The sequence below is a fragment of the Notothenia rossii genome, assembly GCF_949606895.1.
Source record: "Notothenia rossii genome assembly, chromosome: 2".
NCBI classification, from domain to species: domain Eukaryota; kingdom Metazoa; phylum Chordata; class Actinopteri; order Perciformes; family Nototheniidae; genus Notothenia; species Notothenia rossii.
In genome coordinates this window covers 62079230-62151318 of record NC_136904.1, presented here as the reverse complement: position 1 = coordinate 62151318, position 72089 = coordinate 62079230, and the positions used below count along the sequence as shown (strand labels likewise).

The 72089-nt window shown below is 40.9% G+C and overlaps 2 protein-coding genes and 1 long non-coding RNA gene across 4 annotated transcripts; 2 read left to right on the top strand and 1 right to left on the bottom strand.

Annotated features, from left to right (window-relative positions):
* The first annotated feature begins 30430 nt into the window (after window positions 1–30430).
* LOC307030513 lies at window positions 30431–31485 on the top strand. Its single transcript, XR_013805678.1, has 3 exons — window positions 30431–30636; window positions 30912–30959; window positions 31194–31485. It is a non-coding gene; the product is annotated as an uncharacterized lncRNA (long non-coding RNA).
* Window positions 31486–34404: 2919 nt separating this feature from the next.
* Window positions 34405–49461, top strand: LOC307028497 (zinc finger BED domain-containing protein 5-like). 2 transcript variants are annotated; one of them, XM_079663568.1, is made up of 5 exons: window positions 34405–34482; window positions 34863–34904; window positions 36278–36316; window positions 47810–48359; window positions 48598–49461. In XM_079663568.1, exons 4-5 carry the CDS (start codon window positions 48186–48188, stop codon window positions 49072–49074), a joined length of 651 nt encoding a protein of 216 aa, XP_079519694.1. In that variant the 5' UTR covers window positions 34405–34482; window positions 34863–34904; window positions 36278–36316; window positions 47810–48185; the 3' UTR covers window positions 49075–49461. The 2 variants fall into 2 exon arrangements, 1 of the variants encoding a protein (XP_079519694.1); XR_013804996.1 differs by lacking the exons at window positions 34863–34904; window positions 47810–48359; window positions 48598–49461 and having other exon boundaries at window positions 34433–34482; window positions 36278–37470.
* Window positions 49462–68668: 19207 nt separating this feature from the next.
* Window positions 68669–71242, bottom strand: LOC307030538 (general transcription factor II-I repeat domain-containing protein 2A-like). The gene is made up of 2 exons (XM_079667031.1): window positions 69141–71242; window positions 68669–68961 (listed from the first exon to the last, which is right to left on the bottom strand). Exons 1-2 carry the CDS (start codon window positions 70973–70975, stop codon window positions 68937–68939), a joined length of 1860 nt encoding a protein of 619 aa, XP_079523157.1. The 5' UTR covers window positions 70976–71242; the 3' UTR covers window positions 68669–68936.
* Between the last annotated feature and the right edge of the window lie 847 nt (window positions 71243–72089).

The window sequence follows — 72089 nt, the reverse complement described above, 5'->3', positions numbered from 1 at the left end:
TGCTACAACCCGCTGCTGCAGATACACTCTTTACAATATCAGGAGGATACGTCCCCAGCTGACCAAGAAAGCGACGCAGGTTCTGGTCCAGGCTTGCGTCATCTCATGCCGAGACTACTGCAACTCCCTCCTGGCTGGTCTACCTGCATGTGCCATCCGACCTCTGCAGCTAATCCAGAATGCAGCTGCTCGTTTGGTCTTCAACCTTCCTAAATTCTCCCACACCACGCCGCTCCTCCGCTCGCTTCACTGGCTTCCGGTAACTGCTAGAATCCACTTCAAGACAATGGTACTTGCGTACCATGCTGCGAATGGATCTGGTCCTTCCTACATCCAGGACATGGTTAAACCGTACACCCCAGCACGTGCACTCCGCTCTGCATCAGCCAAACAGCTTGCTGCACCCGCACTGCGAGGGGGACCCAAGTTCCCATCAGCAAAAACTTGTGGGTTTGCTATCCTGGCTCCAAAATGGTGGAATGTGCTCCCCATTGACATCAGGACAGCAGAAAGCTTACACATCTTCCGGCGCAGACTGAAAACTCATCTCTTTCGACTCCACTTTGAGCGATAGAATTACTAACAAAGCACTTATATACTAATAAAGGACTGGCTTATCTAAAGCCAGTTGAGTAGCACTTGAAATGTTTTAGCTCTATGAAACCTGATGTACTCATATGATTCTGTTTTCTTCAAGTTTGTACTTTGTTGGTCGAATGCACTTATTGTAAGTCGCTTTGGATAAAATCGTCAGCAAAATGCAATGTAATGTAATGTAATCTATGGAATCACAATTTCAATAGCTACCATTAAATCACGGATACCTTTCAGTCTGTGATGTTTTACAAATCAGATATTAATGTGTAGAACTACGATATGTGAAATATTATAGCAATATCCTGTACAATTATGTGAAAACATGAATAAAACTACACGATGTTATACATACATAGGTTTCCTACACTAATAAAACAAATGTATTATGGCATTGTATGCTGTGTGTTATTTGTAACATCTTCAGAAACTACCTTTCCAACTCCTCACGCAGTTGACTGTTACAGGTGTATACAGGTTCATGGTACAATGCATAAGCTTCAAATCGAGAGACTGAAACTGTATTTTTCTTTACCGTTCTGTTTTAATTTCACAATAAATGTAATAGTAATATTATGTTTGATATTATTATGTTTTATTAACTAGACCACTGGGTCATGTTTGGTGTTACAAATATCAAAACAATATGTGTGGATAACAAAATAAATCTGTCATAAACTAAACTGGAAATTATACTGGAAAGTATAATTTATTGTGTTAACACTGGGTAAACTTGACCCGCACCGCCTAGTGGTTAAAGCACGTTATTTCATTGTTTTGTTGAATATGTTATATTTGATGATAACATTTAAATATTAAGAGTAGCCTATATACAAAATAAGGGGAAATTAGAAGGTCAATGATAGAAATATAGAATAGAAAATATCAAGAAGATACTGTAAGTGATCTCTACAATAAAACAGCTAGTGGAGGACATCCAAAGATATTAACAGGAGCATGTGCAAAACAGACAAACTAATAAGGCTTTATTTAAACATTAAAGAATACTTTAAGGTTAAGGTCTTCTTTTGAACAAGAAAAAAACTTTGGGGGTATCAACAGCAGGGGTGAAAGTGGTTTGAATTTCTTGCAGGTACTATAATGCTACCCCGACCTTCATTGGTTCATATTGTTCTCCTCCCGCCCCCAGCTTCATGCATCCCTGAACACAAACTTCACATTTTTAATGCCTTTATGGGGTAGAAATTAGAAACACTTGACAATATGTATAGTCAATTATTTATTTTCGAATTGTGCATACAACTTGTGTCAAAACTTAACAGACCATTAGCAAGGCATGTTGAGGGAGGTAAACTACACACTTTTCCACATTTTCCACAGAGGGCTGAAGTAGCTCTCCTCTTCTGTGTACCGGCGAGCCATGCAGCTTGTTGAGTGGGCTGCTCTTCTTCCTTTGCCCAGCCAGGTCTTCACATAAGGCAGTGGATCCCACTGTCTGCATGGTGGTCCCACAGAATGATGAAGAGGAGATTTGCTGCATTTATTGTTGTAAGTTTGCGCTTATGATGTTATTCATTGTGCTGAACCCCCGTTCACAGTCAGCATTTCTTGGAGACAGTGCCACTGCCATGAGCAACTTCTTCATTTTGTTGGGAATGTTTCTTCCTCCACTGGCCTTGTATTCTGTGAATCCAAGATGGGCCTATTGTTGGTTCACATGTAGGACATCACACAAAGCCCTCACCTCATTATCTCCAAATCGAGGATTGTCATGGTCCCAGTTGTCAGGGTTGAGGACTGCCATTTGATTGATAAGGCTGTTATAAGCCTCTTTTCGGTTGGCTGCAACACTGGCCTGTGCTCTGTTTGCTGTGGTTGTGAAGAGTCTTTCTTTCATATTGTCTGCCACTGCTCGGATGAACTGAGCAGAGTCAATGATGGGAGACCTGCCAACTCTTAAATCCTCTCCCTTGAATTCCATTTATCGTCGTCAGAGAGCGATTCCGGTTGATACATGGCAAAGGCTTTCACAAAGTTAGAGCCGTTATCAGTAACCGTGGAGGTAACTTTTGTTGACACTCCATACAAAGAGTGAATGTGGTCAATCTCACTAGCAATAAGATCGTACGTGTGCCTACCCTTTATCCTTTTACAGGCCAACGCAGCTTTCTGGCGTTGTAAAGTATTTGGGTTTATCCAGTGAGATGTTATCCCGAGGAAGCTTCTGTTGTGGACAGACCAAATGTCTGCGGTGGTCGAGATGTATTCCAGCCCCTCAAATGTTTTCTTTAGCTCGCTATCCATTTTGGTACATTCTTTCTCCAGGTAGTTGGAAAACGTTTTGCGTCCCATATGCCGTGTGCCGCCCGGACATGGTATCATGCTTACTAGCTCCCTGAAAGCGGGTGACTCCACTGTAGAAATAGCCTGCACGTGTTCAACAACATACCATGCAATGGCTTTATCCACTTTCACCTGACTAGCAGTCCCTCGGTTGAAATCCAGCCGCTGTTGCTTGGGTGGAGGTGGAGGTGGGGTGGCGTCGGATGGCTCTGGGTCTTTGGTCTTAACTAATAGCTTCGTCCCAGCATGTTGTTTTTGCAGATGTTTTAACAGATTGGAATTGCTGTTTTGAGCAGTAGATAGGATCTTTGACCCGCCAAGACACAACTTACACTTAACTAACACATTCTTTTCTTTATGCTCGAGAAAAGTAAAATAGTGAGCATATCTCCATGCGGAGAAACTCGACTTGTGCTCCGCCGTCGCCATGATAGTATTGTTAGTAGGCTAACTAAACACAAACACGCCCTGACACAAGAAGTATCTAAGTACATTTACTCAAGTACTGTACTTAAGTACAGTTCTCATCTCTGTTCATGGGCGCGGGAAGGGGGGTGCTGAGGGCGCTGCAGCACCCCCTAGCGGCAGGCAGGGGGTGCGGAGCTCCCCTGTCTGAATTATTATTTGACGGTTATTGCTGCTCCCGTTGTGCATAATCTGTGTAATATGTAGCCAATAAATTCCACATTGTTGGTAAAATAATATTTTGGCCTGCCCCGAATGTTTTTTCTGTAGCCCCGGACAATTCTACCTCAATAATATAATACATTAACCGTGCTTTACGAGAACCTCATCAAGACACTAGAAAGGACGGCAGGAATGTAATTTCCCGTGTTCAGTGAATGCAACAGAGGCAAGACACCAGACCAATCAGAGAGTTGGATGGAAATAAAACTGTGCTTGTGTCATTCAAGCTCGCGGCTCTGTGTGTGTGCGGAAATAGCGCATTTAGTGTGTGTGAGAGAGGGGGAGAGAGAGAGGGACCGGTGCCACCAGCAGTCACCGTGTTGTTAGCATCTGGTTAGCTAGCTGCACCAACGGACATACGGAGCTGTTTGTTACACAACAAGCTGGAGGAGAGCTCTCCTCTCAGACTGAGAGGCTCAGGTGAGCTAAGGACTCTCTGACTGTTTAGATAGTTAACTTTAGTCTAAGTTATCTCAGTGGGTCTCAAACGGTTTGGTCAAAAATTATTCAAAAGATTATTTCCGCGGCACACCTTCATATGATCATTATAGTTATAAAAAAAATTAGAGAATAAAGGAAAAACAGTTATGAAATTCTATATGGCAGTAAAACAAGAATACAGTTTGAAAGGGGAGTGATTTGTAAAATATCCATAAAGAAAAAGAACATCTGCTTACAGTTGTGTTTCATCTGGGTGTTGAGAGATGTATTCATATATCTCTTAATGTTGCTCTCAAAGTGCACCAGATTGATGCTTTTAACTTCAATATTTAAAAAAAATCTTCCCGGGGGACCATCCCCCCGGACCCCCTTAGAGGAGGTGAGGTCCGCTCCCCACTCGTAAAAAATAGCACTTTACCCCTGCCTATATGCCGTGAGCTGATTATCGAGCCTTCATTGTAACAGTCGCGGGTTTACTGTGTGTTTGCGTGTGGGGAGTTTTTTTGTGCGTGCTCTATAGTGCCCGTAATACTGTTCACTGGAGTCCAGCACCTCAGCACCCCCACTCAAAATACCTTCCCGCGCCTCTGTCTCTGTTCGCCTCGCTGTTGGCGCCGCTCACCAACGTCTGGGAGCCGAGACTATATACAAAAAATAACGGAGTAACGCACCATGTAGTAACGGTAACTGAGTTACTGAATTTAAAAAATAACGCGTTAGAGTACTAGTTACTGCCAAAAATAACGGTGTTACAGTAACGCGTTACTTTGTGACGCGTTAGTCCCAACACTGGTGATGACACATGCTCAATTATGTCAACACAGACAGTTTTGCTATGCAAAACACGCCCCAAATCAGCAGAATTTGCATGCTGCAGGTCAATCAGAATCTCAAAGTCTGTGAAAGGCTTGTTGTTCTTGGCCACATAATAGGCTGTCATGAATACCTTGGCAGTAGACTCAAACACAGACTCCTGACTACTCGCATTCATGTTCAGAAGAATATCTTTATTTGCTGTCTGAATAATCTTGACTGCTTCATTATGTGCTGCAGAGTTCTTGTGTTCACGGATTTTCATTTCATTTTTCTGTTTGAACTGTTCATATTGTTCTTCTTTCCATATAGAAGGGTATGCAGTAAGGCTAGCATCACCTGTGGTGGCTTCTGAGGGACCTGCTGCCACTTCTTCTGGCTGAGTCTCCTCTTCCTCCCTCTGGGCCTCAACTGTTATAAATTAGAATAAAAATGTATAACTAAATTCAGCAGACAGTCAAAATGTACAAGTCTCTGTCTTTCTTTGAATTTTCAGAATATTGGTTACATAAATTAAAATACTAATAAAATAAAATGTATGCCACAATGTGCAGATTAAAATAGAAGATATCAAAGCAAAAATATTTAATGTTAAAATAGTATGCTGTGTAGTGTGTACATGTTGTGTCCTGAGTAAGATAGCCATTGACTATATAGAGCAGGGGTGCCCAACCTTTTTTGAACCAAGACGGAGGCGATCGTTGACGGGGGGGGGTTATTAACTATGGTTATTTGACCACAATATTTGAACACAATTACAGTTTATTTTATTTTCAACTCTATTCTTCTTCTTCTTCATATTACTACTACTATTATTATTATTATTATTATTATTATTATTATTGTTATTGTATATGTAATATTTTTCACTCCCTTCTCTTTTTCAAGTGAGGGTGCATAACATTCAACTGGGACCCTTATGCACCCCCGTAGAACCGGGCCTGGAGGTGGCCAAACTACGGCCCGCGGGCCACATGCGGCCCGTTGATGTGTTTAATGCGGCCAGTCCAATATTGGTATAAATGAGCCAGGGTTCCCGCGCTGATCTTAAAAAGCCTTAAAGTCTAAAATACAACGATCCAATTTTTATTTATGTTATCCCCCACTGTCCACACGCCGCGCGCGCCGCGAAAAGTCCCTTCTTCCCTGGTCATCGCAGCTGCGCGTGGACGTCGCCCCGCGTGCGGGAGAATGAGATTAAAACAACCCTCAGCCCGACATGAATCAAGACGGAACCAAACAATGCCCCCCGGCCCGGCTGTCACATTGATACATCATTGTGGCCCCTGAGCCAAAAAGTTTGGCCACCCCTGTTGTCAATCAATCAATCAATGTTTATTTATATAGCCCAATATCACAAATGTTACATTTGTCTCAGTGGACTTCACAGTTTGTACAGAATATCAGTATGACAATACGACACCCTCTGTCCTTAGACCCTCACATCGTACAAGGAAAAACTTCCAGAGAAAACCCCACAGTTTAAAGGGAAAAATGGGAGAAACCTCAGGGAGAGCAACAGAGGAGGGATCCCTCTCCCAGGACGGACAGACGTGCAATAGATGCCGTGTATAAATTGAAAAGATAATACATTTGCAACATAGGTAGTCCAAATGTTTGGAAATGCATGTGTGTATAATAGGAAGATGAATCCACGAGGATATCCATCCAGGACTTATGATCCAGGACCACAGCCACGACTCAAGATCCAGGACTCGCAATCCATGACACAGGACCGCAGGATCATCCATGACTCCGGATCCCGGCGTATATAGACACCAAAAAGAAAGAAATTTGGGGAAGCTGGGTTTATCGGAACATGAGAGTACACAGGTATAGACAGAGAGAAGGAAGAAATAAGATGTCCCCCGACAAACTAAGCCTATATCAGCAAAACTAGGGGCTGAATCTAATCAGCCCTAACTATAAGCTTTATCAAAAAGGAAGGTCTTAAGCGCACTCTTAAAAACGGATAGGGTGTCTGCCGTCCGAACACAAACTGGAAGCTGATTCCAAAAAAGTGGAGCTTGATAAGAAAAGGCTCTGGCTCCCATTGTACTTTTAGAGACTCTAGGAACAACCAACAACCCTGCATTCTTGGAACGCAATGCCCTAGTAGGACAATAGGGTATAATGAGTTCTTTAAGGTAAGATGGCGCCTGCCCATTAAGGGCTTTGTAGGCGAGAAGAAGAATTTTAAATTCTATCCTGTGTTCTATAGGGAGCCAGTGTAAGGCAGCCAGAACAGGAGTAATGTGGTCCCTTTTCCTAACTCTGGTTAGTACACGAGCTGCAGCATTTTGAATCAGCTGAAGCGACTTGACTGACTTCTTGGTACACCCTGATAATAAGGAGTTACAATAATCCAGCCTTGAAGTAACAAATGCATGGACTAGTTTCTCTGCATCGTTTTGAGGCAAGATATGCCTGATTTTTGCAATGTTACGTAGATGGAAGTAGGCGGTCCTTGAAATTGATTTTATGTGGGTGTTAAAGGATAAATCCTGATCAAATATAACACCAAGATTCCTTACAGTCTCACTGGAGGCCAAATTAATGCCATCCATAGTTAATATATCTTTAGATAATTTGTTTCGTAGATTCTTCGGGCCAAGTACAATAACTTCAGTTTTGGTCGTGTTTAACATCAAAAAATGTAAGGTCATCCACGTTTTTAAGTCCTTGAGGCAGTCTTGAATTTTATTTAGATGATTAATTTCATCAGGCTTGATTGATAAATATAGTTGAGTATCATCCGCATAACAATGAAAGTTTACAGAATGATTCCTTATAATATTGCCTAACGGAAGCATATATAGGGTGAACAAAATAGGTCCAAGCACTGAGCCCTGTGGCACTCCATGGCTAACTTTGGTTTGCATGGAAGATTCATCGTTGACACGTACAAACTGAGAGCGTTCAGATAGATAGGACCTAAACCAGCCTAAAGCAGTTCCCTGTATGCCAACTAAGTGCTCTAGTCTTTGCAATAGGATATCATGGTCGATAGTATCAAATGCAGCACTAAGATCGAGCAAAACAAGAATAGAGACAAGTCCCTTGTCAGAGGCTATTAGAATGTCATTTGTGACTTTAACCAGAGCTGTCTCTGTGCTATGATGTGTTCTAAAGCCAGACTAAAAATCTTCAAATAAATCATAGTTTTTTAAGTAATCACACAGCTGTTTTGCGACTGCTTTCTCAAGAATTTTTGAGAGGAACGGAAGATTAGAAATAGGTCTATAGTTGGCTAGAACCTCTGGATCGAGGTTGTGCTTTTTAAGAAGCGCTTTTATCACTGCTACTTTGAATGATTGTGGAACATAGCCTGATAATAAAGACATATTCATAATATTTAATAAAGAAGTGCTAATTAATGGAAAAACTTCTTTTAACAGCTTAGTTGGAATCGGGTGTAAGATACACGTTGATGGTTTAGAAGAGAGAATCATTGAATTTAATTGTTCAAGGTTTATGGCTGAAAAGCATTCTAGTTTACTATCTAGTGTAATATTAGAACTTACGTTTCCGGGAGCTGTTGATAACACTATACTGGTCAAAGGCAAGAGGTCATTGATTTTGTTTCTAAGAGTAACAATTTTATCGTTAAAAAAGCACATCAAATCATTACTACTGAGTGCTATGGGAATAGAAGGCTCAGTCGAGCTGTGGCTCTCTGTCAGCCTGGCTACAGTGCTGAAAAGAAATCTTGCATTATTCTTAGTCTCATCTATTAATGAAGAGTAGTATGCTGCTCTCGCTTTACGCAGTGCTTTCTTATATTCATTGAGAGTAATATGCCAAATTAAACGAGATTCTTCAAGTTTAGTGGAATGCCATATCCTTTCAAGTTGTCTCGACTTTTGCTTTATTTTGCGGGTTTCGGCATTATGCAATGGAGCTAATCTATGTTGTTTTATTTTCTTCTTTTTCAAAGGAGCAACAGAGTCTAATTTTATTCGCAGCGCATCTGTAGCACCATCAACAACATGATCAATTTGGGGTGGTGTACATTTTGTATAAGTTTCCTCCCCTACATGCAGACATGCTAGTTAAGTATTGGTGGAATCTCTTCCTTAAATTTGGCTATAGCACTAACAGATAGGTTTCTGCTGCCGGAGCTTTTGGCTAATGCTTTGTAGTCTAGTAACAGTACTTCAAAAGTTACTAAGAAATGGTCGGATAAAGCAGGATTATGCGGTTCGACTAATAGTTGCTCAATTTCAATACCATAAGTCAGAACAAGGTCAAGAGTGTGATTATAGCAGTGGGTTGGTTTATTTACACTCTGACAGAAACCAACAGAATCTAATATAGAGTTAAATGCAACAGTAAGGCTATTTTTATCATCGTCAACATGAATATTAAAGTCACCTACGATAATTACTTTATCTGTTTTAAGTACCAAAGCTGATAAAAACTCAGAGAATTCTGATAAGAATTCTGAATAAGGACCTGGTGCACGGTACACTGTAACAAATAAGATTGGCTGCAAAGTTTTCCAGGTCGGATGCGTAAGACTGAAAATGAGGCTTTCAAAGGAGGTATAATTTAATTTTAGTTTAGTATTGATAAGTAAACTTGAGTCAAAGATTGCTGCAACTCCACCTCCTCGGCCCGTGCCTCGGGCAATATGAGTATTGATATGGCTGGGTGGAGTGGCCTCATTTATGCTGACACATTCTTCATGTCTCAACCAAGTTTCAGTGAGACAGCATATATATGTTGTAGGACATTAACGATAAAACAGAATATTGTTGTTCTACTTTTAGACATCTCGAGATCGACTGGGGATCGACTGGTTGGGCACCCCATATAGAGATATACAGTTTGCTAGTTAGCTAACTTATTATATTCATCATGGCCATGTTCATGTCCATTCTCTTGGCTAAATAAGCATCATCACCTGTGTCATCTGTGGGCGTTGTGTTTCAAATTTTAAGCACATTCTGAGTTTCTTCATCTCTCTCCTTTCTCTTAAACATCTGAAGAATCGTCGTTTGCATTTTTGCTTTAATTACCACGTAGCCTAATTGTCTAGCTATCATTCAGTCACTCCATTCTTTTCTCCTCCCGCTGTTCTGATCAAGTGGGAAAAAGCTAATATGTGACCCGCTCTATCGAAATAAGTCGGAAGTCGCAACGGCTCATTTCAAAATAAACGTGGATTTGCGTAAAAAAATAGTTTTTCGGGGTTCGGGTGTTTTGTTTGATTTTAAATAAACAAAGTCTTGGCTTTCAGAATATGAAACTTGTTTCGGCAAATTCAGATGATAAATACAACTTAGAAGCTTGTAACGGCATAATTACAAGCGGAGAACGGAGTAACTTGAGGTCACAGCAGGCATAACAGCAGCCGGTGTTTCTCGTTAGTGTTTTCCCCGGGAAACAAACACAATACGCACAAACGCAAAAATACACAAACACACACACGTATACACACACACACACACACACACACACACACACACACACACACACACTCGCGAGCTTCCCCCAGACCAGTAATCCAAACCAAAATATCTGCCCTTCGTAGTATAAACTCCACGGGTGGAGCTGTCAATTCTTCCTGGTCCTCCGGACCGCCTGGAAATCTCTTACCGGTACTAAGGACCGGGTAGGACCGGCACACTTTCAACACTGATCAACAGATAAATATTAAGTCTGACAAAGTACTTAAGGTCCAATATATTGCATAATTTGTTTTGGGACTTGACAATCACCTTCCCTGAATTTGACTCAGGTTTAACTAAAGTCTGATTTAAGGGTTGTTTATATTTCACATCATTAATCAGAACAAAAATAAATGTAGTGGAGTAAAAATACCAGGTTAACCTCTGAATTGTAGTGGAGTAGAACAAAGTAGTATGCTGCTCTAACAAAAACATTTCCCAACTTGGGATCAATAAAGTATATCTTATCTTATCTTGTCTTAAGATGATCGATGGCTACTGCCATATTTGCCAAATTTGCCTCTGAACCAGAGTCCTGCACAGGTCTGATTTCCAAGACCCGCTCCCGCAATACCGAACCCGCCCCGCTTCCCGCACATATTGATAATTAGTTCCGCAAACCGACCCGACCCGTCGACACAAGATCCGCAAACCGACCCGAACCCGCATATCCTATGAGCAGTGAAAACGTGCAATTATTAACACACGCAGCTGTGTATTTGGCTCAAAAAGCGTGGGATGTTAGTTATTTTGTTGTCACCAAAAGCCTCCCAGACGTTGGATTTCGCTCTTGAGGAAGAGTTATTGACAATGCTTTATTGTCCGCTAGAGAGCTTCACCTCAGCCATTTTTAATGTGGTGCGCTCAGCAGCAGATTGACGCGGTGCAGGGGTTATGATTATGCGCGGTCTCGCGGGGGAGAGTTCTGAGGATTTAAACACTAAATGAAATTATTATTATTTGAATATATTTATTATGCAACACCCGCGACCCGACCCGTATCTTCTTTGTTTTACCCAGAACCGAACCCGAAAAAAAATGTTTGAAAATAATCACTTTTTTTGCGAGTCACCGACCCGATGCAGGACTCTGCTCTGAACCTTGACAAGTGCATGTTTCAAGGCTTATCAATTAACAAAAGGAGGGGTCACAGACATAAGACCAGCTGTTAAATAAAGAGATTCATACCTTAGGTGTCATGTGGGTATATTAATGCTGCGCTGCACGGGGCTGGACCCGTTCGAGTCCAGTTTTGGATAGTCTGCCGTGGTTTCATTCCATTTCAAAGAGCTCGGCGTAACCTTGGCGCACTGCCACTCCAACATCCAATCACAGAGCTTGAGGACTAATCACGGGGTTTGTCAAGCAAAGCGGATGTTGTAATCCCAAACGATATTTGAGGATTATGGGTAGTGTAGTGTCTTCGGCTATCCTAAACTCCGAAAAAACTATTTGTTTCTCCGAATTGAAGGTTAAACACACAAAAGCATTGTACACAATTTAAACCAATCAATGTTGTGTAATTAAAAAGGATAAACTGATGTTTTTTAGTGGATGAGTAATTCAGATATCATTGTGTAATCATTTGACAGTGAGGGGAATATATCCGGTTTTATTATAAAAAACGTCGAGAGCCAATTTTACATGGACGCTGCGGAAAGACGTCGTATAACGTTCTCCTGGCGAGACCTCAAATCATCTTCGTAATATCTATCAAACTATAGATCCTACACATCCACTGGACGTGGATTATAAAAGTACAATATACACTTCTCGCTAGAAGTCTAATCAAAAAGCATTTCAATGGCCAAACTATTCTACAATTTAGGATTTTCCAGAGAGGGTTATTTGTGAATAAACGACCCTCCGGAGCGTTTGCAATCAACGGGAGCATGTTGTTTCTTACACGACCACTAGAGGTGCTACACTTTAAAACGTGACTATGGGTCATAATAAGCTCCTGAACAATCGACCTATTTGGTCGTTTTTTGGAGGAGGACAGGCTGGAAAATCACCAACTGACGTTAGAAAATCTAAAACTTTTGAGCCTTTCTGGTTTATTTTTTTCACTCAACCTTTCCTGATCCTGGTAAAATAGTTCAGAATATGTTTTCCCAGCTAATTAATATATCTGATTTATCTAAATATCCCATCTTATTTCAAGAAATCTTACCAGGCACATTTGATTTAATTTATATTAGAAGATTCTTTAACTTATTACAAGCGAAAGCACCTGGTTTTTATTTCTCTTTGCCTTGATTTCGGAGCAGCATTTCCAGTCTCCACCTCCCATTCATTGCAGGGTCGCCATGTTGTTCCCCTCTTCCATTCACTTTGAGGGAAGCAACTGAAAATAATAACAGAAAGAGGAGCGAAGAGCTGGAGAAGTGACAGATGAATGTGGGATGGGAGCTCTCGTACGGAGGCTCTCAGCAGGTCTCAGGTCTGATTCACACACAGTCTTCGCCGGCAACATCGCCTATGGAAATCAAAACATTTCAAATGGTTCTGTAGATGAAGCGAACACCCTAGGGTGAAGCCTGCTGTGTTCCTCTCCTGCTCTATGCTTTCAGGCGAGTGAGGTGCTACAAAGGCTTCCATTTTCCCCACCAACACACACACTCTCTGTCATCAGTGTCCAGGGAGTTGACTGACATTGACTGACAGTTCGATTCATTTCCCCCCGTCATCTGCAGTGTGTGGGTGTATGCCCTTTTTTTCCCATTAAGCTTCATTGATTTTTCCTGCTCAAACATCCAGTTTTATGGTTGTAGCTCGAGACATTTACCCTGCAAAGCATGCATGTGACTTTTTTTTCTTCTTTTGATAATATCAAATCAAAGCTGGCACGCAGAGTCGCAGACTTATATTCATGGATAGGAAGACTCTATTTTGTTCTATTTTTATCGCAATGAAACTTCTTTTTAAATATGTTCTTCCATCTCCGTACTCTAAGAATCAGGGTTTAATTGCTGAATCTGAGAATACCAATAGTTGGAGTCTGGACCTGTGCACTCTGAGGTCCCTAGGCATCTTCCAAAACACAATAAATTACAGAGCTCAGCCAGCACCTGCATAATACGCATTTCACAGAAATCTACAATATCTTTGAGTTGTAATCCATGAGGCAGGGAGACAATATGAAATGCTTTCAGTTTTTCCATCAGTAGCAAATATAGTACAGTTTACCACATGTATATGACAGCTACTCTATCTGATGACAATTCTACATAACAAAACATCTGGGGTTCTTCAGTTGGACAAAATATAGTTTGGACCGTGTCACAGTGGAACTGTAAATACCTCTAACTGAATAGTAAACATCAAATAATGCATGTCCCCCTCAAAATCTAATATTTCGCCTTTTGATTTAGCTTAGGCTGAGCTTCATACAGTAAGTGGCTCGCCAAAGCTATGCCCGCATTAGCATTAGCCTCGTCCATCCTTTGCTTTGCGTTTCTGCTGGAGACATTCGTTCTCTGAAATACTCAGGCTTAAACTTTGGTATAGTTGTTGACATTTTAGATTGCATGTTTCGAAATGCAGCTTTTAATGTTTCCTAAACTGGTAAATAATTGGTCAAAGAATGGTACACCACCGGTTCAGCCACCCACCATTACCAGAGCTCCACAATCTGAATATCACTGAAAATAAAAAGTCATATAATTTAGGCTTCTGTAAAGAGGCATTTTTTTCTAACAAAACAGTCCTTACAGTAATACTATACAGTCAGGAAGTAAGGAAAGACATGCAGCTGGATGTCTTCATGGGTGGGCTTCATGGTGGGCTTCATCCGGGTGACCCAAGGAGCTCTTACACCTCTGCACTTGAGTGCACTTGTGGACACTTAACAATTAATGCATTAGAGCTTATGCTGGCACAGCAATAACCCACTAGACAGTAGTTAGACAGCTACTCTTGGAAAAAGGAAATATTCACACACGCCTCACACCACTGAGCATTTTCAGGTTTTGCTCAAGGACTAAATTGAAGACCATTAGGGCAGCCCCACCCCTTAGAACCCCCCTTTAGCTTTGCCTCACACCCAGGCATCAGGCGTTGCTAGCGGAGACTTGGTATCCCGGCTTAAAATTCATATTTGAAGGATAAAAGTTAATGACCTTAGGATCTCATTTTCTGGGGGACCCGTCTTTGGCGCGTCTCCTTTGAAAAGCACCTCGCAGCTCAATGGGACAGAACAGACAAGAGGAGCCACTCTGCCATGCAATGTATAATGACATCTTCTGTTATAAGCCCAGAGTGGTTATAGGCCATAAAATTGCAAGAACTCATATGATCCATGTTCAAAGAGTAGATCAGTGTGTGTGGTCAAGACTAGGACAGCTGTGTCTGTCTCTCTGTCTGTCTGTCTGACCTGCTGCTGTTAAAATGTATTTGAAACCCAAATAAGCCAAATTCTCTTTCAGCCCAGTTCTACTTTCCTTGGTTACAAAACATGTTTATGCAGTTCAAAATCAAAAGAGATATGCTTCATTTCCATACTTGACATTTCACATCTGCTTGAGCTCTGTTTGTCCTAATGCTAACGCTAGCTAACGTGGTCCGACCTCAGCGTATTATCTCAAAGCATCGAGGGTTGTAAATCAGAGGGACTCGAAGGAGGCTGAAATTAAATCAGCGTTTCCTCCCATCAGCACGAGAACTGAAACACAACACCGTAAGCTGGGAAACACACGCATACACAATGTCAGCTCCACACACTCACACACCCAGAGCTGTTAGCTACCTTAGCCCTGACTGTTGTGTTGGAAGCCAGCCAACGCTTTTAGTCATAGACCCACATTTTCACCTCGCACTCTTTTTCACTTCTGAGATATAGCCTTGGCCTCACTCCCAAACTTAAATGGCTGATTTGCTGTGGGTTAACTGGAGAATGGGAGGGTGAAGTCATATATATTATGTGTGTGTGTGTGTGTGTGTGTGTGTGTGCGTGTGCATGTGTGTGTGTGTGTGTGTGTGTGTGTGTGTGTGTGTGTGTGTGTGCGTGTGTGTGTGCGTGTGCGTGTGCGTGTGCGTGTGTGTGTGTGTGTGTGTGTGTGGGGGGGGGGGGGTACTGTAGCTGAGTGCTAGATCAATTTGGAGGAAAATAGAAGGAACCAGATGGCCATTGAACCTCAGTCCAAAAAATAGCAGTAGATGAACAGCTCAGGTATTTATGAGCCTTAAACTCTGAATATAGTTTATTTGAGCTTGATACAGAACTTTAAATGGAAACTGTTTCTCTTGTTACATGATCGCGTTTACTCTCATACTTGTGCTGAAAAATCGATGAAAATCTCTTAACATGACGTTGTGATAGTAAATGAAGAGTGGGCGCAGACCTCTTATCTGTGAGATACAGACTTGATCTATGATCTAGGAAAAACTGTCCAGCCCCATTACACTAATCACACATCAGCTCTCGTTGGGAAGGTGAAATCTAAGGACCTTTACTTCTGTTCAATTAAACCGGAGCAGCTCGTAAACCAAAGCAATCAAACAGCAGATCGATGGCGGCCCAGGCTCAGGGCTATCAGGCCTGTAAATCACTCTGTGTGTGTTTGGGTAAAGAAGGGGGAAAGAAAAATGGTTGGGGGTGCAGATTTGCCAACCTTCATAACCTATTGCCAGGCTTTGGGAGTAATGGAATACATGTAACGAGATAACATAATCAGGATACAAAAAAAGGTAATTGTATTCGATTACAATTCCCTTTAAAAATAAGTAATCAGATTACTGTTACATTTGGAACATATAGAGATTACTAGCAGGATTCAAGTGTTACAATACATTTTGAAATAAAGACAGACATGTTATATGTAACATTATTTAGCTTATAGTTGACATCATCTGCATTACTTGCACATTGGTCTTGCAACATAATCTTGAATTATTTTATTCTACTCTTATTCACTATTTTTTTTTATTGTTTTCACATTTCTTTTATTGTTTTATTTATACTTTTTTATATATTTATGTTCCATGTATGGAGGAGCCTGGGACTTGGGAAGATTTACATTGCCATAACTACACTGTAGCTACTGTATATGACAATAAAGCCTTTGAATCGCCTTTGTCACAGAGGGAGAGACTGGCAAAGAGCTTCAGCTCCAGGGATGAAGGACGGGCCGACCCTCACACACACACACACACACACACACACACACACACACACACACACACACACACACACACACACACACACACACACACTAGGGATGTGCATCTCCATCAATGAGGCCAATGCGATGCGCATCTTGCCACGATACGATACATTAACGATACATTTGAAACACTAGGCGATGCGATACGATACGATTCAGCCCTGTTGCGATACAGTTTGATTCTACATTATGTATCACGGTGCAAAATAATGATACTTCAATATGGTACCACAGAGGATTTTTGTTTTATTCCTTATATGCAGCAAATCATAAATTAACAAAAAAGTGCTTTACATTTGGTTCTCTCTACTAGTACTGCACATCCCATCATGCTGTTTCTTTTTTACCTTTTTTACCTTAAAAAACTCTCCAGAGTACAGTCCAATTTTATGACACCTCACAGTTAAACAATTTAAGGATGCATTGCCAATGATTAACAATGTGCAAATAGCAACTGCCATAGTGCAATGCCCATACAGCTGCCAGCCTGATGTGCTTAACACTCATCCATAGGCTAACTCACCAATGAGCAGAAAGCACTGGTTTCTATAGGAACAATAAAGAATACAAATAACCTTTCACAAACAGCTCTATCATAACTGCTTACAGTAAGGAAGACATTTAAACTATTAAACTAAACACCACTCTCTCTAACAGAACACCTCACTGAGTGATTTCATTCATACAGTATGTCTAACTTTCAGGTTTCTCTTTTCAGCCGCAGACCCCATGTCGCCTTTGTATGTGCGTCACTAAGTTCCACATACTATTGTGTACTTTAAAGCGGCAGGGCATCGTTAACAATTTGCGAGCGATTTTTCAAGTCCGAAGTGTTGCCAAACGTTTGATTTGTAGGTATTTTTCGGGGCGCTGTGTTTCTCTTTCTCCTCGACTTCCATGTGTGTCGATAACTGAGACTCTCGGCCTCCGTAGTGCGAAGCAAAGATCAAAGATCATCTCTGCTGAGTGCTGACAGGATGAGGGGATATTATATGAATGAATCGTTTTTTGATGCAAAGACGCTACAATCGATGCATCGCGAGTTCAACTCAAACTGTAGCCGATGTGCACTCTCTCAACCGGTGCACTCGCATCTTGAACGTTTATGCCGGTGCACCGAATCGGTGAATCTTAACATCCCTAACACACACACACACACACAAATACACACATACAGAGTCATTTCCACATTAACATTAACCCCAGCACCATTACTACTGTGAAGTGCTATTAAGAGCCAGACGAGAGGCCAGGGGGGGGGGAGCAGATATTACCAAACTGTCTCCTCCTCTCAGTCTCATTCCATGGTTCTCTGGCTGACAGGGGGGGAACTGCTGAGATGATTGAAAAGAGCAACAACGCAGAGGCAATTAATTGAGGTTGATTTTATTGATTGATAATGTTTAGGCCAATTTAATCTAATTACAAATGTGTTTCTTGGATCATCCCCTGAGAAACAGCTTTTTGCTTGCATGACAAAGTGTCAGACCCAAGAGGTCAGAGACCCCGGCCTTACCGCTGTTCCTTACCATCTCCTTGGACTTGGCTATTACTGCTACAGTATTGACCTGCACACAAAGGAAATTATAGACTTTCAAAAACATACAAGAAAATACACATGATTAATGATTTCATGGCCACTTGGGTCATGCATCAAAGGGTTACATATAGTCCAGCAGCAAGTCCTCAAAAAAGGCTTTAGTTTTTGAAATACCCCTACCCGAGGTAGAATAAATGACAACAATGATTTTTTTTATCTTTAGGGTCTCCCATTAATGAAATTGATTGTTGTCAAATTGTATTTTGGGGAAAAAAATGTTTTTTGGGTTGTTCTTTAGAACTCCCCCAATCCCTGAAAAAGAGCCAAATTAGACCAGGCGGAATGTGGGAAAGGTGAAAAAAAATCCCATAACTTCCTCTTCAGATTTGCTGAGGTATGAACCAAGTGGCTGTCCTACATCACTACATAGTCAGACAATTATTTAACTAAAAAAATACTGAATTATAGTCCTGTAAACTTAGCTTTAGTTTAGACGGAAATTGTACTTTTTGGTGATAGGAACATAGGACTCAATCACTTTTCTCTAATTTATCAGAAAAAAAGAAATCCCTAAAAAATATACCATTACTTAATTGTGTAGGGTGCTATTGAACGCTAGCCAGTAGTTGTATGGAAATATCTGGTACAGTTCTATTGCAAATGAAATTTCTTTAGACATAGGCCTCCCTCTTCTCTGAGACAGTCAAATTCCGAATGGGGGGTAAGTGGCATAATAGCCTATAAGTTAAGAATGCTCACTCTGATAGTCATCATATTTGGAGAGGGAAATACCAGGTGGCTGAACTACATCACCAAATAGTCAGAATAAGAGTAACCCAATACAATAAAGTGTATTAGTTCTAAATTGCAAGCCTCTAAAACATAGGTGTAAATAGAACAGGTTTTATTGAAACTGGAACCTTAATTCAAAGTACAGTCTACAATTCATCAAATAATTCAGTGAGAGGTCAAGTATATAGATACTAGAATATAATGCTAAATGTCAGGTTCCTCAGACGACCCACTTTGATTCATTCTAACATTCGAAAATGCTTTCTGCTGCTGCGGACAAGAAAGCCAAACAACTCACGTTCACCGAGGCATCAACCTCCAAAACCCTTTCGAGGGCTAAAAGAAACGAAGTGAGTAGCCTACAAGATTGAAGCTGGTCAGATAACGAACGAGTAAATGAAAACAGAATGAGGCGGAGAAGTGTGTGTGTGTGTGTGTGTGTGTGTGTGTGTGTGTGTGTGTGTGTGTGTGTGTGTGTGTGTGTGTGTGTGTGTGTGTGTGTGTGTGTGTGTGTGTGTGTGTGTGTGTGTGTGTGTGTGTGTGTGTGTGTGTGTGTGTGTGTGTGTGTGTGTGTGTGTGTGTGTGTGTGTGTGTGTGTGTGTGTGAGAGAGAGAGAGTGTGGTTAAAATAGCCCAATTGCTTTTACAATAAATAAACATTGAATGTGTTTAATTGAATAGGAAAGGGGTTTAACGTTAGTGGCAGGTTGTGTGTGAGAGAGAATAAATAAGACAGCCCAATATTTAAAAAAAAAATGGCATAGTCAAGGATTTTAGCCCGCATAATCAAGGATTCTTGCCCTCGTTTTTCTGGAGGGTCTAAGTAAAGCATCTACATAAAAGTTCCAGAGTCAATATTTGCTCAACACAACAGTTGTATTGTCTTCAACAGCCCCAAATACATATGGAATATAACTGACAAATGCATTTCTTTATCCAGAAAAAAAACAGGCCTCATGGGTAATTAGTTTTGTCGACAAGATTAGGATATACTGTAAATAATCACATATGTGGCTCTGCTTCATACATGCTAAATGACTGTATGTCTTCAGTGGGATCTAGGTGTGTGTGATGTAGATCAATAAACACCATCTCCACAGGATGTGTGTAATTTTGTTGTGCTGTCACACTACACGTAGTATGCTACAGACACGTCCCCTGACTCAATATTAGATGCAATATTTTCCACAGGGAAGTGATCAAAGTTGAAGTGCAGTGCTGAAATAGAAATATGTTTACTTGTTTCCCAATAAGATGTTCTTATAATTGTAGCCCAATATGTCTTAGTAGTGGAGATTCATCACACACACACAAAGCTTGAAACAAATCATCAGCATCTGTTTTCCTCACCTAAGAAAACAATCGTCATTCAAACTACATGGTCTATTTAATCAAAGAGACAAATGTGTTTGTTTTTTATCTCAGCATTATCAAATCAAATAACTTCATTGCATCATACTAAAATTATGTTTGTGCATTCTGCAGGATTTGGCTAATAACTCAAAGAGCTCAAAATATGAAAGGAGCATTTCATCATGTTAGCTAAAGTCAAATGTGGCTAAACTAATCCAGACTACCATGATTTGTCTGTGCGTTTCAGTAAGGAAAAGCTTTCTGGGGACATACGAAGAGGGAATTTCTAATCTAACAAGTTTGTTTTATTTAAATATACATACTTAATTTAACATTCTCACACTGCTGAAGCTTCATTTTGACTTCAATGAATTTGGAATGTATTTGATCACAGAACAAGACTGTGGGTTTTGTTCCCCATGTTATGAGAAAGGGTTTTTTTTGTAGGAAAGGAAGGAATGCTAACGGCCCGTCCACACAGCGGCGTGCGTTGACGCTTGGAGGTGGGCGTATCTGAAGCTTGGGGATTTTTTGTGAGCAACGCGACCAACAACCAATCACATGAATCTCCCGCCCCCAACATACAAAGCAATAGCAATGTTAAAACTAAGTAAACTGGATATAAAATCCCCAAACAGGCGAAAACCTACCAGTTTCACCCACTGTCTCTGCCACCTCCCTCCCTCCATGCCTGGCTCCTCCGGTTTGTATCCCGGTAGATGAACAGAGACTGATCATACAGCACCGGGTGATTCACTACCGCTATAATGAATTTTTCCAAAATTTTTTGGAATATGAGGAAATTACCTGCGTAGTCTCTCCCAGCATACACGCGGTTTGATTGGCTAGCGCTTGTACTGGCAGATTTGAATAAATGGGATTTCATTGGCTGACGCTTCTGCCGAGGCGCCAAAAGTTGAACATTGCTGAACTTTTGAAGCGAGCAACGCCAGCAACGCGTCGCGTTGCTTCCCAAAATACAGTTCGGCAAAAAGTGACGTTACCCCATTCAAAGTGAATGGTGAAGCGTCAACGCACGCCGCTGTGTGGACGGGCCGTAACAGAAGTGGGGTGAATATTTCACTTAGAGTTAGCACATGTAGCACTGAGCTTTAGATACTGTAAAGTGAAAAACATGTTGACCAATCAGAACTTACAAAGACAGTTCCAACAGCTTTAATCAGGCTTGAGGAGGAACAGAGTTCACTGTAACTGTTACATTTAAAAAAAAATGGGGATTACTAGCAGGATTACAGTGTTAGTTCAATTTAAAAAGGACCTCTCTAAGTTTGCAACTTAGAGAGGTCCCAGTTCACCTCCTGTCAGGGGCGGACTGGGAGGAAAAAGTGGCCCGGGATTAATTGACAGACAGGCCCGCTTAATGCGCGGCATGTATCGGCCGGCCGGCGACGAAAGTATGTTACTTAACAAAAAACCTGCATTTAATGTTATTTTGGACAATTATTCATATAGTAATCACATTACCTGAGCCCTTGAGTTGCCTGGAGCAAAATAGTTACAGCATATATTTATTCATTTTAATGTTAACAGATAACATAACATTTGGACCCAATTGACGCATGGAATTAAACATGGGCGTAGGAAGCATCCTCAATGTGGGTGAGACAATTTAACAGGGGGTGTGGGCAGGTGGTGGACCTCACCTCCTCTAGGGGGGTCCGGGGGCATGCTCCCCCGGGAAGATTTTTTTTTAAATGTTGAAGTTAAATGCGTCAATCTAGTGCACAATCTGAGTCAGACGTCACTTCCCCCTTTTCTATCCTACGGGTACAGCCACTCCCCCTGAACCCCGTTTCCCTGCCAACCCACTTCCCCCCCTCCCCTATGCAAGCCCCTCCCTCTGAACCCAGGGCTCACTACTGTATACTGTATACACACACTATATAAAAACGCCTTTACGCTTTGGAGCTATTTTATCCATCTGTAAGCAACTGCCAGCTAGGTCTCTCAGTCATTCACTCCTGATCGTTCACTGCGCAGTGACAGCTGCTACGGGCCTGAGGTGTGAAATAAGAAAATATCTGATAGATAGAATAGGTAGCCTATCAAAACGCCTATCAAACACCCCTCCAAGGAGTGGCCGGAACACTTACACATTTTGTTTTGGCCCTTGGGCCCACGCACAGCACCGGCCCACCGGGAAAACTCCTGGTATTCCCAATGGCCAGTCCGCCCCTGCCTCCTGTGGTGCCGGACATTACCCCCCCCCCCCTATAACATAAATTAATCAGGTTACATTAGATTTATATCTCTTTATCAGATTAAGTGATCTTTTTGTAAATCCCCCCTCACAATAATTCAATATTAGTGTTTAAAGAGACTTGCTCAATAGTTTTTCAAAATGAACTGTCATCTGCAATCCATGTGTTACTGTGTTGCATCTTCAAAAAATAAAGACTGACCACGATTCCCTAAGCGATGTTATCCCTCTCTATTATTATATTTTTCTTTCGGCACATATTCAACACAGAACAAAAATAACTCAGCTGCACTTTGGACGCAGAACCAGATTTCTTGCCACTAGCAAATTATTGCTTGGTCCCTGTATGACAAACACATTTATCTGTACAGAGTTCGGGAGACCACACACACACACACACACACACACACACACACACACATACACACACACACACACACACACACACACACACACACACACACACACACACACACACACACACAGAAAGAGAAAAACAGGAAGAAAGGAAGAAGATCGGATTATGTGCTACAACACGGAGACAAGACATAACGCTGTATGTTTTTTCGAAATACCTTTATTATTTGTGTGCAATCATTCAAACAGCCAATTAAAACCCTTTAAGTAATCTTGACTGTATGAAAACAAATGTACAAGTTATTACATTCCACTCAGCCGGTGTCAGTTGCCTGCCACGTTCACTGTCTATTTGTTCATATATGTGTTTCATGTCTTGTGTTAAGAAAGCAAGAGAGGGAAGGTTCTCAGGAACAAGAGACGTCAAAAACAATTACCTTCATTGGGTAATATTTCCCAATGAGGCTGGGAATGCGTCTTGATGAAGGCGGCGCTTCCCAACAGGGCAAATTCTTTTTTTATTTGCTCTCAAAACACAGTTGTCAATCAGCCGAGTCGCAATACAAGGACGCGCTGTCGGGAGACACGAGTCTGGGCTTCTTTCCTGAGAGTAACCAACGCAAACAAACAGTTTCAGGTGACTGAGATGACAGCGTTGTTTCTGAAAGCAGCTCTGAAGGCTCTCTGCAGGGAGACAGGGATTAGCACATTCTTTCATCAAATAAATGAACCAGTGTTTGATTCATTTATTCAAGTATGGTTCTGAAACTGATGTACAGTAAAGTAACTATACAGTAGATTTACTCAAGTACTGCCTTAAGTACACTTTTGAGGGACTTTACTTGAGTATTTCCATGTTATGCTACTTTTTACTCCAATTCAGAGCTAAATGGTTTACTTATACTCCACTTTATTTAATATCTTTAGATACTTTGCACCTTTGGATTAATGATGTGAAATATAATCAAGTTTTAAAGAGGACCTATCATGCAAAATGCACTTTGTGATGTCTTTTATACATAAACACGTGTCGCCGGTGTCTCAGGGAACTCACGCAGCGTCAGAAAATAAAACCCTCTCTTTTTTCCTCCATACCCAAATCTCTAAAAACGGAGCTGATCCATTTGCGTCCGATATGACGTAATATCGGAAATGTAGGCTGGCTTTACACCAAAGGCCCTATCAGAAATGTTGCTATCAGGAACAATGCCCGACTGTTTTGGACGTAATATGGTCGGTGCATGTCTACATTAGCATCGCTAATAATCAGAGCTAACCTGTACTGCACAGAGCATGGAAATAAAAAGGAACTCACCTTGTGGTATAACCGGCAAGAAAGAAAGCTTTTGAGCTCCATACTGTTTCAGAAATAATCCTTGATAATCCATGATATGGCGTTTCATCACAGCGGTATCTTTTTTTTTAAAGCTTTATGCCCAAATCAGCACTCTTGAAACAGGAAGTGAAATAGAGGGATATGAGGCATGGCTTGAATGGGCGATCTGTTTGGTATTTTGAGCAAAACACTTCATAGACATGTTTTTTATATTTTTTGTATATATCTGAGACCTATGCTATTGCCTAAAAATAGCATGATGACCTTTAAATCAGACTTTAGTTCAACCTGGAGTAAATTCACAAGGTACCCTGCAGTATAAAAAGTCATTCAAACTAGCTGCACCTTTACCAGCTTTGAGAACACTTTAATGATCAATCATTATAAAACATATCATATATATTATTCTGAAATGGACCTATCTGCACATGACTACTTTTACTTTTGGTAGTTTAAGTATATTTTGATGCCAATACTTTTCTACTCGAGTAACATTTTGACTGCAGGACTTCCTTTAACATAGTATTCCTACACTCTGGTACTTCTACTTTTACTTAAATGCAAGATCTGAGTACTTCTCACACCTCTGCTGATGTATACCCTTTTCCCATCAATAATCTGAACTGCAAATCCCACTACACGTGGCTTGAAATGCTGTAGTCTTTGTGATGGCACATAGGTGTTTGCTCTCTTCTCTTTCTGTGCACCCGTCAATATCAAAGCAGTGAGACTCAAGACTCTGCATCTCCAGCCTGAAGCTGTCAGGTGTGGGACGCTCCTGCCTGAAGGTGCGAGTGTGATTGGAGAGTGGATGTCTTCTCAGCATTCAGGAGAAATGAGGCTCTGTGTCTGTACGGATGTTACTCTATGTGTGTTATCCGGGAGAGGATGGGGGGGGAGTCGTGGGAGAGCCTGAACTGACAGGTTGTAATTGGCATGTAAACACATTTACTTTGGTTTGGAGCAGTACATACAGATGAACATGCAGAAACACATATCACACAGCCAGGGTTGGGAGGGTTACTTTAAAAATCGACTTTGTTACAATTAATAGTAGCATGTTAACTTGTTTTAGAAACCTAATCTTAGTATCAAAAGTAACGTAACCTGATCAACTTCTGTGAGTTTTGGTTGAAACAAAACTGCTTTTATTTAGAATCTTGTACTTCGAAACTTGGGAGGAAACTCAATGACAATGCTACACAAATACAACTTTAACTTAACAATGATTATTGGATTATATTGTGGACACTCTTTGTTTTCTATGTCAACAAAAGACATACAGTAAAAAGGGAGAAGAATGAATTGATCATACTTTACTGAGTGTTGTGTGTATATCTAAAGTCTGATATATCTTCTTCCTCTGTGCCATAGAGCTCCATTGTTGTCTAAAGCTATTGGACACATCAATGAGTCACACAGTTGCACTCGGTGACATGTTTCATTAGCACAATGAACACACACACTATACTTTATTTTGAACTTAATCGTACAAAAGATAAGTGCAGGAATTAATCAATTCTGTTGTTAACACAATCTAACGTTTTATTACGACATAAAATGTGTCAGTAAGCATTTATTCTTTAAACTGACTACTCCCAGAAGTAGATCCTTAATGTTTTGAGAGTTTTCAGTCTGTGGCTTTAAGTATGGTTTTATTGTCCTGTGTTTTTTTCATTTGTTTTATGTCCTTTATTTATATATATTTATATATTGATGTAAAGCACTTTGGTCAACTCTGTTTTTAAATGTGCTTTAGAAATACAGTTGGATTGGATTAGATAATTGTTGTGTATCTCCTCCGGCATCACTGGGTCATATGTTTTGGAGCTGTCCAAGGATACTTAATTACAGGAATTACATTTTTCAAACACTGTCAAGAGTCTTGCATAAGGATATTCATTTGAAACCTTTGACGGAAATTCTAGGACTAATGGACGATAAAATAAAAGTAAATTCCAAAGAATGGGGAAACCTTATTTCTTGATCATTTTGGATGAATGATCCCTCGTGGCAATATTAGTGAGATAATATATTAATTGGAATATATTTTTGTTTTATTTTCTGCAAAGCGGTTGCTACTCCTGACAGCTCCGGGAGGGAAACTAGAGAAGGAAAAAAAAAACAGAAAGGTATATATATTATCCTGCAGATCAAAACGTGTTGAGTTTCATAAACAAGCCACAAGGCTTATTGTTCTTAAAATTCCTCCTTCAACAAAAATTGCTCTTTGTCGAGGGAGCTCTTGCGATACTATCTTTCGGGTCGGCCTACAAAAATACAACATGATTGCTCCACTCTATACACTGTACTGCAGCCCTTTACTCAGTAGAGCAACACATGTCTATACATACCAAAAGATGTATGCATTTGCAGCGCCCCATATTGCACAATGTGCACTTTGTGTGTTGTTGGAATAAACTACAGTGCCCAGCTTTGAAAGAAAATAAACTATTTGTGAGCCGCCAGAAGGAACCAGTGGTTTGTGGCTGAGTGCCACAGACAGGGCAGATGATTTGTTGAAAATAAAAAATGTGGAAAAGCTTCTGAAGTCTTAACGCCAAACAGCCCTCTGAAGAAATGCACGATATCCTCACTCACTAGCTCTCACACACACCGTATCCTACTTAGCCACATGTTATAATATCAGGTTTCACAGCACACCTGAGTAAGGAGAACAGTCCCAGCCTGATTCACTATCAGGGGTTCACTTCTATTCCGACCCTTTACAGCTCTTTCTGGAAGTACGCATTCTTTCTTTAAACTTGGCAAGACTTGAGTATTTCTCCCCTTTTTTCCATTTGAAAGTGCAGTTTTTCACTTCCAGCGTTCCACCACTTTTACGACACTCTTCCTGCTGTTTGGATGTGGACTGTGAGAACGTGTTTACTCAGTGCAGGGGCCGCGAGGAAAGAGACGGATGTGTGCATCGGGTGGATGGAGGGAGGGGTGTTCTGTCCTGCCAATCACAAGACAAAAGCTCTGATTATCTTTTGACTCAGCTGGGGACGTATTTACCTCAGGAAGTGTGAGGAGGAGCGTGTTCTGTGGCTGGAGAGCCCTATAATGTCCAGCTGCCAGCTCATAGTCTTATTGTGAACCCGGAAATGTTGAGTACTCCAAAGTTTTATGTAAGAAATGTATAAAACGGGTCCTCCGCAAATAGAAAACTGCCAGATGCTAATTTGCATATGTTGGGCAATTTGCAGAATTAGCCTTAAATTGTGTTAGCTAGCAGGAAGTGGCCATATTTGTAGTCCCTAGGGGCTGATTTTGAATACGTTTTGGTTGATTTGCAAGATTTACGGGACTCAGGATTATTTGGGTTGGACAGATTGCTTATTTATTTGAAAAATAATTGTCCACAGTTGAGGTAATAATTATCATCTTGTGCTCTCTATATTCAACGTTTGCAACACTACTCATAATAGTCAAAATCAGCCCACCAGGAGTACAAATATGGCCCTTTCTGCACTGTCAACCCCAGGGCCGGCCCAACCCATTAAGCGACATAAGCGGCCGCTTAGGGCCCCGCAGCCACTGACGGGCCCCCTAGCAAAAAAATTTTTTTTTTTTTAAATTAAATTTTTTTTTTTATCTCAGTACACCGTTGCTCTACTCTAAAGTCGCATCTAAAACGCGATCTGATCTAGCTGTGTATATTTTGTTATTTTTGATTGTTATATTCAATCCAGTGTTCGAAATGGGGGGGAGCCAAGGGGGAGCTTGGCTCCCCCGAAGAGGGAGGGAGCTCCCCTGAAGGCCGACTTTGAGATAAATAGGGGGAGCTGCATATTTGTGTCACACAGATTAGAAATGTTGAGTTTCTGTAAATAACAGTTCTTGAAATAAATAATAGTCATTGTTCATTACAGTTTCTGAATATTTGTTTTATATTTGTGAATATTTCTGGGTGTTGCCATCTGTACGTGGCGGCGCTGCATTCTTTACGCTACTTACGTTGCTATGGTTACGGCGGCGATGCTGGCGGCACATTTGAAATGTTCATAAAAAATATGGCGAAACGAAATCAGCCAAGCCTCGCAGCTTTTGGATTCACAAGCAAAGAAGCGAAGGATTCTAAAAATGACAACGTGAACGGAACAGCTTTTAGCTAGCCGGCTGTAAGCGGCGTTAGGGTCGCGTTTGACAGCTCCACACCGAGGGAGAGGCTTGCCGATGCGGAGCCTGAAGAGGCTTCAACAACGGCCACAGCCGCCGGCGCCACCTGCACTAGCAAACCTGACGATGCCCATGACCTGCCTTTTAACTGGACACAGAAAAGATGGAGTGAGTGGAATGAAAGCTATCCATGGCTTTTCATTCCACTCACTCCATCTTTTCTGATGAATGTGGATATGAGATTTGCAAAGAGGCAAAAAGTATATTGATCTCTCTGCCGCTCGCAGAAAAATCCACCGGAGTGCACCTTTCACAAGAAAGGATTCAGGGAAAAGTCAGCAGTGATTAAAAGAATAACCTGCGGAAAAAGATTTATAATCACCATAAGGGCCAGGCAAACGAAAAAGCGATCGAGATTTCGGAGAGGAGAAAAAAAGATGTCCTACCAAACAAGCTATTGGCGATCAATGTTGACCTAATGCAGGAAACATATAGATCTTTCAGGTCTGCCTATATGATTAGCAATACAATAAATAAATAGGGCTCCCCCGAAAGCAAATGGGTAATTCGAACACTGATTCAATCTCATTAGCTACAGGCATTTGAAGCTTGTAAAGGGAGGATGACAGCTCTCACTCGCCACTCTGCTGTTCCGCAGCGCCGCTTCCCCTCCCTCCGCTGAAATGATGAATGTAAGGTGTATAGTAATCATAGATAACACGGCAGGGTCCGTTACAGTTTGTTTTCATCTGATTTCAAATAAACAAAGTATTGGCTTTCAGAATATTAAACTTGTTTCGGCAAATTCAGATGATAAATACAACTTTGAAGCTTGTAACGGCATAATTAAAAGCGGAGAACGGAGTAACTTGACGTCACAGCAGGCATAACAACAGCCGGTGTTTCTCGAGTGTTTTCCCACAATACACACAAATGCAAAAATACACAAACACACACACACACACACACACACACACACACACACACACACACACACACACACACACACACACACACACACACACACACACACACACACACACACACACACACACACACACACACACACACACACACACACACACACACACACACACACACACACACACACACACACACACACACACACACACACACACACACACACTCGCGGGCTTCCCCCAGACCAGTAATCCAAACGAAAATATCTTCCCTCCGTACTATTTTGATAATTTGCTCCGCTAATAATCAATCAGATCGATCCAGAGAAGAGGAAACTTTGAAGGCCTTTTTCTCAAAATGATGACCTGTAACAGTCATTATATAATGTGACATATTTTGCTTAATATTTGGAGTACAAAAACAATCGTCGTGGCGTAGGTGTTACTCTCATCTATCTCAGATAGAAGATATGATTGGAGACGACCAGCCAATCAGAATTGACCTTCTCGAGTTCTCCGATTGGTTGGTTTCGTGGCACATTTGTAACGCTGTGACAACTTGAGCGAGCAGGCAGGCAAAAAGCTGAGCGCTCAACTGTGGTGCCTTCAGTTTGCATGATGTCTGGCAAAAAAAGGACATACGCCTCTGGTGATCAAAAACGAAAAAATAGAAAACTTAATGAAGAAAAAAGGCAAGACAATAAAGGTATGTAACTTCATATTATGGCTCTGTCTCCTGTCCTGTGTCCCACTAACAATAGTTGGATAACTTGGATTTGGGAGTATTCTAACTTACTTACTACTACTACTTACTTTCTAGCTAACGTTACAGCTAGCTAACTAGCCAAGTTATCATTATTATCTCAGCCTTTCTGTAGAATAATGCGATGCTATTAACGTTACTGATTAATTTACTTTAGAAAAGTTTAGCTCAGGCAGCAAGTCACACTCGTAGCTAATGTTAGCTAGGTATATGTGCTTGTTTCATATTTTGACCAAGTAAACCAATTTCCCCTGGGATTAATAAAGTACTATCTATCTATCTATCTATCTATCTATCTATCTATCTATCTATCTATCTATCTATCTATCTATCTATCTATCTATCTATCGAACTATCCAAACATCATTGTGTGGGTTCTAAGTTCATGTAAATGCAAGTATTCATTGGCTGAATATTGAATTAGCTATATAAAGCTAGTATGTTCCATTTGATGTTCCATTTCAAGTCAGTTTCCATAAAGCTTAACTCTTTAACATACTCTCCTCAGGAGCACTTCTGAAGTACTTTGGAAGCCCACAGCAGGTGCCAGCACACACAACGTCCACTGAGGACACTGTTGGTGAGTTCAAATGGGCCCAAAGTGAGAGCTTTCTGAATTTGGAATATTAAGTCATTACATTACGAATCATATATTTCTTTATTCCATAGCAGGTCAATCAACCTCCACCGCTGCTGTTGGTGAATGTGAAACCACAAGGTCAGCTGTTGGCACCAGTGACTCCGATGTCATCCAAGAAACCGCCTCAGACAATGCTGGTAAATGATGTGTTAAGTGTATAGATTAAGCCCATAGAGCTAGCTACAATTGCCATTTGTCGAAGTTCTATTGAGCAAGCTCGCTGTTCATTGCTTATAATAAATATCTGTCATGCATGGGGCAGGAGTTTGATGATACCTGTTTTTAAGGACTGATTCTGGATCAGCACTTTGGAGCTATCTCAAAAGCAGCGCCATCGTGGTGAAAAGACAGCTGATCTAGAGACAGTCCTATAGTCATATATTAAACAATGATATACTTCTTTATTCCATAGCAGTTCCATCAACTTCCATCACTGAAGAAACCACCTCTGACAATGCTGGTAAGTTTAGGCCTACATCAAAGAGACCTTAACTTTGTTTGTCAAGAAAAGCAAAGCACTATATGTCCAATCAATCATGGTATTATTATTATTATTATTATTATTATTATTATTATGAATATTATTATTACTATTGTGTTCAATCATTCAACTGTGTTGTTCATTGCCAGGAACATCAACTTGTAAACATGTCAAGTAACAAAAACTTATTTTTTAAAATTAATTTCCCTATAGGTATTTCTGTACCCATTGAAGTTGAGAGCAGTACCATTACGCCTACTACACCTACCTCTGTAACTTCTACTCCTTTTCTCTCTGGTTCACCAATGGATCCAACTGGGTGGCCATCAGTACTTAACGATCACGTACGTACAGATCTGGTGATTAGGGGGCCAGTACAGGTGGACAGAGATTTTGTATTCCCGAAAACACCAAACAACAGAAGCTTTCATTATCATTACATGTTTAGAACACTTGTAAATGGTGAGAAAGTTAAGCGAAGCTGGTTAATATACTCCAAGAACAATGATTCAGTGTACTACTTTTGCTGTAAGTTGTTTTCCAAGAAATCATTAAAGCTCATAACAGAGGGACAACAGGACTGGGTGAATATTGGCGCATTACTGAAGCTACACGACAACAGCCCAGATCATGTGAAAAGTGTGTTGACTTGGAAGGAAATAGAGCTCCGTCTTAGAAAAGGGAAGACAATAGACAAAACAGAGTTGTACCTCCTGGAGGCAGAGAAGAAGAGGTGGAGAGAGGTGCTCATTCGGTTGGTTTCCATCATCCAATCTCTAGCAGAGAGGAACCTGGGACTTAGAGGGACTGTTGACACCCTGCATAACCACAACAATGGGAATTTCCTCAAAGAAGTTGAGCTAATTGCCAAGTTTGACCCTGTTCTGAAAGAACACATCAGACGCATTGACAGTGGAGGAAATTACACTACATACTTGGGTAAAACAATCCAAAATGAACTCATGTCCTGTATCAGTGACACAATACTTGCAGCAATGGTGGCTGAAATCAAAGAGTCCAAGTATTTTGCCATCATTTTGGATTGCACCCCAGACGTCAGCCACCAGGAGCAGATGACTGTTGTAATTCGAACAGTGAGTGTGAAGAAAAGGACTGAGATCAGGGAGCACTTTCTGGGGTTCATCATAGCCCCTGCATCCACAGGGCTTGGTTTGTCTACACTCATTTTGAACAGGCTGGAGGAGCTGAAGATCCCCTTTGAGGACTGCAGAGGACAATCCTATGACAATGGTGCAAACATGAAGGGCAGAAATAAAGGGGTGCAGGCCAGGCTGTTGGAGAAGAATCCTCGAGCTCTGTATGTTCCTTGTGCAGCCCACACACTGAATTTGATGGTGGCGGATTCAGCCAAAGGATCAATAGATGATACTTGCTTCTTTGGTAATGTTCAGAAGCTGTACACCTTGTTTTCAGGTTCTCCCCAGAGGTGGACCATCCTGAAAAAACATGTGGACATCACTCTCAAGTCCTGGAGTGAGACGCGGTGGGAGAGCAGAGTGAATAGCATCGAGCCGTTGCGCTACCAAACGGATAAGGTCAGGGAGGCTTTGCTAGAGGTGAGGGAAAACGCAAATGATCTCATGGTCAGAATTGAGGCCCAATCCCTGGCAGAAGAAATTGGATCATTTAGATTCCAAATCTGCACTGTTGTCTGGTATGATATTCTGTCAAAGATCAATACAGTTAGCCAGCTCCTTCAGTCTGTCAACATGCAGCTGGATGTTGCGGTCAGTCTCTTAGACAAAACCAAAGCATCGCTGGTAACCTACAGGGCCACTGGGTTCACAGATGCTCAGGCCACAGCAAAAGAGCTCTGTGGAAATATGAATGTTGAGGCAGTGCTGAAAGAAAAGAGGCTGCGGAGCAAAAAGAGGCATTTTGCCTACGAGGCAGCTGACGAGGCAGTGGCTGATGCCATGACGAGACTGGAAACAGGATTCTTTAATGTTGTGGTGGACTGTGGCATCCAGTCTTTGGAGGACAGATTCAAGTCCCTGGGGGAAGTAAGAGACAAGTTTGGAGTGCTTCACAACTTCCATAATCTGGATGATGAGTCACTTACAGACCAATGTGCCCTGCTGGGAAAAACATTGACCTGTGGCGAAGAGGCAGACGTTGACTGGAGAGAGCTAGCCATGGAGATGCAAAGCCTTCCAGAGCTTCCCAAAGAAGATATGACCACATTGGAGATGCTCACCTTCTTAAATGAAAACGAGCTGTGTGAGATCTATCCAAATCTTTGGATAGCGCTGAGAATAGCCTGTACCCTTCCAGTGACAGTGGCGTCCGCAGAGAGATGCTTCTCGAAGCTCAAACTGATAAAAACATACTTGAGGTCCTCCATGGCCCAGGATCGCCTGAGTGGAATGGCAATAATCAGCATAAACCACCAGATTGGCAGCCAGATCTCCTATGATCAGGTCATCAATGACTTTGCCTCCAGGAAAGCAAGAAGAGAACAATTCTGACTGTACGTACGAGAGGAACATTTGTATTTGCATTTGTTTTTTTACATTTCATTTCATTGTTAAGCAGTTTGTTTTGCACATATTATTTAATCCTTTAAAGGTATTTTTGGATCTATTTATATATTCTATTTAGTGTTGAGTGTTTTTTATTAAAAATATCTATCTTTGAACAGTGATGGTCACTTTGTCAGTCTTTTTATTCTGTACTGTCAGTTCATCAGTGCTATCTGATATGACTACTTTATTCAAGTTTATGTTCATTTGTCAGAGTACTTTTGATCCCCTAAAATGGGGGATCAAATGTAATATTGGACAAATTAACATACACTTCAACAAAGTAGTCATATTTAATACTTGGTCACAGTATGCACTTTAACCTCATAGTCCTTGTTTCATTTCAAATATAATGTGCTGGAGTACAGACTCAGAGCCACAACAACAAAACATATGTCACTGAGGACTGAGGAGTTTCTATATTTCTGTTCACTGAGTTTATATAGTCATTAGTTATAGCCTAGGTAGTTATTTGTAGTCAATTTAAAGACTGTGCTGCTCTTCTCAGGTCCCACTTTAGTGTTTACATGCTTATTTGTACAATATGTGTGCTCATACTAACATCATAAGACAAAAGTTGGTTCCGTGTTGTGTGTAGTGAGAACGCGCTAGAGTGAGGGGGGCCCCCAAACAAAATCTTGCTTAGGGCCCCCAAAAGTCTAGGGCCGGCCCTGGTCAACCCCAACACTAATAACTCATAAGTATTATGGGTACTGCAATCAAAACCAAATATCAAGTCAACCGAACAATAAACGTATACGTTCTTTTAACGAAAAGTGCTGTTTAATTTTATGTGGATCATAGTTTATGAGTGAATATTCAAATTTGACTTATTACATCTGAGTGAACAGTCACGCAGCGTCTGACGTCCTTACGTCATGACGTTGAGACGAATCGAGAAAGATCCATCCAACATGGCGGCTCATGCAAGCAAAGGGATTCCACACATGGTTTAACTTGTAAGTACCAAATGTAGTTGCTAAAAAATGTTTTTCTTGTTATAATATTGTAAGGATATACCATCCGAAGATCATATGTGATCGTTAGACCCCATTGTTAAATTCAGAGTTACAGCGCCGCAGTTACCGGCTGCTTCGCGCTATTTTTTGAATGTCGGACTGCCGGTTAAGTACTGTAAGGACGTTAACGTTAGAGCAGCAGCATGTTAACTTTAGCTACAAACTCCTATTAGTCAACGGCAGCCCTACTGTTTAAAAGTGTGTTACTTACTGGTGCTTATGAACGCTATTATCTGGTAAATGTGATGTCATTCCTGAATACTGAATGAAGCTCGTAGCTAGCTGGAACTACAATTACGTTGATGCTATTTTTGCTGTAGGGTGAAGCTGGTGCATAGCAGTGAGACTCCTCAATATTCAAGGTAACTTATTGCTAACCCATACTATGTTCTGTTTTTTCATTTCATTAATTTAGAAAAAGAAATTCTCCAGTAGCATTATTTATTTAATTAGGTATTCAGAACATTGAACAGAACTGGCCTTTCTACAGTAATCCGATCATCATGCTTTGTTGAAGTTGCATGGTTGAAATGCTTCAATGGAGTGTAAGGTAGACCCTCCAGAAAAACGCGATTCTGCGATTGCAGAATTGACCGCATAATCAGCAAAATGGCGCATATTTATCAAAAGGCCGCATAATCCCCGCATTTTTCCACACAAAGTTGAGAAGAAAATAAGTTAACTCGTCTTGACGTGACGTCATCAGCTCGCGCATCACAGAATGTAAACAACACTGTATAGAGTGAACGTGTGGAGCTCACACGATAGAGAAAACACCAAGATGAAAAAATCGAATCCATCTCATTTACCGACGAACATTTCTACTAAAGACCGGGCAAAAAGTGGGGGGAAACTATTCTGCACCCCGAGCAACTGTGTGTTGGAGCATAAGAGAAAATCGACCCACTTTGATTCATTCGAAAATGCTTTCTGCTGCTGCGGACAAGAAAGCCAAACAACTCACGTTCATCAACCTCCAAAACCCTTTCGAGGGCTACAAGAAACGAAGTGAGTAGCCTACAAGATTGAAGCTGGTCAGATAACGAAGGAGTAAATGAAAACAGATTGAGGCGGAGAAGTGTGTGTGTGTGTGTTTGTGTGTGTGTGTGGTGGTGGGGGGGGGGGGGGTGTGTGATTAAAATAGCCCAATTGCTTTTACAATAAATAAACATTGAATGTGTTTAATTGAATTGTAAAGGGGTTTAACGTTAGTGGCAGGTTGTGTGTGAGAGAGAATAAATAAGACAGCCCAATATTTAAAATGTGTTCTATTCTTTTTCTCCGCATATTTAGCATATTTCGCAACTTTCCGCATATTTCGCAACTTCCCGCAATTACACCGCATAAAATCAAATAAAAACCCCGCATGTTTAATCACATAATCAAGTATTTTAGCCCGCATAATCAAGGAATTTAGCCCGCATAATCAAGGACTTTTGCCCGCGTTTTTCTGGTGGGTAAGGACATTAACTTCAGAGCAGCAGTATGTTAACTTTAGCTAGTAACTCCTATCAGTCAACGGCAGCCCTACTGTTTAAAAGTGTGTTACTGGTGCTTAATGTTATCTGCTATGATCTGGTAAATGTGATGTTATTCTTGAATTAAGCTAGTAGCTAGCTAGAGCTGTTTTCCTCAATTATGTTGAGGCTTACACACAGGCATGTTTGCTAAGGACAGTAAGCTAATGAAAACTGCAAACTTGTATAAAAACTCTGCACATTTCTTTTTGTCGTAGGGTGAAGCTGGTGCATAGCAGTGAGACTCAAGATTCAAGGTAACTTCAACAGAACTGGCCTTTCTATAGATCCGATCATCATGCTTTGTTGAAGTTGAAATGGTTCAATGGCGTGGAAGTGCAAATTGTGTGCTGTCTCGTCAGACACCCGTGCTCAGTTATTTAGGCACTATCGTTTAAAGCATAGCCAGTACTCAAGAGTTAGCCCTTTGCCATGTGTCCATGACTCTTGCATTTGTGCATTTCAATCATTTAATGCATTAAAAATTCATTTATCACGGCTTCACAAAAATGTGTGTAGTACTGGTGCAAGTGAGGGAGCACAAGGAGGATGTGCAATTTTTAGCTGCCCCTTGTGTAACTTTAAACAGTCCTTCTCTGAAGCAACAGTGTTCAGTCATTTAAGGGGACACTTAAAGAACCTTGAAACTGTAACATGCCCATTTAAGAACTGTAGCTACAGCACAAATGTCTATTCATCATTTAATGCTCACAAAAGCAGGAACAGTGCAGGTAGTTTGGACATTCGTGAAGACATTGTGTCAACATAAAATGATGGTGCCCCAGTCTTGACAGCTACTGACCCTGAGGACGAGAATCCTACTCAGTATGCAGACACGTTTGATTCTCCTGAGGATGACGCCAGCCAGTTGAGAGCCCAGTTACACCATCATTTGTCCTCGCTCTTCCTGATGATGCAAACTATTCTTCATGTTTCCGACATGGCATCCAGAGAGATGATGACTCAGATATTTTCCTTGTCTCAACCTGTTATAAAAGACACTTTAAAAGAGGTTTTTAAGAGGCATCAGATTTCTCCTACTGAAGCTATCATGAATGATTTGGTGAGTGCTGTTATGGACTCAAATATTTTTGTCAGTGCCACAGCTAAAGGTGAGGAATTGTCTTCCGCCAAGCGAAGAAAAACATTTATTGAGAAAAATTACCCTGTGGTAAAGCCAGTGTTATAGTTGCATGCAGTAAGAAATTGCATGTTTTAGAATTCATGTTTTCATTGGATGAACAATTTAAGACTGAATAAATAAAAACTAAAGCCTGAAGAAGTTGTTGAAGTTCTTTGAGTATTTTGTACTTAAAATAAATAAGAAAATATTGGCCAATGAGTTATCTAGAAATATATTTGTTGATTTCAATATTCATGCAATTAAGTACTTTTGCATCAAACTAATTCATTATGGAGAAATAAAAAATGTAAAATGTGTTAAACAATGTTTATAAGTACAGTATACTTAAATAATACAAAAATAATAATTAAAGTTTTAAGTTTAAGTAACTTATCAATTTTGATCATTCATTTACTCTATAGTCTTAAGTTAGTTTACTTAAAAACTTTGGTGGTAATCAGTTTCCACAAAAGTTTTGAGTACTCCGAACTAATCGGGTTTTACAGTGTGGTTGAAACTGCCATTGTTGATCCTGATCCCCAAAATTGTCCAAAGAGCAACTTTTAAAACTATTGTCTGCATTGGATATAATGCAAAACACAACTTATGCTAATTGTGCAAATTGCCCAACATATGAAAGTTAGTATCCGGCAGTTTCTATATGTGCTGGGGACCCGTACTATACATTTCTAATATAAAACGTTTGGGTACTAATTTTACGGGTTCACAATCGGACTCTATGAGCTGGCAACTAGACTATTAGGTTGAACAGCTTCTACTCTGCCGAGGTGAACAAATGAAATGTAAAGTGTGTGTGGGAGGGCTGCTATTAAAGAGAGGGTGACACATGGAACACGAGGAAGGCTTGCACAATGGAGCAGGGTCTCTGCGATGATTGTCACTTCTGGCCACGCCTTGATACTCACAATAGACTGCATCTGCTCTGCAGCCAGAAACCAGGAAACTGAAAAGAATGTCTCCACACTCAGGATTAAAAAAGCCGGGGTGAAAGCAGACAGAGGATGGAAATCTAACTCAAGGAGTACATCCCAGAAGTAGTGGTAGTAGTGGCCACTGCGCCATCCAAATGTTCTATTTATATTCAGCGGCTGTGAGAAATTTATGAGCAGAAGTAATGCAGCGCTGCAGTCAAGCTTAAGTCTGCTGGAAGACTCAACCTGCATGAGCACATTTCATTTTCCATGCACACGATATTGCAGGCTGTGTTTGTGTAAGGCCACATACCACTTCCTGTCCCCACTCGATTACTACTGGTCATCCACAAAATCAAAAATGATCACTGGATTTCAGATTCAGGCCCATGTTATGTATATGCAGCCTCACTGTGGCAGGCACATCTCAGCTACTCTAGTAAAACTAGGTTACCTAAGTTAGGAAAAATGACCACAGAACTACCACAACAACTAGTATTAGTGTTCTAAAATAATATAAAAAAAGAAAATATTCAATAATTTTTCCATATAATAATATATCTAAAGATAATAATAATAAAAAAAAAAGTAAAATAATAATAAAAGTGTGGATATATATGGGGTTAATATTTGAAAAATAAATCTAGATTTAAAAAATGATAACAGATATAATAATACAATATTAAATGATAATAAAAAACCATAATAATTATAAAAAATGCGGATTGGGGAATTAAAGATTTCAAATAGGATTTATAATAATAATAATAATAATAATAATAATAACGACCTTGGTGGAGGGGGAAGATAGGAGGAACATTTAAAAGAACAACAATATATTTCAGAATTTCTTGGAGCTGCTGTCTGTAATGTTTATGTCATGATGCAATATTCCACATGCCTTCATTCAGTGCCATTTGTCCATGTTAAACAGATATATATGAACCCTGCTTGTATGCCACTAATAAGCTAATTAAAAAGGTCCTGAATTACTTCCCTGTCAATTTGCACAGTCTGTGTGTTTTACTGAATATAAGTAAACATGGTAGATTACACCCTGAGATTCTCAAGCACTAATTAGAAGAGACAGTTCTGAGCGTGAAAGAAAGAGTGCTTTTACCTTAACACCCTTTACCTCAGCATACAGAAGCACGCAGACAGTTGATAATTAAACAATTTTTACTGAAGGCTGACGAGGATTTTCATTCAGTGACTCTTTACGGGACTATTTACTGTGGAAGCATTGAGTGTACTTATACTGTTCATAATGTAGTTCTTAAGCATCATTATGTATTCTGTGATGACTGTTTATTAATCCTTTTTTCTTAAAACTTGAATGGCACAACATGATTAAGATTGTTAAACAATCACTGCAGTCAAAACAATCTTTACTTTCCCTAAACTTAAGAATTAAGTTTAGGAAATTAAGAATCTCTTATTAATACAAAATGAACATGATCGTTCTCTTTGTCTCTATCCTGTGTGTATGAGCTTTGCCTCTTGTGAGTTTGTGTCTGTGTGTCCAAAAATGACTTAATGTGTTTACATCTGCCAAGTGTCTGCCATATGTTTCAAGATCGAATAACAGCTGGATACATAGAATATGTTATAATTGACATTTCTGTAACACTGTGATATTTAAAGGAACCAAAAGCAGAGACTGACTCATGTTAGGATTTCAAGGTGTTTAACAGTGTTGGGCAAGTTACTTTAAAAAAAGTAACTAGTAATAGTTATAGTTACTGCTCTCAAAAAGTAACTAGTTACTTTATGAGTTACTAAATTGTAAAAGTAACTAGTAACAAGTTACTTTACTTTACTTTAAAAATAATAACAGTAAAAATACAAGTGTTTTTGTTGTTCTGTGGCACAGTAAGAGAAAAGAAAACTCCCCATCATTGTAGCAATTATCATTATGAAATGGAGTGGAACAATAAAACACAAAAGATATGTTTAGAAATTTTGACAGGCATCTTTATTGTGGCCTCAACAATCAAGTGGACAATGCTTTCTGTCCTGCACACAGTTTACATTTGACCGTAATATTTTTTGCGCCCTTTATCCCCACAAATTTAAAATAGTGGTTATATTTCCAAGTTGCAAATGCGCTGCTGCTCTCGCTGATACTTGCATCTGCCATTGTGTTTGTGAGTGCTGGTGGTGGGCGTTGCCGTGTGCGTGTGCTAGCAAGTAGGCTTGTTTGAGACGAGTTGCGGCTCACCTCGAAACTAGACGAGAATAGCCGATCGCAGCCGGGGGAGGTCTCAAAAAGCTGGCTTGAAGTCGGACAACTCCGAGTCGGCTTCTTCTTCTTCGCCTTCTTCTTCTTCTTCTCTCGGTTTTTTGGAGGATTGCAAACAACTTTAAGGTGCATACGCATGGTGCATACCGCCACCTCCGGAGTCGGCTTGACTCGGTTTGCATTTATAAAGAATGCACACATGTGTTTAATTGTTAATGTCAGATATGTAATAAGTAAATATATTTGTTCCTGCTGAAGATTAGATTCAACTCTATTGTTATTGCACAGATTACAGGTACTGAGACAACGAAATGCAATTTAGCTTCTAACCAGGAGTGCAACAAGCAGTAAAGTGAAAAGTAATGTACACAATCTACAGAATAAAAGATAGAATGAAGTGAATTATGAATAAACAGTGAGGGGTATGAATACACTAGATCACTGGTTCTCAACGGGGGCGGTACCGCCCCCCCAGGGGGCGTTCAGAGAACATCGGGGGGCGCTGGAAGCAATATTTTTGAAAGGGGGGCGTTGAGGCGTTCTTGGGGGGCGTTCACGCATAATGTATTTTTGTCATGAAAAACGCTGGCCACAGCGTCTTTTCCTGTACAAAAAGCAGCTGTCAGCATCTTTTGTTGCTATAGGAAACCACAACTCTGCTTGCGATTGGTCAGCTGTCAGCAGTGTTATTACGGGTACGTTCGTAAATGCACGAACGGTCAGTCCGCTCGGACAACCCGTCTGTTCCGCCAGAGCACCCAGCAGCGCTCAGAGCGCAGCGCTCTGGACTGTGGAACGGGGACGCTCGGAGCGCATTTACGAACGTACCCTACAAAAAGCAGCCGGGAGCGGACCGGAAGTCGTTGTAATTTTGGGATCGCGACTGTTAATAATCTGTGTCACTTTGTTACATTTTGATATGTTTTGATATGACAAATTCCACTAACAGATTCGAACTAAGTGGTCAGTTTATGAAAATAACACCCGTTTCTATGTCTGCTACGACATGGAAGAGCTGGCTAGCCAGGCTGCTCCACACAGAGCTCTGTTTGTTCAAAATTACAACGACTTCCGGTCAGCTCCCGGCACGATCTCTTGTCATGTCACCAGCTAGCCCTCTAGCGTTTGCCGCCATATCGTGACACTACCCCCCCCCCCCCCCCCCTAAATATTACTATCATAAAACAACAAAAATCATATCACATCAGCAAAATGGCCGCGAAAAAGATAAAATGCAGACATTACTCTATTGAATATCTTAGCTATGGCTTCATACCGTCTCCTACCAATGCACAACTCCCAATGTGTTTACTTTGCGAACATGTATTTTCCAATGAGGGAATGAAACCCTCACGTTTAAAGGAGCACCTTACCAAGATCCACCCGGATAAGGCAGATAAGGAGCGTCCGTTCTTCCAGGCCCTCAAAGAGAAACATGGTAGGAGCCAACCCATTCTCACGGCATTTCGTGTTCACCAACACGATTTTTAATCTATTGATTCGTGTTCATCAACACGATTTTCCCCTTTTTTTCGTGTTGCACAGCACGATTTTAAAAGTAATGTATTTCTATTGGTAGTCTCACGACATTACGTGTTATAGGAAGACCGGAAGCTGTGTGGTTCATAAAAGCATGTTCTTACTCAATAGCAAGCCACAATTATTGCTTTTATTTTAAATCGTATAATTTCGGACTTTTGTTGCCGTCTGTGAGGAAAATAAATGGGGATTAGAGCCTCAGGATACTGAAATCTGTATATATGTAAATCTTTTTTTCCTCTTAATTTGTTATTCTTTTCAAAATAACACTGTTATTTACTCACCAATAACACACAATTATCCTTGTTTTTATTTATTTGTTTAATTCCATAATCTCTGTTTTTTTTGGCGTCCGTCAGGAACTGAATTTCAAAATAAAAATAACCGGAAACAGATGTATGCATTTCGAGTTCAGGATGGCCGAAGACACTAGACTACCCATAATACCCAGCTATTGTTTAGGACTACAGTCCCCGTGATTAATCTTCAAGCTCTGGGATTGGATGTTGGAATGGCAGTGCGCCAAGGTTACGCCGAGCGTCAAACAGCTGTTTGAAATGGAACGAAACCACGCCAGACTATCCAAAACTGGAATTGAACGCCCCCCCAGGACTACACATGCTATGGGACGTCTCTACTGAACGTTTTCGTTTTTCCCACAATTAGAAGTTGCCAGTATTAAACACATTGGTGTTATCAAATGTAAAACATATAATTAATAAATGGGTGAAAATCGCTTGTGTCCATAATGCGCAGCATTAATATATACCCACATGACAGCTCATTGTTACTTTGTAATTCTACTCCACTACAATTCAGAGGTTAACCTGGTATTTTTACTCCACTACATTTATTTGAGTTACTTTGCAGATTCTGATTAATGATGTGAAATATAAACAACCCTTAAAGCAGACTTTAGTTACACCTGAGTAAAATTCAGGGTAGGTGATTGTCAAGTGCCAACAATCAGGAGAGATATTTGATAGTTGGTGCTTGAGAAGACTAAACATTTATCTGCAATTGACATGAATGGAAACGAGTAATAAAGTATATTCATTACTCGTTATTCTCTACTAATAGTTAATTAAAGACTGTATAATGGCTATTTTGCACATCCCTTTCAAGATTTTCAAAGGTTTATTGACATATCATAATACACAACGGTGTATGCAATGAATGAAAAACTTGGGTCACAGGTTCATCAACAGCGCATTACAAGACATCTATCAATATGTGTGTACCACCATGGTACCACCACCATTAAACTGTCATATTCTGCACATTTCTTATACTATCTACATACATAAGAGCATAATTCATATGTATGATATCAGTTAAAATAAGTGCTTCAACATAGTCAACATTGCAGGAAAGCAATATATTAGACGTTAAGTACTTTGTCAGGCTTAATATTTATCTGTAGATACCCCCAAAGCTTTTTTCTTATTTAAAAGAAGACCTTAATCTAAAGTATTATTTAATGTTTGAATAAAGGTTAATTCGTTTTTCTGTTTTGCACATCCTCATATTAATATCTTTGTACATCCAGCACTAAAATGTTTTATTTTAGAGATCACTTACAGTATCTTCTTGATTTTTTATATTCTATATTTCTATCACAGACCTTCTACTTTCCCCCTATGAAAGTATGTACTCTTAATATTTTTTTAATCAAATATAACACATAAAAACAATAATTCAATAACATGCTTTAACCACTAGGCGGTGCACACAAGGTGCACACAGCCATAATAACTTTTTATTATTAGTGTAGGACACTTATGTATGTACAACATCTGAAGATGTGTAGTTTTATTCATGCTTTCACATAATTTTACAGCATATCGCTATACTATTTCAGACTCAGTATTTACATTCTTATATTCAAAGAAAATCAGTAATATCTTTAAAAACTACAAGTCCTTTTATATCAGCTGTGCACCGTTATGGTGTAAATATAACCTATCTACCAATTGGATCAAATGTAAAAGTCAGCCGAATTAGTGTTGATACTGCAAGGAGACGAATTGTGTGAAGAAAAATTGAAGATGTTGTTTTATTGTTGATATATATATGATCCACGTCAAGTCTTCAGTTTCGGCGGCATTTCTTCCAGTTTTTCCAAAGGTCTTCTCATCAGGGCTCTATAAATAAAGAACTACGGCAGATCTGTAATATTTAATGCAGCCGAACCGTGTATTACTATGCCGTTATGTGATGACTTTCGAAGAGAAAAGCAAGAACACACGGAATTAAGTATTTTATTCTTTTAAAATGTTTTCCGGATTTCATTTCATATAAACGCCAAATCCCAGCATGCATTGCGGCTAAAACATCCAATCGGCGAGCTTAAACCATAGCTGAGGATCTTGGGTAATCGCTCGAAATGCCTACGTCTGTTTCCGGTTATTTTTATTTTGAAATTCAGTTCCTGACGGACGCCAAAAAAGCCAGAGATTATGGAATTAACAAATAAATAAAAACAAGGATAATTGTGTGTTATTGGTGAGTAAATAACAGTGTGTTATTTTGAAAAGAATAACAACTTAGAAGGAAAAAAAGTTTTACAAATATACAGATTTCAGTATCCTGAGGATCTCAGCCCCATTTATTTTGCTCACAGACGGCAACAAAATTCCGAAATGATACGATTTAAAATAAAAGCAATAATTGTGGCTTAATATTGAGTAAGAACATGCTTTTATGAACCACACAGCTTCCGGTCTTCCAATAACACGTAATGCCGTGAGACTACCAATAGAAATACATTGCTTTTAAAATCGTGCTGTGCAACACGAAAAAAAGGGGAAAATCGTGTTGATGAACACGAATCAATAGATAAAAAATCGTGTTGGTGAACACGAAATGCCATGAGACTGGGTTATAGGAGCACCATCAGCAGTCTCTACGCTAGGAAGACCACCCAGACTGACAGTGGGCTAATAGCGTCATATAACATCTCCTTGCTGATAGCCAAATGTGGGCAGCCGTTCACAATCGGAGAGAAGTTGGTACTCCCTGCCATCAAAGAGGTCATATCTACTGTGATGGAGCGTGATCCCACACAGGTGCTGAAATCCATCCCACTCAGTAATGACACCGTAGCACGCAGGATTGATGAAATGGGCGCTGATACAGAGGAGCAGCTGTGTGCCATCCTGCGGGAAACTCCATTCAGCCTTCAGCTGGATGAGACAACCACTTCTGACAACAATGTTCTGTTGATGGCCTATGTCCGCTATAGCAGTGGTCCCCGGGCCCCGGACCTGTACCGGTCCGTGGGTCGTTAAGTACCGGGCCGCACAGAAAGAATAAATAACTTTCATTATTTCCGTTTTATTTATTATTCGAGTCTGAACAATCTTTTATTTTGAAAAATTCTCCGAATTCTCCCCGTTACATCCGTCTATGACTCACGTGACCCACTCTTGACACCGCTTGACCTATGCGATTGACACATGTCAATATTGTGGTCACGTGATACATTAACGGTTAGCGCTAATATTAAATATTAACGGTCGCGCTAACTCACAAGCTAGAAACTCACAAGCTAGAAAGATGAGTAAAAAACAGACGTCTTTGGAAAGTTTCTTTGCAAAGGGGAAAAGGGCCAGTGAGGAGACAGAAGAAGAGCCTATACCCACCAAGAAAAAGAAAGCTGCATTTAACAGACAGTACCAGGAGACCTACTTAAAATATGGATTTATCGCTACAGGTGATTCCCACGCACCAAGCCCGCTGTGCATAATATGTGGTGACCGGCTCTCCAATGAGGCAATGAAGCCTTCAAAACTGCTTCGCCACTTAGAGACTAAGCACCCTGCTTTAAAAAACAAGCCTTTGGAGTACTTTGAAAGAAAAAAGCAGGAACAAGAAGGACAGAAGCAATTACTGAGGGCCTCTGCAACAACAAATGCAAGTGCACTGAGAGCATCCTACTTGGTGGCTAACCGAATAGCTAAGGCTAAAAAACCATTCACGATTGGTGAAGAATTGATTCTTCCGGCTACTAAAGACATTTGCGGTGAACTTTTGGGGGAGGCTGCGGTTAAAAAGATAGCACAGGTCCCTCTGTCAGCTAGCACCGTCACGCGGCGCATCGAGGAAATAGCAGAGGACATTGAGACACAGTTGTTGGAGAGGATTAATACATCACCGTGGTACGCACTGCAGGTTGACGAGTCAACAGATGTGGACAACGGGGCAATACTGCTTGTTTATGTGCGATACCTTTATCAGGAGGATGTGCATGAGGATGTGTTGTGTGCACTATCGTTGACAACCAAAACCACAGCCGCAGAACTATTTAAGACGCTGGATAATTACGTATCAGGAAAACTTAAATGGTCTTTTTGTGTCGGCATATGCACAGACGGAGCTGCTGCCATGACCGGACGGCTGTCTGGTTTAACTACTCGGATTAAGGAGGTTGCACCTGAATGTGAATCTACACATTGTGTCATACACAGAGAGATGCTGGCGAGCCGAAAAATGCCACCGGAACTTCACAGCGTATTGAATGATGTTGTTAAAGTTATCAACCACATCAAAGCACACGCACTTAACTCACGCCTATTCGAGCAACTTTGTGAGGAGATGAACGCGGAGCACAGACGCCTTCTGTTATACACAGAAATAAGATGGTTATCCTGAGGGAGATCGCTGGCCAGAGTGTATGAATTACGAGAGCCGCTGCAAAGATTTCTCTTAGAAAAAAAGTCACCGCTGGCAGCACATTTCAGTGATGAGGAGTGGGTCGCAAAACTGGCTTACTTGTGCGACATATTTAGCCAGCTCAATGAACTCAATCTGTCTCTTCAGGGGAAAATGACAACAGTCTTCAAGTTGGCAGATAAAGTAGCTGCATTTAAAGCCAAACTGGATTTGTGGAGACGACGTGTGAACAGAGGCATATTTGACATGTTTCAAACATTGGCGGGGATTTTGGAGGAGACTCAGCCGGAGCAGTCATTCTCCCAGCTGGTGCACGATCACCTGTCTTCGCTTTCAAAAGAGTTCGAGCGCTACTTCCCAACCGCAAAAGACCCACGAACTGAAAAGGAATGGATCCGCGACCCATTTGTCAACAAACCGGGCGAATCCAGCATGTCCGCGCAAGAAGAAGATCAGCTGCTGGAGATCGCAAATGACGGCGGCCTGAAAAGGATGTTCGAGACATCAACTCTGCCGGTATTCTGGATAAAAGTCATGGCAGAATACCCCGAGATTGCCACAGCAGCTCTGAAAACCCTGTTGCCATTTCCGACATCATATCTGTGTGAAGCGGGGTTTTCTGCAGTCACAGCAACCAAAACAAAATCACGAAATAGACTGGACATAAGCAACACACTCCGGGTGTCTTTGTCTCCCATCACCCCGAGATGGGACCGTCTCATTGCAGAGAAACAAGCTCAGGGCTCTAATTAATTTAGCGTTATGGTGAGTTGTATTTTTCATGAACTTCATATGTTTTATGTTGTATTTTGAAGGTATGTTTAAGTGTTACCAAAGCGACCAGAGAGCGCGAGGCAGAGAGGTTGTTATTGTTATTATGTTATTATTATTGTTGTTGGTGGATGTCAGGAGGACGCAAAAAAAAAAAAAATGTCAGGAGGACGCTGCTAATAAAGTTACATACAAGTACACAGTGGATTCAGGCTTTTTATTATAATATTTACAAAATACCATGGTCTTGTCGTTTTATTTTGTTGTATTTATCCACCACACCTTAAAGGCCGGTCCGTGAAAATTTGTCTGACATTAAGCCGGTCCGTGGCGCAAAAAAGGTTGGGGACCGCTGCGCTATAGCACCTCCAACAGTCAGGAGATGGCTGAGGAATTTTTATTTTCCAAATATCTGGTCATAGACACCAAGGGCCAGACCATTTTTAATGCACTGTATGCTTATCTACAGGAGAAGTCAATCCCGATCAACAACATCCTCGCATGTGCTACTGACGGTGCCCCTTCCATGGTTGGCAGGTACCGTGGCTTCACCACTCTGCTGAAGGAGCAGGTCCCGCATGTCCTCACAGTCCACTGTGTCTTGCACCGCCACAACCTTGTGGCCAAATCTAAAAGTCCACCTCTCCACGAGTCTCTCAATGTTGCAGTAAAGGCAATAAACAAAATAAAAGCCCACACCCTGAATAACAGATTGTTCCGACAGCTGGCTCTCAAAAGGAAACTGCCTTGCTCGTTTTTGTGAGTTGTTTGACAGCATCGTGGAGTTCCTGGAGGAGGTGGATGCAGCTCTCGGGGAACAGGTATCATCCAGCCGCTGCGACATCATGTACCTCGCAGACTTCTTTGGCAAAATGAATGAAGTCACGCTGAAGCTCCAAGGAAAAGGAGTTACTCTGATCCAGAGCAAGGCGGTCATCCACAGTCTCACTTCCAGGCTGGATCTATACCGGCAGAGCATAGGCAGGAGGCAGTTTGCTCATTTCCCGCTGTTGACCAAGGTGATCTAGCCTAGGCTACTAAATAATGATAATAATAAATAATACATGTAATAAATGTAGGCTACTTTATGCAACACTATATTTGTGTTCCTGGTTAGTATAAATAACTTATGTTCTGAATGTATTATGAGAATAAAGAAACATCAATTAGTAAACTAATTAGCAATAAAATAACCAGTTTAAAATCGGATGGTAACATTCTGCACCGATAACAATTTCCTGGTTATACTCATTGCAGGTGTCTGAGGCTCTTACCGATGAGCGCCTCCTCATTTACACAGACCACCTGAGGATGGTGAATGCCGACTTGAAGATCCGCTTCAGAGGTCTTTTGGACCTCGATGTTCCCACCTGGGTGGTGCAGCCCTTTCAGGCGGACGTGGCGGAATGCGAGCCAGCAATACAGGAGCATCTCATCGACATCCAGAGTGACGATGAGGCCCAGGCTATTTTCCGCACCTCTGGCTGGGGCAACATGTGGGTCAAATACTCTCAGCGTTACCCGGCTCTCTGGGAGAAAGCGAGGCTGCTTCTTCTGGCTTTCCCAACCACATACCTCGTGGAGCAGGGATTCAGCCAGGTCCTCCACATGCAGTCCAAGTACCGCAATCGCTTGAACTTGATGGCCTCAGGTGCACTGCGACTGAAACTAAGTTCTCTGCAACCCGCAGTGAAGAAACTGGCGGAGAACCACCAAGCGCAGGGCTCACACTAACCTCCCCCCCCCCGCAATTTGGCGAAATGCAACACCTTTCCGACCTGTTAGTTCTGTAGGCCTAATGTACAGTTTTGTAGCCTACTGTTTGTTCTGCACTGGACATGTGTGAAATTGCTGCTGTTCCGTAGCAGTCTGTTTGTATTCTCTGCTCTTGTCTGAGTTTGTTTAACACTCATAAATATCATTTTTATTCACATTCACATGGCTTTTCTGCTCTCTGGTAAACTAATGATATTCCAACTGCCCAGTTAAATCAAATCTATTATTTGGCATTCAGTGACATGCTTTTTAAATGATATAACACAGAATATTAGTCAACATTAATATTCAGGGAAGAAAATAAGTCTACTTTTTTTGATGGGGGGCGGTAAGAGACCTGGATAATGGACAGGGGGGCGCTGGCCCAAAAAAGGTTGAGAACCCCATCACTAGATATACACAGCAGCATGTGAGCAGTATGAACAATGTGTATGAATATGCTAAGATATATAAAGTATAAAAACGGTAAGCAGTGCAAGTATAGTATAACATATATAGATATTAATTTCATGATGATAAACATTGTGGAACAATGATGAAAAATGCGAATGGAAGTGGCGACGTAAAACTGACACCAAACAACAACAGACTTATGCCGAACCAATTGGAGAGTTTCATCAGCAGCACGGGGTAAAAACCACCAATGAGCGCTCAGCTCGAGATACCAGCGAGTTGTTTCCCATCAAGCATTTCGCCTCCGCAGCCCGTGGAGAGGAACTGCGCCGCCTCGCCGCGCCTCGCTCTCAAGGCTGCGGGCGTCTTTGTCCCGCGAGATTTCAACGTCTCATGTGAGCGAGCCTCCAGAGCAAGTCGTACAAAATGACTAACCATCATGCAACGCACTAGCAAGACGTTGATCGAAAGTGCGCAGGTCTGCGCAGGTCTCGCTTGTCTCAAACAAGCCTAGTGTTTGTGTCTGTGTATTTTCCCCATAAGCCAAGACCCGCCCAACTCTGTCTCTGATTGGCTTACCCTGAAATCTTATCCCGCGTTAACCAATCATCACTCCTCTCTGGTCACTTTCACTTTTCCATGGTACTGGGAGAGGACATCACTGTATTCGCCTGTAAGTTACATCCACAGGGAGATTCGGTCCAGTTGGATCACATAATGTAACGCAGTAACGCACCCATTCAAATCACAGTAACTATAACGGCGTTACTTAGTGGGAATAGATAACTAGTAACGCTATTAGTTACCACAAAAAGTAGTTGCGTTACAGTACAAAGTAACGCGTTAGTCCCAACACTGGTGTTTAATTAAACACTTAAACAAAAAGGCAGGCAGTGAAGGCAGAAAGCTGGATGGTTAGCAGCAATATAACAAAGAATTGTCCAAGGGAAAAACTCTGGAGTTCACTCAAAAAACTGGAGATCTGGAACACAAGGCTCTATGCTGCATGGTTCATCCAACTGCATGGAATCATCTGGCAGAGTAGTGGAGTGAGGACTGGGCTTTTATGGAGCAGGTTGATCAGGTGATTGGGAACAGGTGTGCCTCGTCTGCATCCAGGAGAATACCAGCCACGCCCCCTGCCTCACAGGAAAAAAAAACTGTAATCAGTTACCTATTCACAGTATAAGATAATGTAACCTGATTAAAAAAAAAAGTACCTCAAATTGTAGTGCTAGAGTAGTAGTACTTAGTTGCCTTCCATAAATGTTTTTTGTGATTACATTCTAGACGTATAATATAAAAGATCATATGTGCGCATGATGTTAAGTGAGAATGATGGCGGTGGTGTGAACAGAGGCCCTCAGCTCCTATGGCCCCTAATTGGGTTTAATTAAGCCACGGTGGGAACAAATGAACTGGATCGGAAATTCCTCCATAACCTTTGGCTTCCCGACCGAATAGTTATAAGGTGTTATACTTTATGTTCTAGTTTTTCCAAATAAGTTATTTATTGTTCTAAGTGTATGCAAATGTTATTTAATTGTCATTCTCTATTGATTTTATAGTATAATTTAAATTAAAGCCACAGTTCTACAGCAGCGTTTTGTATATAACCAGTACTCAACGGCAAAACAAGTTATTTTTGAGTCACAATACCAGACCTAAGTTTGTGGCGTGATCATAAAGTATACTGTCCAAAATGTGTCCATTTGCATTATATGTATATTTTAAATGTGGTCGCAGATTAGTAGCAGCATTCCTCGAAGCATTTCATTGTCTCGTGACATCTTATATCTCTTTTGCATACCATTTTAGCAAACCGTGGCCTGAATCCCAGTGTGTAGGAATAATTCATTCTGGGGAGAGTGGGCTGAATATTAATTGAGACTGACTGATGTATAAAATGCTTTTTGTCACAGGGATTGGAAAATTGTGTTTATGTATTTTGATTTGCAGAGCTAGGACATTTCCCCCCCCCCCCCAACAGAACTGCTGACACAGCACTCTGGAAAGACTGATTCCTCCTCAGGGAGCCGCTGGCTGATCAGCAGGTCAGCTGAGGGGCCCGGGGCCGGCCCCCAGCAGCCCTGGGCTTGAGACCTGACTTGGAAATGACTTATAAAATACTGCTGTTGGCTTTCAAGCAACAACTGGCTCATGTGTCAGACCAAATTAAAGGTGAGATGTAACAGTGAGGTCCGGCCTTGTCAAGTTAACTGCCCCTGCATCTCATTTGCATGATATTCCTTCAGACCTTGACCATGAGGACGAGGAAATTAGCCGGCAGAGTCATGCAAAACAAACGTGCAGGGGCTAAATACAACAAGCCTTAGAAGAGTCCTGGAACGGTTTGCTTTTTAATGGTATAGACCAAGGCAGTGGCGGTTCTAGACCAATTTTACTGAGGGGGCCAGGCTGGGGCAGAGTCCTGCACGGGTCTGATTTTCAAGACCCGCTCCCGCCCCGCCCCGCACCCGCGACGTGCAATACCGAACCCGCCCCGCTACCCGCACATATTACCAATTAGTTCCGCAACCCGACCCGTCGGCACAGGATCCGCAACCCGACCCGAACCTGCATATATACAGGACTGTCTCAGAAAATTAGAATATTGTGATAAAGTTCTTTATTTTCTGTAATGCAATTTAAAAAAAAAAAAAAAAATGTCATACATTCTGGATTCATTACAAATCAACTGAAATATTGCAAGCCTTTTATTATTTTAATATTGCTGATTATGGCATACAGCTTAAGAAAACTCAAATATCCTATCTCTAAATATTAGAATATCATGAAAAAGTATACTAGTAGGGTGTTCAACGAATCACTTGAATCGTCTAATTAACTCGAAACACCTGCAAGGGTTTCCTGAGCCTTGAAAAACACTCAGCTTGGTTCAGTAAACTAAATCACAAGTATGGGGAAGACTGCTGATCTGACTGCTGTCCAGAGGACCGTCATTGACACCCTCCATCAGGAGGGTAAGACACAAAAATAAATTTCTCAAAGAGCAAGCTGTTCACAGAGTGCAGTTTCAAAGCACATCCACAAAAAGTCTGTTGGAAGGGGGAAATGTGGCAGGAAACGCTGCACAACCAAGAGAGATGACCGCAGCCTTAACAGCATTGTGAAGAAGAGTCGCTTCCAGAATTTGGGGGAGCTTCAAAGACAGTGGACTGAAGCTGGAGTCCAGGTATCAAAAGTCACTGTTCACAGACGTGTCCGGGAAATGGGCTACAATAGCCGTATTCCCATGGTCAAGCCACTTCTGAACTCAAGACAACGGAAGAGGCGTCTGACTTGGGCTAAGGAAAAGAAGCACTGGACAGTTGCACAGTGGTCCAAAGTCCTCTTTTCAGACGAAAGCAAGTTTTGTATTTCATTTGGAAGTCAAGGCGCCAGAGTCTGGAGAAAGGCTGGAGAGGAGCAAAATCCAAGTTGCTTGAAATCCAGTGTGAAGTTCCCACAGTCAGCGATGGTTTGGGGAGCCATGTCAGCTGCTGGTGTTGGTCCACTGTGTTTCATCAAGCCCAGAGTAAATGCAGCTGTGTACCAAGAGATTTTAGAGCACTACATGCTTCCGTCTGCTGAAAAGCTCTATGGAGATGAGGAATTCATTTTCCAGCATGATCTGGCACCTGCCCACAGTGCCAAAACCACCAGTAACTGGTGTACTGACCATGGCATTACTGTCCTCGATTGGCCTGCAAATTCCCCTGACCTGAACCCCATAGAGAATATGTGGGGTATTGTGAAGAAGAAGCTGAAAGACACCAGACCCAACAATGCTAATGAGCTAAAGGCCGCTATTGAAGCATCCTGGGCATCCATAACACCTCAGCAATGCCACAGGCTGATTGCCTCCATGCCACGCCGCATTGATGCAGTAATCCGTGCAAAAGGATTCCCAACCAAGTACTGAGTGCATTAATGGACATTTTCAAATGTTTGATTGTGTTTTGCTGTTATAAATCTTTTTTTTTTACTTGGTCTGAGGAACTATTCTAATTTTTTGAGATAGGATTTTTGAGTTTTCTTAAGCTGTATGCCATAATCAGCAATATTAAAATAATAAAAGGCTTGCAATATTTCAGTTGATTTGTAATGAATCCAGAATGTATGACATTTTTGTTTTTTTAATTGCATTACAGAAAATAAAGAACTTTATCACAATATTCTAATTTTCTGAGACAGTCCTGTATATATATGAGCAGTGAAAACGTGCAATTATTAACACACGCAGTTGTTTATTTGTCTCAAAAAGCGTGGGATGTTGGTTATTTTCTCCATCTAGGAGGACACCAAAAGCCTCCCAGACGTTGGATTTCGCTCTTGAGGAAGTGTTGGAAAATGCTGTATTCTCCGCTGGAGAGCTTCACCTCAGCCTTTCAGAATGTACAGCGCTCAGAAGCAGATTAATGCGCTGCAGAGGTTATGATTATGCACGGTCCCGCGGGGGAGAGGCCTGAGGATTTAAACATTAAACTAAATTATTATTATTTTAATATATTTATTATTCAACACCCGCGGGTACCCGACCCGATGCAGGACTCTGGGCTGGGGCCAGTTAGTTCATGAGAGGGGCCCAATACAAGCGGGTTAAAAAGACAAAGAAAGTATAAAGTAATTGTGTAAAATAAACATAAAATGCAGTAATTGGTATTTGTTTTTGTAAAGGTATTTGTTTTAGTATATTTAAGTTACAGTCCTTTGTTTCAGTAGTTTTTTCATTTGGAGTATTTGTTTTAGTAACTTTAAGTGACAATTTAATTAAAAAACTTTAAAAGTATTTGCTTTTATATAAGGTAATGAACATTTTTCCACTGTACATCCGGGTCTATGATTTGATTTAGTACCAATACATCGTAATATTGTAACCTTTTTTTGGAGGGGGGCCACAGGGGGGTCCCTGGTCAGTGTTACGGAGCCCCCCCCCCCTAGAACCGCCCCTGGACCAACGGTTGGCAACTCTAAAACCCTAAATGTGGCTCCGTCCATCTGCATAGGGTCCCTGGAGCTTTGACAATAGAGTGGTGCAGAAACTAATTATAAAACCTGGAAACAAACTGAGCATTTTACCGCTTCTGGTTGCCTTGTCTCGAAGTAGAGAAACTCCCTCTGGAGGGAACACTGGGATTTCAGCCTTTGCAGACCATTTACATGCAACCTATAGAACACACTACAGGGGATGGAAAACCCCAAGGATCATAATAGGGTCTCTTAAATAGATACACATACCAAAAACAGTCAACAGCTCTCTTTAATGTTGTTCTATAATTGTATAAATGCAATAAACTATATATTTTACACATATGGTATAACTATATACAAGTTTATCATTTGTGCTATCCAGAGGTGGGAAGTAGTGGAGTACAAATACTTTGTTACTTTACTTAAGTACATTTGTCTGGTATCAGTACTTTATAGAGGTGGGGACTCGAGTTACATGACTTGACTCGAGTCGCATATTTTTTGACTTGAGACTTGCTTGACTAACATTGATTAAAGACTTGACTTGACTTTGACTTGGTATTCATGACTTGAGACTTGACTTAAGCTTGAGACAGATGACTTGAAAGGACTTGACTGTTTAAAATTAAATATTTGCGTTTGTTTTTGTAGTGGGATATTACGTTTAGTAAAAAAACATGATTATAACGCCATGCGCGCAAACCTGGCAACCCACTAGAAGGCAGGAGTCTCAGTTAACATGGCAGCGGCTAGCTTCACTCCAAAAATAGTGAAGTTTGGATTCAAGGATTATTTTGTCAATCACGCTAATAATAAGAGAACAGCGGTATGCAGGGTCTGCAGCATAAAGATCAGTGACAGGACCAGCACAACATCCAACTTCATTCGTCACTACAAAAAAAAACACAGAGAAAGGTAGGCTACGTGACTGTTGTGTTAGCTAGAAAGCTAACGTTAAGTTTAAGCTACGTTAGACTTGGTTTCAAATCGATTAAGCAAAGAGAAGACAAAATGGGGTAAATGAACAGTAGGACCGCCAAGGGATTCATTTTGACTAACCCTGATACTGACGGGCTGGAGAGAGAGAGAGAGAGAGAGAGAGAGAGGAGAGAGAGAGAGAGAGAGAGAGAGAGAGAGAGAGAGAGAAGAGAGAGAGAGAGAGAGAGAGAGAGAGAGAGAGAGAGAGAGAGAGAGAGAGAGAGAGAGAGAGAGAGAGAGGAGAGAGAGAGAGACCTCGTTTATTTCCCCTGTGTTATTATCAGAAGTTACTGGAAACTTTTGAATAATGTAGTTCATCTACTTTTAGTAGTCTGTTTAAATGTTTTAATTATGTTGTTTTTGTTTGTAGAAGTGCATCATTCTTTGATTTATTGTAAAATGAATCTGAACTTTTTGATCTGTTATGATGATAAACTGAAGCCAGTTCTAAATTAACCCAATTAAGTGAGTTTTAAATCGTCCTGCTTAGTTTATAAGGAAATTATGAAGAGGAACAAATTAAATGGTTTGAAAATGATATCTATGTAGGTGCTGACGCTGTTGGCGGTTCTAGTGTTAACATACATTTTAATTAAATATGTGTAATGGCAAGTACTATATTTTCTTACCTGGAATTCTGCCTTTTTGAACAGACTTTTTGAGTCCTAGCTATATTGTCTACAGTTCTGGGGTTAATATGATTGTCATCGGTTTAAATTAGATTTCAAATGATTAACTGTGTATGTAATGAAGATCATAGTGTGGGTTGAATCCATTTTCATAACCACTGTCTTTTAACTGATTTAAATGCGGAAACTGGGCTTATTCATCAGAATTTCGTATGACTTGACTTGACTTGCTTGACTCTCACCACAGTCATTGTAGGCTGGCTTGATACTTGTAGGTCAAGACTTGAGACTTGCTCATGACTTGCACATGTAGGACTTACTTCCGCCTCTGGTACTTTACTCCACTACTTATTTTTCTGACCACTTTTTACTTTTAATTCTTACATTTTGAACACAAATACCTGTAATTTCTACTTCTTACATTTTCAAACAGGCTGGTTCCTTCAGTTTGAATGTGTGTTTGGTGGCGTGATCATTATTATTTAGAGTCATTGCAGGCCTATTGATTTGAACACGATCCGTGTATCCATCATTTTCTCTAAAGAAGAGATGCCGTTGTTCAGCATAGAAACATTCATTAGCTAACAATGACATTATTGTAAAGGGAGGTCAGTTAATCTTTAAAACGGTTGGTAGTTAAGGGTAATTTTTACTTAAGTACATTTAGAAGTATATACTTCTTTACTTTTACTTGAGTAAAGAAGTCTAGTCAGTACTTCTACTTATACCAGAGTATTTTTAAACACGAGTTTCTGTACTTCTACTTGAGTAAATGATGTGTGTACTTTTCCTATCCAGTGCTATCAAATATGTTTTGCAGCTCCAGACACATTTAATTTGATGGAAGAGAGGGAAAATTGTCACTTTGGATAGTAAAGGTTGCCTACCCCTTATATACTATAAGGGTTGATGCTGATTGGAAAATAAAAAGGCTGCACTCTGGCTCAATGGTACCTAAACATTTCTACTAAAATAATCGTATGTTCTGAGAAATCGTTCCATATTCTCATTGTCCCCTGAAATGTGACCATATGTGAGGCTAAATGGACAAGATTTCAAGCCTTGCTCCATTTGCTTTTGCATTAAAGCGCCCGGCTCCAGGCTCTGAGCGCAGCTGCCGTCGGCCAGCCAGGAAATTGCACCTGAAATTGTCCCTGTGGTCTGAGTGGCTTATAAGTCACCTTGCACGTATGAAGGTAAATGCGAGAAGCAAAGAAACAGCCTCTCCACTTCTCTATATCCACAGGTAGTTTCTCAGCCCATCTGCTTTAAAATAATGTCCGCCTGCAGCCAATGGTTACCAGAGAAAGGTCAGCGAATCGTGCAGTGTTAAGTCTGGAGTTAAAGAATCCAAAATGGAAGCGGGTGTCTGTTTTCTTTGGCCAACACTGCATGTACAAATAAATCCCAGATCCTCGGTTTTTTATCCCTCGTCTGTAATCCACCCTCTTGTTTTCAGTTTTCCTGCTATTGCAGTAAATTGGCTCATTTTTTTTGGTATGTGCTGCCTGTTCACAGGGAATGAATGGAGGAGCTTGAATTTCCCTGATCTGGGCAAACAAATGCAATTGAATAGGAATTGTGTGCTGGCTTCATTATCATTTGAAATAGATCATTTCTCTATTCACTGTCTCCCGGGTTTCCAGGCAGTGAAGGAGCAACAGATATGTCTTGCTTAGCCGGACCTAAGCCTCGGTGTTAGAGAGGCCGTAAGTGCAGCCTGGAAACCTGCTCATGAATCAATGCCAAGCGCCAGAGGAAACATACCTTTAGTGGTTAGAGTTTGGAAGAGGGCCAGTGCTGTTGGCCATGTTGGCTACTCTATCATTCCAATTAAAGAGCCTGGAGCATGTTCAGGCTTGTACAGGACCTTTGTTCTTATCAATCCATATCTCAACACTTCAGCATGCGTGATTACAACACATTTAACATTCTGTCCCGGTCCCATGCTTAAAAGATTGAATTAATGTGGTTATATTTTGCATGTTAAAATCTGTTACTGTGCCAAAATCTGTATTCAGATATTTCAGAGCCCAATGCTTCACCCAGAAGGTTAACATTTGGATGCAAATCAACAGAAAAGGATTTGCTTTTACTAAAGGTCTAATTTTCATCACCATCTGCCTCTGGGTAGTGAATAATTTACAATAGCATACTCATGCATTGATTACTGAATGGGAACAGGCCTGGGGGTACAGGGGGTCAAAGGGCTTCTGTTTGAAGTAACTGTTCATATTATTCCAATCAAACAACTTGTCATGATGGCATGAACAGACAGAAAAGGAGGAGTTTATGGAGCCTGGATTGAGTTTTGTCTGATCACTTCTCCACTTTTTTGGAAAGAGAAAGAAAAGAAAGTCACTATCAGGAAAAAATGTTTAACAAGACGAGGAGAAACACGCCAAGAACTCCAGTGGCTCTCCATTCACTCAATTGGAACTGTGGAACACTACAAATACACAGTAAAAATACAATCAACAAAATAAGGTTCTGTAAGAAGAAAGCCCTAGATGGTTTAGGGGCCAATTTATCTAACATTTCAGGGTTCAAACTCAGTCCAAAGTGGACCAAATTTATAACTTTCAGGATTCTGAGCAATGTTTTTATATTCCTTAACATAACACAATTTTTGAATATGGCTTCTAAATGATAAGTACTGTATTTATTATAGTTGTTTCATTCAGATTAGGTTGCTTATAACAGTGTTTTATGTAACTAGCATTTGTAACACAATTTAAGTCATAATCAAAATATATTTTCAACATCAGACAGCTTGATATATATTCTGCTAGCTCTGAAAAGCCTGAGCTGCATTCATGCCCTTGAGAAGCAAACAATACCAATCAATGACCATCAAATATGCAGCTGTATAATTGGAATATTAGGTCAACTCAAATAATTCTGACAGCCTTGAACAAGAGGCAATAAAACCCTCCTCGCAGTTAGAGTGCATTATAAAGAGAGATGTAAGAGAGGAGTGGAGGAGGAGGAGGAGACTCGGCAAATGATGAGCGAGGCAGCTGTGAGAGCACGGAAGTCAACACCATCCCACCCTCTCCCCCAGAAAAACGGTCAGTCATTTCCTGAAACAGCTGGGCTCTGTAGTTTTTACCAAACATTTCTCAAATAGGAGGAAATTATGGGTTTTAGGGGTGCGACGGTATCCGTATTCGTCCCGTACCGTCACGGTTCGGACGTCACTGTTCGGTTCATGCAGTCACACGACGAATACGCCTTTTTTTACAAGTGGGAGAAAAGTCTGTCACTCAGGGCAGTATCCACTACACCACCCAGATTTGGTAATCTCCGGAGCCTGGCAAAAGACAACAGCACTTCAACCAACCCAGTCTCACAAAAAAACGTGTAATAACTACGTTGGTCCACAACGTAGGACGTAGTATTTCTACAAAAACGCCTCTGGACTTGTAAGATCCCTACGTTTTTGTTCACCATTCATTCCAATGGCTGGTGTCTATGTCACGTGATCTTCAAATTTCTTCCCGCAGAAGAAAAAAAACATAGCATAAGACACTACACTACCCAGAATCCCCAGCTATCGTTTAGGACTACACCATGTGCTCTGTTTGACAAGCGCCGTGATTAGTTCTCAAGCTCTGTGATTGGTTGACCTCCAACTGCATTCCATTCATTCCAATGGCTGGCGTCTATGTCATGTGATCTTCAAATTTCTCCCTGCAGAAAAAAAAAACATGGCCGAACTTCGTTTTATTCTCGGTGGAAAATGCCTATTTTAAAGTTAGTTTGGCCATTAAAATGCGTTTTGATGTCATTTGATGCGAGAAATATGAGTTGTTATTTCAGATTATGTGTGCAGTGGATGTACATGATCTTTAGCTTACTAGTTATTACGAAGATTACTTCAGGAAACGTTTTCATTGTTACCAAGGTGGTTGCTAGGGACGCTGCTATCGATATTATTTCTGTTATGTTGTGTCACTGTTTAATGGTGTTATCTTTATTGCTACCCCCTTCCCCGTCAATGTATAGTGTTGGTCTTAGTATTAGTTTAACAAAATCCGCATCTAAAATTGTGGCATAGATACGTTATTTTCCCCTTTGCAATTCTCCATTTACTCAACAATAACACATAATTATCCTTGTGTTTATTTATTTGTTTGATTAATAAACACAAGTTGGAGTCCGTCAGGACAGAGGGTCGGAGCAGCTCATTTGCTTTAGAGAATATTACACCCGGAAGTAAGTATTCTCTCCGCTTCGCTTGACAAACCCCGTGATAGTCCTCAAGCTCTGTGATTGGAGAGTTTGCTCCGAGGGTTACGCCGAGCGTCGAACAGCACTTGAAACGGGATGGAACCACGGCAGACTGTCCAAAACTGGATTTGAACGGGTCCACCGCTTCCCCCCCTCCCCCACTCCGTCCCCAGAACTACACATGCTGGCTATTTTGTTTCGCAACATGTTCTATGGCACGTCTCTGGGAATTGTAGTTTTAAAAGACGTTTTCGTATTTCCCATAATAAGAAGTTGCCAGTATTAAACTGTGTACATCCCTGGAGGTTTAGGGGATAGGAGCACTCAAATCTAAAACATATAATTAATAAATGGGTGAAAATTGCTTGTGCCCAAAATGGGCAGCATTAATATATATACCCACATGCCAGCTAAGGTCAGAAGAGCTTTATTTAACAGCTGGTCTTATGTCTGTGACCCCTCCTGTTGTTCATTGATTAGCCTGAAACATGCACTTGTCAAGGTTCAGAGGCACATTTTGCAAATATGGCAGTAGCCATCGATCATCTTAAGATAAGATATACTTTATTGATCCCAAGTTGGAAACATTTGCGTTACATCAGCATGTGTAACAGTTGTGAATATGCAGTGGTGTTTATTTGTAAATCATTTAGTATAATCACACAAATTCTGTGTTTTATATTTAATAATGATGTGTTCTTTATTTATTGATTGTTCAATACCTTGTCAGGTATTGAACAAAACTTGGGTCGCAGGTTACTCAACAGTGCATTACAAGACATCTATCAATATGTGTCTATACCTCCACCATTAAACGGTCGTATTCTGCAAATTTCTTATACTATCTACATACATCTTTTAAGAGTATAATACATATGTATAATATCAGTTAAAATAAGTGCTTCAACATAACATATGCACAAATATTGATAGATGTATTGTAATGCACTGTTGAGGAACCTGCGACCCAAGTTTTTCATTCATTGCATAACTACACCGTAGTTGTGTATAATATGATATGTCAATAAACCTTAGAAAATCTTGAAATCTTGAAAGGGATTTGCAAAATAGTCAAATATATATATATATAGTTATATACAGTCTTTAATTAACTATTAGTAGAGAATAACGAGTAATGAATATACTTAATAGTTCAATCAGAAGAGACGTGATGTATGAAATAAATGTTTATTATCGGGACCCATGACATGCGGGAATAGTGATTGACGTATTACAACAAGTAACTGTAATGGTGTTTTGGCGATTAGGCCCCGGGTTTGCAGGATGATCATTCAGGAGGGAAGGAACCGCTCTGATGAACCCCCCGGGGTCTAGACTATCTGGTGGTGATAGTAGTTTGTCCGATCTGAAGGGAGAAGGTTTCAGCTTGGCCCTGTATTAGGAGACAGGAGGCGAAGGGGTGGAGGAGGGTTGTGCATTGACACCTGAAATTACAACTGACAGGGAGGGGAGAGCAGATTTAAAGGGTTAGCAGGTGCGATGATTGGCTAGCCGGGGCGTGATGCCCCTGATCACTTATTGAGATAACGTGTGGTACCCGATAATGTTGTCTTCCTGATTGAACTTGCGCTGAGCTACATTTATCCTATTAATATCAAATGGATCAAATATAAAAGTCAGCCGAATTAGTGTTGATACTGCGAGGAGACGTATTGTGTGAAAAGAAATGTAAGATGTTGTTTAATTGCTGATATATTTATGATCCACGTCACGTTTTCAGTGTTGGCGGCAGTTCTCCTGTTTGTCTAGAAGTCTTCTCATCAGGGCTCCATAAATAGAGAACTAGGGCAGATATGTAATATTTAATGCAACCGAACCGTGGATTACAATGCCGTTATGTGATGACTTTCAAAGAGAAAAGCAAGCACACTCGGAATAAAGTATTATTATTTTTTTTTTTTAAATAATTCGGTCTGTTTCCGGTATTTGTTAATGACGATGTGATGTGAGATGTGAGACTGGAATTACACAGGGGAAAATAACGTATCTATGCCACAATTTTAGATGCGGATTTGGTTAAACTAATACGTTTGCGCTGTGGACCAACACTATACATTGACGGGGAAGGGGGTAGCAATAAAGATAACACCCTTAAACAGTTAAACAACATAACATAAATAATATCGATAGCAGCGTCCCTAGCAACAACCTTGGTAACAATGAAAACGTTGTATGGGCACACTTTCCTGAAGTAATCTTCTTAATAACTAGCAAACTAAAGATCATGTACATCCACTGCACACATAATCTGAAATAACAACTCATATTTCTCGCATCAAATGACATCAAAACGCATTTTAATGGCCAAACTAACTTTAAAATAGACATTTTCCACCGAGAATAAAAGGAAGTTCGGCCATGTTTTTTTTTTTTGCAGGGAGAAATTTGAAGATCACATGACATAGCCATTGGAATGAATTGAGAAAAAAAACGTAGGGATCTTACAATTTCAGAGGCGTTTTTGTAGAAATACTACGTCCTACGTTGTGGACCAACGTAGTTATTACACATTCACAGTGTTAAGGTTCCTTATATTATAAACTGAAACTTGCATTACTGTTCAAAATAAATAAAAACAAACCTGGAATTATACATTTGGGAGTTTTTTTTGTGCTTTTTCTTGTTGTATCGAACCCGTACCGAACGGTGACCCCCAAACCGAGGTACGATACCGAACCGTGAATTCTGTGAACAGTTACACCCCTAGTGGGTTTGCTGGGGACTATTTTCAGCTGCGGATTATTACACCTTTGAGTACTTGAGGTAGCAGGATGGTGTGTGAGGGATTAAATGATCAGTGTGTGGCTTGACTGGAAAACAGACTTGGATCATGGATGGCACAAGCAGCAAGATGCCATCATTGTGAGGACGGCAAACATAGAGCCACTGGAACGACACTTTGTAACATTTTATTCTGAGGAACATTTTAATTTGTAATAATAGTTACTGTTGATTCTCTCTTGTAAATGGTCACATAGTTTAGATGTACGACAGCGATTGCGTTTTGAAAAAGGTGGAAATAGGCTTTGATGCGCCCTTGTGAGCCAACGTCTCCGTTATCAGCCCTGCTGTCTTCAAATGCTTCAGGGATTTTGTTGAAGTGAACGAGGGTTTATTAAAATAAAGCATCTGTGTGCAGATACTGAATACATCACCCACATGTATTCATTTGTTGGGCAGATTCTGCTGGCTTTTTTTTATTGACAGCAGTTTTAAAAAATAAGCCAAAACCATAGGCTTCATCTTCAAAGATTAATATATTTTCATTTTTAGTTGTACGGCATAAAATCGGAAGGAAATACCCCATTGGTGAATATCTGGTACTAACAAGTGACTTTACCTTCCAGGTCTGGCCTACAAAATACGTCTTCACTGCACCGTTCAACATTTGAACAGAATATTTCCCAGTTGTCCAGCCATTTGAAATCTTACCGATGATGTTGGTTGACCCGCACAATGTTTTTCTAACGGAAACGTTCATTGTTGGTTTTAGTCTTTTAATTAGATTTGATTTGTAAAGAAGTAAGCACCGTTCTTTGATAGCAGCAATATGTGGTTTGTGTTTCAGTTGAAAACACTTAAACACATAATATAGTGCAGTGTGTAGTAAGACATTATGTGCACTTAAGTCTATAAGCACAAAAAACTAAAACAACCAAACCTGCATTGGACCTCGTCTCTCCAGCCTCAATGGTTTACGCTCCGCTGCCAAGTCAGAGGTCTAATTATGCATTTGAGCGTGAGGGTTTAATTAGCACTTTTCATTTGGAGTGATTGGCACTAGCATAAGTTCTGCTGAATGCTGTTTAACTACAGGGGAGGCACCGGGCTCCATCACCAGGCCACTCCACTCACCAGCGTTTTTCATTTTGCAGATACGTGTATATTCATGTCCCTGCAAACCAGTGTGTCAGAGTTAAGGGTTGCATGTTAATTTTAGAGCTTGTGTGTGTGTGTGTGTGTGTGTGTGTGTGTGTGTGTGTGTGTGTGTGTGTGTGTGTGTGTGTGTGTGTGTGTGTGTGTGTGTGTGTGTGTGTGTGTGTGTGTGTGTGTGTGTGTGTGTGTGTGTGTGTGTGTGTGTGTGTGTGTGTGTGTGTGGAACTAGGTGTGTAAGTAGGTGTATTCAGGGACTGTGTGAGCATGCTGAGAGTATGTTTGAGTGTTACTCGTTGGCTTTTAATGTTTTACGTCCAAAGATTGTAACATAATTGTTTTTAGGTTAGTTGAAAGCATAACTAAAAACTTGTGCTTTCAACTAACATTATACAATGATGTGTAATTTGTTGACATCAAGACAACCTTCCAGTGTTTTTGTGCATGCATTTTTATGTCTTTCTTTTTGCGTGGGTTTTTTAAGTTCTCACAACTGCACTCGCTAGCACATTAGCAAGGGAGCGGGGGCTGTCACAAGAGGAATGCTGAGACATCCATCTCTATCTCTCAGCGCTGAGATACAATATTTGGAGCTACCAGGTACACACACACACACACACACACACACACACACACACACACACACACACACACACACACACACACACACACAATCACACGCATACATGCGCTTTCTTCCCTGCTTTGAGATCCAACTAAACACTTTTCATCTCACTTTGCTTCTGTCTCACTTTCTTTATCACCCCCCCAAAACAATAACTCATTTCCCTCCCCTCTGTCTTTTCAACACCCCCCCTCCTCCACCTGAAAACTGCAACACCAACACTTTCCTTCCTTTCCTCTGAAGCAGATCCCCATGTGGTCAAGCATAACATAAGTACACTGTTAACCCCTTCCTATTTGTATTGTCTGAATATCTCTGTCAGCACACACAGGCACACACACACACACACACACACACACACACACACACACACACACACACACACACACACCTCCTTAATTAACAAACAATTTGTAAAGGGAGGAGGCAGACAGATGTTTGGGAAACAATTAAGTGAATAACAAATGTGCGAACAAAGGGTTTTGAGAAGCCTTCATAATCCCGCCTGCCTGTCTGTTACGATGAGAGTTAACTGCTCCTCATCATTTCATAGCGCTCGCCTCCTCCCTGTGCTCCTACGGGCGGGGGCATCTCATTCTAAGAGCTAATAAAGGGAGCCATCTGAATGCTGTGATTGTCACACGGTGCACAGAAGTCAGTGACATGTCAATCAAGCTTTGCTGAGTCTGGAGGGCAAACATGAGGAAGCCAAGAGATGTGAAATGAAAATGAAGAAGAAGAGAGAGCTGTCCTTGTGTTTTCCCACTGAAGGATTTTGCTGATTGTGCACTCTCCTTTTTTAGCACTGCCCTACTTCACATAGCTCACCTGCCCAGTGCACCTGCTGCTGACTCACGAGAAGCTGAGCAGAAAACTCTCCTGTTCCTACATCTCTGAGTTGGAGTACTAGTGAGTGCAGGGTTTACTTTAAGTGGTTTAAAGGGGCACTCTAGCTATTTAGCATTGCATTCCTCTGAAGTTGGCGGACTCTACGAGAATTTTAAACCTTAAATAAATATTGCTCTAAAAGGTCATATTTAAGCATGTGCTTGACACAACAGTAGCCAAATGCTTTATTGAATATCAGAGACTTCAGTGAAATACTGCCCAACTTTGTCCTTAGAACTTACACATTTTTGGAGCATGCACAGCTTTATTTATCAAAAGAGTTTTCCCAAAATGCATCAGAATGTTTCATATTCTAATTTTGACTCTTCATAACTTCATAAAATCTCAAATAGCTTGTGTTAAAGAGGAAATATTACGCTTTATGCAATTGTCCTAGAGTGTAGTAAAAGGTTTTTGTGCATGTATACGGTCTGCAAAGGCTAACATCACTGTGTCCCAGAGGGAGTTTATCTCCAACACAAGTACAAACGGCTCTTAATCTGTTTTCCTTGGCGTGGCAAAGCTCTACGGCTCCTTAATTAGAAAGATGTTAGAAGACATTGGCCTTCAATAAAGAATTCCTTATCCAACCCAGAAAAATATTTATCTGGAAGCATAACATTGTGCAAAGCTCATTCTGCTTCCCTTCAAAAAGATTTTTTTTACGGCAAGATCCTGAATACAGTTTTTTCTTAAAGTCGGTCTTTGCTGTTTCAAATGAAGTGAATCTTCTTAATGGACAAGGATATTGTAAAACTGTAAAACTGTAAATATGTCTATGCGTACAAACATATTTGTTTTTGTTCCCAAACTGCAGTTTCCACAAACCACTCCGTAGGTAGATGTGGTGTCTAGACATTTATGTTAAGTTAATTCATTTAGTTCAATCCTTTGTCTTTTGCCTTGTCTTGTGACTTCCTGTTTTATTTTGTAGTAACCTTTCCCTCTCGTTTCAGAGCCCTTCCTGCCCTTGTGTGCTTTCCCTCCAGTGTGATTGTCAGCTCCTCCCTTAATTGTTGCCACCCGTGTCTCCTTACCTTGTGTCTATAGGCCGTGTCTCAATTCAGGGGCTTCACCCTTCGGAGGCTGCATAGACCGCATACGTCACTTCCGGCGAAAGAAGGCTGTCCCAATTTTTCAAAAAGACGAGACTCCTCCGAATGCGGCCTACGAATGCAGCCTTCTTTTCCCGGATTTGGAGCATACATCTGATGTATCCTCCGCGGTCTACCATATCCCAGGGTGCAATGCGCCCAGCAGAGTGGATTTAAAAGCAGCAGCAAGCGGAAGAATCACGAATAAATATGAGTATTGGGTTTTAACTTACTTTAAATTAACTAACGTCACACACGTCAAACCCAAGGGGCATTAACCTGTTAAGCACTGAGCCTGTTTTTCAGGTCTCAGGCTCGAAAATGACATTCCCAGAACAAATGACCATATCTTCCCTTCTAAAAGGGTTCAATAAATAATATTTTTTCTCAAAGCAAGGTTACATCTGTGAGTTGGATGTAGAAGTGTCAGAATCAATATAGATGTTTTTTTATTTTAAAGTAAATTCAGATTGAACACAGCAAAAAAATGTAAATGATAGTGTCTGTCCAAAAAAAAAAATTACTTGTTGTGAAAACCACCCTTGAATGATGAGATGGTAGACTAAAAGCTTTAGGAATCCAAACCTTTTTTAGAGAGATTTAGCACAAAAAAGAAACTAGGGCCGGGACTTTAACGCGTTAATTAAGATTAATTAATTACACAAAAATTAACGCGTTAAAAAAATTAACGCATTTTAATCGCACTTATTTTTGCACCGCGGAACGTTTCTCACTGGATGAGTTTCAGGGGTACCGATTATACTGGAGCACCAACTAACGTTCATGACTTCAGACAACAACAAACCACAGTGAACAATAGTCAAACATGAACGAAGAAGCTGATGAGACCGCTTTGGTTGGCCCCGTGGATGCGACATTTTGTTTTAAAAAACGGACGGATGGAAGCGTCAATAAGAGCACGGTTGTTTGCAAATTATGCAAAAAGGAATTTGCATATCACCGCAGCACATCAAGCCTCAAGTATCACCTCAATGCAAAACATATAGCAGCTAGCGTGGATGTTAGCCCGACTCGGAGTACAAGGACCCACACCCAAATGATCAAACAGTGGCCTATGCAACAGAGAGATTTTATTTTTCATCAGGATATTGGAAGAATAGGAGGGATTGAGGTCAATCACTGGCACTTTTTTATTTTATTTTAAATGGTACACTTTATGTTGAACTATTTATTACGTTGTTGGTGCAACTGGCACTTTATGTTGAACTGTTTATTGTTTTGGTTATTGAGAGAGTTGGACTGAAATTGATTAGATTTTTTAAATCAACTGTTGGTAAATCAACAAAGTCTGTTATGGCCTCTGAAGCAACAGAGAGATGTTTTCTAATAGTCAGGGTTTCCAATGTTCTGAATGTACTTGAAAGTATTGTGTTTTACTTAAAAAACAAAGTGTTATAGTTTACAGAAGATCTACCTATACCTATAGGCTACCTGAATCTCTGAAATGTACTATATTCCTATGCTATTGCTACACTTTATGGCAAAAATTGCACTTTTCTGTTGGTCTTGGTTAAGTACCACCTTGAAAAAAATAAACAATGTTTTGTTGCTTAAGCTTATGTATTCAGTCATTATTCAATGGTATACTAAAATCCATGTGAAAAAAATTGCTTCTCACTGTTCTCAGGTCAAATATTTATGTGATTAAAAATGCGATTAATTTCGATTAATTAATTACAAAGCCTCTAATTAATTAGATTCATTTTTTTAATCGAGTCCCCGGCCCTAAAAAAAACTTCTGGGATCACTTGGGTGAATTTTCCATATCTCTGGCCCCCCTTGGTCGATTTTGATGATTGACATCTCTTTATAACCACTAGAGCAGGGGTTCTCAAAGTTTTGATGAGTGAGGGCCAATTTAGGTACCCAATATTGGATTGAGGGCCGCCCAAGAAAAAACGGAACACAAAATTCCAAAACAAATCTTTTCTTTATTGCACACACACACACACACACACACACACACACACACACACACACACACACACACACACACACACACACACACACAGAGAGTATTGCGCTGGAGTTAGTGATATGCTGTGGATTTCCTGTCTTATCAGCAGGGCCCTGTTTCAGAACCAATTCCAGCTACTCAAGCACCACAGGATAGTCTCTGCAAGACAAATACAGAGAGACAGAGAGGGGGGAGGGAGAGAAAGAGACTTTTAAAATAGAAGCTTACCAAAGACCACAATAACACAGTATTCATCATCATCATTGTTATTATTATTGTTGTTGTATTTGTAACACAAATCGGCTATTATTGCCTGTCATCAACATACATTTTCCTACTTTGAATGGGATTTATGGTGCTGTCGTCTGTTGGCTACTATTCCTTTGATGTCCGGTTCCATCTCCGTTGTTGCTATACGAAGGACAGCATGTAGATGGGCATCCGTCAGCCTGGATCTCAGCTGGGATTTGTTGATGGCCATGGTGGAGAAGGTTTTCTCACAAATGTATGTGCTTCCGAACAGAGAGGCCATTCTGATGGCATGTTGGCGAAGTGCAGGGTACGTAGATGGGGAAAGTCCTTTGTAGAACTCGATGAGATTCTTGTCTCGATATGCTGCTCTGGCCTCAGAGCTCTCCTGCAGGTCGATGAGCTCGAACTGCATTTCTGCAGGCTCTTCTTCGGGTGCACATGTGAAGGGATCTTGGAATAGGTTGAATGACTTCTCGTGGTCACTGAAGTCCGAGAAGCGGTGGTGGAATTCCTCTTGGAGTTTTTCCATGAGGTTGTGGTTCTTGTCTGAACACAGGTGATGTAAAACGTCACATTCACCTGCGAGCACCTTGCAGGCGGGGAAATGGGTTAGATCCCCCTCTCTGAGCTGTCCCTGCACTAGTTGAAGTTTTCGCTGGAAAGCTTTGACGCTTTCAAACAATGTGGAAATGAGCTTCCCATGGCCCTGCAGCTTCACATTGAGATCGCTGAGAAAGGTGTTCAGGTCAACAAGGAACGCTAGGTCACAAAGCCATTCAGTGTCACTTAACTGTGGCAGATCTTGTCCTTTTGATTGCATGAACTCAGCGATTTCTTTCCTCAAATTAAAAAAACGCTTCAGTGTGGCACCTCTGCTCAGCCACCTGACAGCAGTGAAGTATATGACGTCACCAAATTCAGCCTCTGATTGCACCAAAAAAGTTTTGAATTGACGGTGATTCAGACCTCTGGACTTTATGAAATTCACTGTCTTGACAACAATGTCCATGACATGTTTCATTTCAAGCGTATGAGCAGCAAGGGCTTCTTTGTGAATTATGCAGTGATATTTGATTAGGTTCTCACCTCCGTTATTGGCCACTTTGTCGCTGAGCAAAGAGACAGCGCCCGCCTTTCTCCCGACCATGGCTGGCGCTCCATCTGTTGTGACACCGACCATGGATGTCAGCTCCACATTGTATGCATCGAGACTACGACACACAGCATCACAAATGTCGATTCCCCTTGTTCTGTCTTTGATACTCTCCATGCTTAGCAGTTCCTCGCCTATTTCAAAGTCCTCCGTGACCGTTCGAATGAAAATCAGCAGTTGTGCAGTATCAGAAATGTCTGTACTCTCATCCAGTGCTATAGAAAAGGACCCCTTGCCTAGGCCTTCCACACGTAGTCCCAATTGCTCTTTGAGATCATTGGCCAGATCTTCGATTCGTCGTGTCACTGTGTCATTCGATAAACTTATGTCACGGAACTTTGACTTTTGTTCAGGGCATACAATGTCAGCCACTTTCAAAATGCAGTCTCGCACGAATTCTCCATCACTGAACGGCTTGCTCCGCCTGGCAATTTCGTGAGCTACCACATAGCTAGCCTGTGTTACAGCTTCACCGGATTTTGCAAGATTTGTGAAAACTGACTGCTGGGCAGTTAAACCTCTTTGAAGTTGTTCAAGTTTAGTTCTGCGCTCCTTGCCCATGAACTTGTCATACATTTTATGATTGGTATCATAATGGCGTTTTATGTTATACTCCTTGAGCATTGCATTCACCTGCTTGCAGATGAGGCATATCACTTTATCCGACCCCTGAGGTAAAACGAAGTAAGCGTTGCTCCATTTCTCCTGGAACTTCCTTTTCTCCTCACTGACAAAACAATTTTTACGCCACGGCCCTGGCTCCTCCATCTCGCTTACACAACGAAAACTTCCAACAAATTTTGTTTCCGCTGTTCACGTGAACACTTTGCCGCCTTTGGGAAGTGCATCCAATCAGGGAGTGAGTTTGGGGATGCTCGCGCTGGGGGTATTCAGTGGAAATAACAGTGTGCCTGAGTGTGGACGTTGGGAGAGACAGCTTGTTGTTTTATTATTGTATAACCGGACTTTTGTGTGCGTTCATATACTTAACCACACACGCAAACACACACACTCTTTCTCTGCCATTACATAGCAGACACTACTTTATCTGTCAAGTTGTCTCCGATGCCACCACAACTTCCTGTCAAACACGTTATCTCGCCTTCAAAATAAAAGCATGCAAACGGAACTGTAAGTTAACCTAAATTAAATCCAAAATACACATAAAACTACAACGAAGGCAACAAAAACAATGCAACATCTCCTTCAGTCTCAGAGGACACAAAGTTGGGTTATCTACAGACAGTGACTAGCTAAAATCGCTAGCTAACTCCCGTTTCTGATAACTTACAACAGATTTTCCGCTTAACTGCAACTCGCGAGATTTGCGAGATTTGCGAGATTCAGGTTACCAAATAAGGAGTGAGAGTGACGCGTAGAGGAACCGGAAGCTGCGCTAGCCTCCGGTGGCTACCATAATGCTATCATCTAGTTTCTCCGATTTTTGCACAAAAATGGATTGATGGACCATCAATAATTTTACTGTACTTGGGGTTTAACAGGTTAACTATCGCGGGCCGCCAGAAACATTTCCGAGGGCCGCCATTGGCCCGCAGGCCGCACTTTGAGAACCCCTGCACTAGAGCCATTGAAATCGAGGGAAGGTTTCACATACACACAAACGTTACCAAATAAGGAGTGAGAGTGACGCGTGGCCAAAACCAGAAGCTGCATTCACTCTGGTGGCTACCATTAGCAGCTAACCTTTTTTCTCAGATTTTTACATACAAATTGAATTATGGATTGTCAATAATTTGTTCAAAGTGACATACACATTGGATTAATAGATTAACCCTCAGCAGCGTTTTTATCGTTTTAATGCCATTGAACACGACTTTTGATCAGAATAACAGCCAAGGTAAGAGATGCTCCGTAAAGCTCC

Coding starts and splice junctions, on each gene's coding strand:
- LOC307028497 (XM_079663568.1), top strand. CDS start 48,186: ATGTACCTCGCAGACTTCTTTGGCAAAATGAATGAAGTCACGCTGAAG. Junction 48,360..48,597: donor ATTTCCCGCTGTTGACCAAG/GTGATCTAGCCT, acceptor TACTCATTGCAG/GTGTCTGAGGCTCTTACCGA.
- LOC307030538 (XM_079667031.1), bottom strand. CDS start 70,975: ATGGAGGAGCCAGGGCCGTGGCGTAAAAATTGTTTTGTCAGTGAGGAG. Junction 68,962..69,140: donor CACCATAAATCCCATTCAAA/GTAGGAAAATGT, acceptor TTTGTCTTGCAG/AGACTATCCTGTGGTGCTTG.